The 71687-nt window shown below is 45.4% G+C and overlaps 4 protein-coding genes across 12 annotated transcripts; 3 read left to right on the top strand and 1 right to left on the bottom strand.

Moving 5' to 3' along the window:
• Positions 1 to 24029: 24029 nt before the first annotated feature.
• On the top strand, positions 24030 to 27315 carry LOC136450825 (bZIP transcription factor 12-like). Its single transcript, XM_066451454.1, has 4 exons — positions 24030 to 24948; positions 25050 to 25121; positions 25694 to 25723; positions 27071 to 27315. The coding sequence occupies exons 1-4, from the start codon at positions 24328 to 24330 to the stop codon at positions 27149 to 27151; spliced, it is 804 nt and encodes a 267-aa protein (XP_066307551.1). The 5' UTR covers positions 24030 to 24327; the 3' UTR covers positions 27152 to 27315.
• An 854-nt stretch (positions 27316 to 28169) lies between these two features.
• Positions 28170 to 34507, bottom strand: LOC136455371 (uncharacterized). The gene is made up of 11 exons (XM_066455422.1): positions 34472 to 34507; positions 32495 to 32783; positions 32053 to 32118; positions 30715 to 30789; positions 30257 to 30354; positions 30024 to 30097; positions 29588 to 29678; positions 29101 to 29517; positions 28882 to 28947; positions 28621 to 28698; positions 28170 to 28437 (listed from the first exon to the last, which is right to left on the bottom strand). The coding sequence occupies exons 1-8, from the start codon at positions 34505 to 34507 to the stop codon at positions 29464 to 29466; spliced, it is 783 nt and encodes a 260-aa protein (XP_066311519.1). The 3' UTR covers positions 28170 to 28437; positions 28621 to 28698; positions 28882 to 28947; positions 29101 to 29463.
• LOC136453658 (uncharacterized) lies at positions 34252 to 38167 on the top strand. Of its 9 annotated transcripts, XM_066454220.1 has the most exons (8): positions 34254 to 35264; positions 35346 to 35548; positions 35633 to 35890; positions 35967 to 36037; positions 37001 to 37043; positions 37208 to 37381; positions 37492 to 37567; positions 37856 to 38167. In XM_066454220.1, exon 1 carries the CDS (start codon positions 34506 to 34508, stop codon positions 35220 to 35222), a length of 717 nt encoding a protein of 238 aa, XP_066310317.1. In that variant the 5' UTR covers positions 34254 to 34505; the 3' UTR covers positions 35223 to 35264; positions 35346 to 35548; positions 35633 to 35890; positions 35967 to 36037; positions 37001 to 37043; positions 37208 to 37381; positions 37492 to 37567; positions 37856 to 38167. The 9 variants fall into 9 exon arrangements, with proteins under 9 accessions (XP_066310314.1, XP_066310317.1, XP_066310316.1 ...); XM_066454219.1 differs by having other exon boundaries at positions 35967 to 37043; XM_066454221.1 differs by lacking the exon at positions 37001 to 37043.
• A 28876-nt stretch (positions 38168 to 67043) lies between these two features.
• Positions 67044 to 70418, top strand: LOC136453659 (omega-hydroxypalmitate O-feruloyl transferase-like). The gene is made up of 3 exons (XM_066454222.1): positions 67044 to 67138; positions 67241 to 67735; positions 69359 to 70418. Exons 1-3 carry the CDS (start codon positions 67136 to 67138, stop codon positions 70223 to 70225), a joined length of 1365 nt encoding a protein of 454 aa, XP_066310319.1. The 5' UTR covers positions 67044 to 67135; the 3' UTR covers positions 70226 to 70418.
• Positions 70419 to 71687: the final 1269 nt, after the last annotated feature.

The following is a 71687-nucleotide window of genomic DNA, read 5'->3' on the forward strand; positions in this document are numbered from 1 at the left end:
AGATAAAGGATGATGAGAGTGTGCCGGAGATGTTCCATAGGCTTCAAGTGCTTATCAATGATCTCAAAGCACTTGGAGAAGAGGTGAAGGACAAGGACTTCTCCCATAAATTCTTGAGATGCTTGCCTTCAAGATTTGGTATATTGGTCACCATTCTAGTAAGAAGCGGTTTGGACACCATGACACCAAACCAAGTATTGGGAGATATAATGACCGATGATACCTATAGAGATGATGATGAGAAGGAAGAAAAGGAGAAGAAAGATGAGAAGAAGGATGAGAAGAAGAAGAGCGTGGCATTCAAAGCCACATCATCCAAGGGCAAAGCTAAGCAAGAAATATCAAGTGAAGAAGATGAATCATGGGATGATGATGATGATGAGAAGATGGCTCTATTTGTCAAGAGATTTGGCAAGTTCATGGTGAAGAAGGGCTACCATGCTAGAAGAAAGAAGTCTTCATCCAAGAACAAAGAAGTGTCAAGAAGGTGCTTCAAGTGTGGAAGCAAAGATCATCTTGTTGCTCAATGCCCATACAATAGTGACAATGGTGATGACAACAAGAAGAACAAGAAGAAGGACAAGAAGGAAAAGAAAGAGAAGAAGGACAAGATGGCCTTCAAGAAGAAGAAGGGTGGTTCCTATGTAGTCACTTGGGATAGTGATGCTTCCTCAAGTGATGATGATGATGATAGTGATGATCACAATACCACCAAGAAGAAGGTTCTTGTAAGCATTGCCATCAATAAAAAGCCTTCTCTCTTCAAATCTTCATCATGCTTCATGGCTAAGGCCATTAAGGTACATTCTTGTGATGAAGAACATATTGATGATAATGAACATGAAAAGGAAAATGATAGTGATAGTGATAATGATGAACCTACTAAGGATGAATTATTTGACATGCTAGAAGATGCTAGAGAACACTTTGATATCAAGAGAAGGGAATGCAAAAGCTTGCGTAAGGAACTCAAAGCCCTTAAGCAAGCCTTTGATGAGCTCAATGCATCTCATGAGAGGCTAGAGGAAGCCAATGAGAAGCTTGGCAAAGCTCACAAAAAGCTTGAATAGGCTCATTCCACTTTGCTTGATGAGCAAAATAAAAGAAAGCATGTTGAAACTTGCAATGTAGGTTTAACTTGTGATATAATTGATGAATCACTATCTATGCCTATCATTGTTGCTCCTACTAACCCTTCTTATAGCACTTCCACTTCCACCTCATCTAGTAATGATGGTCTCACTTGTGATACCTCACTAGTGGTTGAGAATGAAAACCTCAAGAAGGAGGTCAATAAGCTCACTCACACCTTAGCTAAGGCTTATGGTGGTGAGGACCGCTTGCTTATGGCCTTGGGTAGCCAAAGAGCTTCTCTCTACAAAGAGGGATTGGGCTATACCCCCAAGAAAGGCAAGGCGGCCTTTGCTCCTCATAAGACAAGTTTTGTGAAGAACAATGGTCGGTTTTGTACTAGTTGCAAGCAAGTTGGTCATAGAGAGAATGAATGCACCAACAAAAGCAAAAATGCTAATGTATCCTTCATTAAGCTTAATTCTTCCTATATGCTTGTTAAGGGCACAAATGGTATGAAGGCTAAGTTCATTGGCAAACCATAGATGGGCTCAAAGAAGAAAGCCATTTGGGTGCCAAAGAGCTTGGTTACTAACCTTCAAAGACCCAAGCAAGTTTGGGTACCTAAAAGGAATTGATCTTCTTTTGTAGGTAATTACAAAGCCAAAGGAAGGCATTGGGTTCTTGATAGTGGGTGCACTCAACATATGACCGGTGATGCAAGAATGTTCAACTCAATCAACACCAATAGCAATGATGGTTATGATAGTATCACATTTGGTGACAATGGCAAAGGCAAGGTCAAAGGGCTTGGTAAGATTGCAATATCTAATGACTTGAGCATATCCAATGTGTTGCTAGTAGAGAGCTTGAACTTCAATTTACTATCCGTGGCTCAATTGTGTGATCTTGGATTCAAATGCATATTTGGGGTAGATGATGTAGAAATTATAAGTGTAGATGGCTCTAATTTGATCTTTAAAGGTTTTAGATATGAGAATCTATACTTGGTTGATTTCAATGGTAGTGAAGCTAGATTATCTACATGCTTGTTCACTAAGTCTAGCATGGGTTGGTTATGGCATAGAAGGCTTAGTCATGTTGGAATGAAACAATTGAATAGATTGATTAAGCATGACTTAGTTAAAGGCTTGAAAGATGTTGTGTTTGAAAAGGATAAGCTTTGTAGCTCTTGTCAAGCCGACAAACAAGTTGGAAACACCTATCCTAAGAAAAGCATGATGAGCACTAGTAAAGTATTTGAGTTATTGCACATGGATTTGTTTGGGCCAACACAATACACTAGTATCGGTGGAAATAAATATAGATTTGTGATAGTGGATGACTACACTAGATACACATGGGTATTCTTTCTAGTGGACAAAAGTGATGTATTTGCAACATTCAAATCATTTGTCAAGGGCATTCACACTAAGTTTGAAACAACCATCAAGAGAGTTAGAAGTGACAATGGTAGTGAGTTTAAGAATACTAGAATTGATGAGTTATGTGATGAATTTGGAATTAGACATCAATTCTCGGCCAAGTACACACCCCAATCAAATAGCCTTGTTGAGAGAAAGAATAGAACACTCATTGATATGGTAAGGTCTATGCTTAGTGAGTATAATGTGAGTTAATCTTTTTGGGCCAAAGCTATCAACATGGCTTGCTATTATAGCAACCACCTCTATTGTCACCGATTGAAAGAGAAGACACCATATGAGCTCTTAAATGGTAGAAAGCTCAACATTGCATATTTTCGGGTCTTTGGTTGCAAATGCTATATCTTGAAGAAAGGCACAAGATTGGGCAAGTTTGACAAAAAATATGATGAAGGATTCCTACTTGGCTATTCCACAACAAGCAAAGCATATAGAGTTTGGAATTTGGATAGTGGTACTCTTGAGGAAGTTCATGATGTTGAATTTGATGAAACCAAGGGTTCACAAGTACAAGATGAGAACTTGAAAGATGTTAGAGGCATTCAACTTTCAAATGCCATGAAGAACATGGATATTGGTGAATTAAGGCCTAGGCAAGTGAATGATGATGAAGATGATCAAGTGCAAGTGCTCTCTAACTCAAATATGCAAGATGATACAAATCAAGTTAGTGCAAGTGACTCTCATAATATTGATCAAGATCAAGTGGCTAGTACATCATCTCAACCCAATGATCTAGCAAGTGCAAGCAATCAAGTTCCATTGCTCCAACCAACAAGTATTGCAAGAGATCATCCTTTGGATACAATTATTGGTGATATTTCTAGAGGTGTACAAACAAGATCAAGATTGGCATCATTTTGTGAACACTTCTCATTTGTGTCATCCATTAAATCAAAGAAGATAGATGAAGCTTTGAAGGATGTTGATTGGGTCAATGCTATGCATGAAGAGCTTAACAACTTCACAAGAAATCAAGTATGGGAGTTGATAGAAAGACCAAAGGGACACAATATGATTGGAACCAAATGAGTCTTTAGAAACAAGCAAGATCAAGATGAGATAGTGGTAAGGAACAAAGCAAGATTGGTAGCACAAGGATATACACAAGTTGAAGGTCTTAACTTTGGAGAAACATATGCCCCGGTTGCTAGATTAGAAGCAATAAAAATCTTGCTAGCCTATGCTTGTGCTCACAACATCAAGCTCTATCAAATGGATGTTAAGAGTGCATTTCTCAATGGCTACATCAATGAAGAAGTATATGTTGAGCAACCTCCCGATTTTGAAGATGACAAGAAGCCCAACCATGTGTACAAGTTGAAGAAGGCATTGTATGGCTTAAAGCAATCACCTAGAGCATGGTATGAGAGATTGAGGAACTTCCTCCTCTCTAAAGGGTTCACAATGGGGAAAGTTGACACCACTCTTTTCATCAAGAAGATTGGAAAAGATCTATTTGTATTGCAAATCTATGTAGATGACATCATATTTGGATCAACAAATCAAGATTTTTGTGATGAGTTTGGAAAGATGATGGCTAATGAGTTTGAGATGTCCATGATTGGAGAGTTGAGTTACTTCCTTAGTCTTCAAATCAAGCAATTAAAGAATGGTACATTTGTGAGTCAAGGCAAGTACATCAAGGACATGATCAAAAAGTTTGGAATAATTGATAGCAAAATCATTAGCACACCAATGGAAACCAATGGCAACTTGGATAGTGATGCAAGTGGAAACATAGTGGATCAAAAGTTGTATCGGTCTATGATTGGAAGCCTACTCTATGTGATCGCATCAAGGCTGGATGTCATGTTTAGTGTATGCATGTGTGCAAGATTTCAAGCCTCACTAAGAGAAAGTCATTTGAAGGCTACAAAAAGGATATTGAGGTACTTGAAGCATACACCAAATATTGGTTTGTGGTATCCCAAAGGAGCAAAGTTTGAGCTAGTTGGTTACTCCGACTCGGATTATGCGGGATGCAAGGTTGAAAGGAAGAGCACCTCGGGCACATGTCAATTGTTGGAAGATCACTTGTTTCATGGTCATCAAAGAAGCAAAATAGTATTGCATTATCAACCACCGAAGCCGAATACATATCCGCCGGTAGTTGTTGTGCACAAGTACTTTGGATGAAGGCCACCTTGAGTGACTTTGGAATCAAGTTCAAGAAAGTACCATTGCTATGTGACAATGAGAGTGCAATCAAGCTAACCAACAATCCGGTGCAACATGCAAGAACAAAGCACATTGATATCTGCCACCATTTCATAAGAGATCACCAACAAAAAGGGGACATTTGCATTGAGAGTGTAGGCACCGAAGATCAACTTGCCGACATATTCACCAAGCCATTGGATGACAAAAGGTTTTGCAAGCTAAGGAATGAGTTGAATATATTGGATTTCTCAAATATGTGTTGATGCACCCCCACTCATATGACATGCCTCTCCTTCGAGCAATCTAAGGTAAAAGTTGGTTGGCATGACATACATCCTTGCTAAGGATATGTTTAGTGCATCTAGTCATATTTTCAATTTCAAATAGTTCTATTTTATTAAGCTCATTCATAAAAATCAAATGAATTTGATGTTTATATGGTATCACTATTGCTTCTATGCTTGATTTGATCTAGTGATAGCATATGACATGTTTATGGGTTTGTAAACCTAGTGTTTGATCTAGAAAATGAGCTCTAAGTGTTTAACTCAACATGGTACAAGATAACCCTTATTTGGAGGTGTGAAGAAGCTTGTCCTTGGATCAAACCGAGTTAAATATCTTTGGTAAATGATCTAGACTAGACCAAATTTGGGAAAATGATTCTCACTCCATTGATTGACATTGATAATCTCGACCCTACAAGTAATACTATCTATATTTAGAACCTTTGTGGTCATTGATGACAAAGGGGGAGAGAAACAAAGATACTAGTACATGGGGAGAAAAACAAAGATATTAGTGTACTAAGATAGTGAAAAGACAACAATGGGGGAGAACTTGACATAGGGGGAGAGATATGACAATGTAAAGGAATCAATTAACATTTTGAGCACACAAGTAGGGGGAGCAAGCTCATAAACTTGTATGATGCATTTGAATGTGCATTTCATATGTTTGCTTGCATGACACAAGTATTAAATTTAAACATCTATGCTTGTGTGATGAATGTTAGTTGTAAGATTGAATGATAAAATGAAATCACTAGATAACTTTCATTTCTAAGTAAGCTTTTACAAGTGGTTTCTTTCCAAAGTATGTTTCCAAGTGATATTGAGCTAACCATGGTGCTAAGGATGGTATATTGGTGCACTCCAATTGGTATCACCCTTTAAAGGTCTATCTTTTATACCTTAGCATCATTTGGTAGACATTGACTCCTATATTTCCTATCTAAGCATATGTGCAAGCTAATCCAAACTCTTAGCACATATGAAGGGGGAGCAATTGCTACTATTTGGGGTTCATGAAACTTGTCCATATCCTTTTACAATTGGTAAATATGCTTGGGCAAGCAACATGGATTCAATTGAATTTTAATTCATATCTTTGTATAAGGGTTGCCATCAATTACCAAAAAGAGGGAGATTGAAAGCTCTAGTTTGGTTTTGGTGAATTGATGAAACCCTAAGTGCTAACCTAGTTTATCAAGTGATCATGAGATAGGTAGCACACTTCAAGTGGAGAAGCTAATGAAGATCATAACATGACAATGGTGATGGCATGGCGTTGATCAAGGGCTTAAACTTGAAAAGAAGAAAGAGAAAAACAAAAAGCTCAAGGCAAAGGTATTATTTGTAGGAGCTATTTTGTTTTGGTGATCAAGACACTTAGAGAGTGTGATCACATTTAGGTTTGATAGCCGTACTATTAAGAGGAGTGAAACTCATATCGGAATGCAGTTATCAAAGTGCCACTAGATGCTCTAACTCATTGCATATGCATTTAGAATCTAGTGGAGTGCTAACACCCTTGAAAACGTTTGTGAAAATATGCTAACACATGTGCACAAGGTGATACACTTGGTGGTTAGCACACTTGAGCAAGGGTGAAGAGAACGGAGGAGATGCCAGCGTCGGTCAAGTGACCGGACGCTGGATCCAAATGCACCTGACGCTGACTGCCTGCGTCCGGTCACGCTGACTTGTCGGTACAGTGGCTAGGGTTTACCACTGGACGCTGGGTTGTGTCCGGTCGAGGTGGACCGGACGCGTCCGATCGAGGAAAACCGGTTTTGGACCCTTACTGTACTTGACCAGACGTTGAGGCTCCAGTGTCCGGTCAGTTTTACCGGAGCGTCCGGTCAGCTTAGTAGCCGTTGAATTCTGACAAATAGCGTTTGAAGCTAGTGACGCGTGGCGTCCATCAGTGGACCGAACGCTGAGTCCAGGGTCCAGTCAGTTGGACCAGAGCATCCGGTCAGAGCGCAGTGTGCCCAATGAAGTGGTACAACAGCTCTATTTTGTGGGGGCTTCTATTTAAGCCCCATGGCCGGCTATGGCTCATATCTTTGGCCATTTTCATTGACATAGCAACCTTGTGAGCCTAGCCAAAGTCCTCCCACTCATCTCCATCATTGATTCATCATCATAGTGAGATTGAGAGTGATCCAAGTGCATTGCTTGGGTGTTTGCATCTAGAGGCACTTGGTGTTTGTGTTTCGCTGTGGGTTCGCTTGTTACTCTTGGTGGTTGCCGCCACCTAGACGGCTTGGAGCAGCGAGGATCATTGAGCGGAGGGTGGTGATTGTCTCCGGCTCCGATCATGGTGATTGTGAGGGGTTCTTGACCATTCCTCGGTGGAGCGCCAAAAGATACTCTAGTGAATTGCTCGTGGCTTGTGTGATCCTCATCTTGTGTTGGTTGTACGGCACCCTATTGAGGGTTTAGCGTGTGAAGCCAATTAGCGCGTGAACCTCCAAGTGAGTGAATCGCCACAACGAGGAGTAGCTTGCCGGCAAGCAAGTGAACCTCGGTAAAAATCATTGTGTTCATCCTTTGATTCTGAGGTGATTGGTCTTCATTGTTATTCATCCTTGTGATTGATTGGTTCACTCCTCTATACAGCGGTATAACTATCTTGATCGCTCTCTTTACATTATTGCAAACTAGTTGACAAGCTCTTTAGTGTAACTAGTTGTGAGAGCTTGCTTGCTTGGTTGGTGTGGCTCTTTAGTTAGCCTTTGAGAGCACACTAACATAGGGTAGTGTCATACCTCTTGTGTGAATCGATACTATATAAACTAGAATTGTGGTAGGTGGCTTGTATTTTGAGTAGGCTAGCACAACACTTGCTTCGTCTCATAATTGTCTAACCTTTTGTTAAGTATTGTTGCAGAAATTTTTATTAGGCTATTCACCCCCCTCTAGCCATTAGGATCTTTCACCATGCCTCGGGCGAGAAGGCGGCCGGGGCAGTTTTCGACCACCTCAAAGGCAAGGCAAAGTGGGATGAGAACGCCGGCAAAGGCTCCTCCAACTACCCCAACAAGAAGAAGAATAAGTAGTGGCATGAGAGCTCGCTTGTGGCCACCGCCGATCGTAAGGGGGGTCAGAAGCCCACCGAGAGTACCCTAGACCACTTTGAGAAGCTGCTCGAAGGGCCATGTCCAAACCATACTTTCCCTATCAAGCACCTATACAAGGACTGTGTTGTCATGAAGTGGTTGTTGTCCAGAGGCTCCAACAAGGGGGAGCATAGGAAGGAGCCCAAGCTGGCCACAGACAACGTCGAGGGGAAGGATGGTAGATTTTTGACGCTGGATGGCTACCTCATGATCTTTGGAGGGTCGGCAGCCTATGACTCTAGGCGCTGCCAGAAGCTTACATGTCGTGAGGTCTATATGGCCGAGCCAACCGCACCTTCCATCCTCCGATGGTCAAAGTCCGCATAACCTTTGATCGAACCAACCACTCGAAAAGCATCCCGTAGCCAGAAAGTTATCCGCTCATGGTCATCTAGATCATCGGCACGAAGCGGCTCACCAAGGTGCTGATGAATGGAGGCAGTGGCCTCAATATCATATACGCTGAAATGCTCGACGCCATAGGCATCGAGCACTCACGCATCCGACTGACCGAGGCGCCTTTCCATGGCATCGTACCTAGAAAGCAAGTCGTGTCGCTTGGGCAGATCGATATGCTAGTCACCTTCGGGAATCCGACCAATTATAGGATGGAGACCCTTACCTTTGAGGTGGTCGGGTTCCACGGGACCTACCACGCCATCCTAGGACATCCATGCTACACGAAGTTTATGGCCGTCCCTAACTACACCTATCTAAAGTTGAAGATGTTAGATCCATGCGGGGTCATCACCGTCGGCACCTCTTTCTAGTGTGCCTATGAGTGTAAGGTCGAGTGCTACGAATACGCCATGGCAGTTGTCGCCTCCATAGAGCTTGTGGCCATCTGGGAGGAGGTCATCGAAGAAGTGACCGACCCTAAGCGGTCAGTCGGGTCTTTCAAGCCTATAGAGGGAACCAAGGAGGTCCTCATAGACCCCAGTGGCTCCGAGGGCAAAGTTGTATGCATCAGCACCACGCTTTTCTCCGAATAGGAAAGCACGCTGGCCGACTTCCTTCGCGCCAATAGAGACATCTTTGCATGGAGACCCTCGGACATGCTAGGCATTCCAAGAGAAGTCACTGAGCATGCCTTGAAAATTAGGCTAGGCTCTAAGCCAGTGAAGCAGTGCCTACATCGTTTCAACGAGGAGAAACGCAGGGCCATTGGTGAGGAGATTGCAAAGCTTTTGGCGGCCAGGTTCATCAAGGAAGTATACCACCCCGAGTAGTTAGCCAGTCCTATTCTTGTATGAAAAAAGTGTGCAAAATGGAGAATATGTGTTGACTACACGGGTCTCAACAAAGCATGTCCAAAGGATTCATTTCCTTTGCCACGCATAGACCAAGTAGCCGACTTGACTTTAGGGTGCGAAAACCATTGCTTCCTTGATGCGCACTCCAGGTACCATCAAATCAGGATAAAAGAGTTCGACCAGCTCATGACTTCTTTCATCACCCTGTTTGACTCATTTTGCTACATCACAATGTCGTTCGGTCTAAAAACATGGGGGCTACGTATCAGCGTGCTCAAGTGTTTCAGTGACCTCATTGGGCAAACCATTGAGGTCTACATAGACAACATCATGGTCATGTCCAAATGGACTAACTAGGTCATAGCCGACCTAGAGCAGACCTTCACAAAACTCTGAGCAAACGACATTAAGCTCAATCCCGAGAAGTGCGTTTTTGGGGTCCCAAGGGGTATGCTGCTGGGTTCTATCGTCTCTGAGCGTGGCATCAAAGCCAACCCAGAGAAGATCTCGGCCATCACGAGGATGGGCCTGATTCAGAATATAAAGGGGGTACAATAGGTTATAGGGTGCCTCGCCACGCTCAGCCGCTTTATCTCTTGCCTCAGCGAACAAGGCCTCCCCTATATCGGCTTCTGAAGAAGTCTGACCGCTTCGAATGGATGCCCGAGGCCTAGGAGGCACTTGATAAGGTCAAGCAGCTCCTAACGAAGGCCTCGATCCTGGTCCCTCCGACCGATGGGGAACCGCTTCTGCTCTACATTGCAGCCACCATACAAGTGGTCAGTGCCGCCTTGGTGGTAGAGCGAGAAGAAGAGGGACACACCCTCAAAGTGCAGCGTCCCATGTACTTCATTAGCGAGGTCTTGTCTGATTCCAAGACTCGCTACCCCCAAATCTAGAAACTCCTGTATGTCATCCTCATCGCCAAGAGGAAGTTGCGTCACTACTTCGAGTTACATCCGGTGATGGTCGTGACGTCCTTCCCTCTCGGCGTGGTCGTCCAAAACTGGGATGCCATAGAAAGAATCGTGAAGTGGGCACTCGAGCTGATGGGTCAAGGCATTTCATAAACCCATCGAACGGCCATCAAGTCCCAAGTGCTGGCTGATTTCGTTGCAAAGTGGACCAAGGTCCAAATGCCGCCAGCAGCCATCGACCAAGAGTGCTGGACGATGTACTTTGATGGATCGCTGATGAAGAAAGGTGCTGGTGCAGGGCTGGTCTTCATTTCGCCCCTCGAGGTACGTATAAGGTACATGGTTCGCATCCATTTCCCCTCCTCCAACAATGTGGCGGAGTATGAGGCACTCATCAAAGGCCTACACATCGTCATCGAGTTGGGTATCCATCGGCTTGACATCCGGGGCGACTCCTAGCTAGTCATCGACCAAGTCATGAAGGAATCAAGCTACCACAACGCCAAGATGGTTGTGTATTGCTGAGAAGTCCGCCAGCTAGAGGACAAGTTCGATGATCTCGAGCTCAATCACATCCCGAGGCATCTCAATGACGTGGCCGACGCGCTAGCAAAAACGGCGTTCGGCCGAGAGCTGATGCCGATGGGCATCTTCGTCAGCGATTAGTACAAGCCCTTGATCTGCTGTGAGAAGCCAAAACAGACCGGTGATTAGCCGCCTACCTTGGGCCCGAGGGCTAACCAGCCGGCGGCTCCATCTGACCCTGAAGTCATGGAGCTTGATGAGGATCCAGCGAGAGAGCCTGACCCTCTAGCCGACTAGAGTATGCCTTACCTCGACTACCTCCTCCGTGAGGTGTTGTCGACGGGCAAAATGGAGGCTCGGCGGCTCGCGCGTCGTGCCAAGTCCTTTGTCCTTATTGATGGCGAGCTCTACAGGTGAAGCCACACCAGGATCCTATAGCGCTGCATCCCCATTGAATAAGGAAAGTGGTTGCTGAGTGATATCCACGGTGGGGTCTATGGGCACCATGCCGTGCCTAGGACCCTAGTCAGAAATGCGTTCCGACAAGGCTTCTACTGGCCGACCGTAGTAGCCAACGCTAAACTGATTGTGCGCACCTGTGAAGGGTGTCAATACTACGCTCGACAGATCCACCTACCGACCCAAGCACTCCAAATGATCCCCATCATGTGGCCATTCGCGGTCTGAGGGCTTGATCTGGTTGGAACTCTCAAGAGGGCGCCCGGGGGCTATACGCACTTGCGTGTCACCATAGATAAGTTTACAAAGTGGATAGAGGCTCGACCGATCTCCATGATCGAATCCGAGCAAGCCGTACTGTTCTTCCTTAACATCATCCATCGTTTTGAAGTTCTGAACTCCATTATCATGGATAATGGCATGCAATTCACCGAGAAGTTCCTCTTATTCTGTGATGAATACCACATCCATGTCGATTGGGCCACCGTGGCGCACCCCCGCACAAACGGGCAGGTCAAGCACGCAAACGGCATGGTCCTACTAGGCCTCAAACCTTGGATCTTTAACCAGTTGAACAAGTTTGGTAGATGATGGGTCGTAGAGCTTCTCGCAATGCTCTGGAGCCTGAGGATGACCCTAGCCAGGACACCAGCTACATGCCATTCTTCATGGTCTACGGTTTCGAGACTATCCTCTTAACCGACCTCGACTATGGAGCACCAAGGGTCAGGGCGTATGATAAACAAGGAGCCGAGGCATCCCTCGAGGATGCCATGGACCAGCTAGATGAAGTACACTATGTTGCCTTCCTCCACTCGACCAAGTACCAGCAAGCGCTGCGCTAGTACCATAGCCATCGAGTGCGGGGTCGGGCCTTCAACGTCAGAGACCTAGTGCTTCGCCTCGTCTAGAGCAACAAGAACCGCCACAAGCTCTCTCCACCGTCGGAGGGACCGTACATCATCATGGAGGTGCTATGGCCAGGCACCTATAAGCTCAAAGACCATCGATGGCGAAGTCTTTCTCGACACCTAAAACATCAAACAACTACATCGCTTTTACCCTTAATTTACGCACGCTTTCTCTTATCGGTTTTTGCTATCAACTCTTCGATCTTTTGTGACACCCGACCCCAGCAACATCAAGGGGTCGGCCCTCACTCAGGGGCTGATAAGAGTATATATGTCTAGCAGACATTCTCTATGCCCGTCCCTTTCTCATGTTAAGATCTAAAAGCAAGGGTTGCAGAAACGAACGCTGAGTAAAATTGATCGGACCGCAAGAGACCTATGCCCTAGCGGCTACAACGTTTTTGCTCACCAGCGTGATCAGAGTTTTTTCTCGCACCCCGAGCATTTTAGCCTTAACTACGGAAAGAGTTGGAACTCATTTAAGAGTATATCTACCCAACAAACATTCTCTGTGCCTGACCCTCTCTCACGTTAAAGATCTAGAAGCAAGGGTTACAGAAACGAACGCTGAGTAAAACTGGTCGGACTACAAGAAACCTACACCCCAGCGGTTATGGCATTTTTTCTCACCAGCGTGATCAAAGTTTATTCACCCGCACCCTGAGCTTTACAGCCTTAATGATGGAAAGGGTCAAAACGCATTAACCTTTTTATACAAAAAGGGGAGAAGGGCTAAAAATATATTTGGCCATAACAAAATTTAAGAGTTTGTCTACTTATTATGAGTTCGTTGCCTGGCTTATCTGCCTAACTAATTTCTTGGGGGGATAATCTCATCCTTTATCTCTGTAGGTAAGTCTTATGCCAGCGGGTCACCCAAGTCGATCGGACGGCTTGGGCCACTACCGAGAGATGGGTAAGGAGTAGTAGGATGCCCCATGCGGGTTCTGCTGACTCCATCATGAATGACAGACCCAGATTCCACTTGGATATATCCGATAAGAGCTCCTCGAACCTGTCACTTGAGCCATCAAGGTAAGTCCTGTGCTAGCGGGTCACCCAAGTCAATCGGACAGCTCGGGCCACTTCCGAGAGATAGGTAAGGAGCAGAAGGAAGCCCCATGCGGGTTATGCCGACTCCATCATGAACAACAGACCTAGATTCCACTTGGATATATCCGATAAGAGCTCCATGAACCCATCAATCAAGTCATCGAGGTAACTTTACCAACCCCCACTTTACTTTTCCAGTGCATGAACATTCATTCATCCATTCTCATACATCCAAGCATCGCATATGCAATTATTGCATCACAATGCTTCGCGTCGCATCACGAAGCGGTAGTCGTCTCATTCAACATGAGTGGCAACCGACCGGGGTTCAAAGGCTAGCCCATGAAGGGTCGAGTCCGCCTCGTGTCGAACAGAGCTAGGGGAGAAAATGCAGATGAGCCCCAGCAGCCTTTGCCTGACCTACTCTGAAGTGGATAGGGTCATCTCGACCTTCTCGTTCGATCCTAACCTCAAGCCATGCCCATAGAATCTCCATCGAGGGGAGGCCTATGGTCCACCTGAGTCAATCTCAGGAACGACTCAGACATCTATTAGGAGGCGAGTTAAGGAGCAGTGGAATGCCACATGAGGGCTATGCCGGCCCCCATTAAGAACGATGGACCTAGTTCCACTTGAACATGCCCATTAGTGAGCTCACTAAGCGTGACACTTGAGCCATCGAGACAAGTGATGTTAGCTCAACCCCTCTGGTTGTCGAAACTGCGGACGGGGTGACGATCACAAAGACGTGCCGACCCCTCGACCGGAGCCCTGCAACACGTGGGGGCTCGAGGGAAGCTGGACTCACAAGGAGACTGAATGTGTGGTCATAGAACAATGGCTCAGATCCTAGGGAAGGGGTACATACAAAAACTAAGAATAATATTTCTAAAACAAAAAACGCTTTCTCCCACCAGTTTTGCCATTGTCTCCTCGATCTTTAGTGAAACCTAACCCTGGCAATGGCAATGGGTCAGGTCTCACTTAGGGGATAATAAGGGTATATGTACACCCTTTCTAAAATAGTCGCCATGCCCGACCCTTCCTCACGATAAAAACCTAGAGGCAAGGTTTGCGGAAACAAACGCCGAGTAAAACAGGTTGAACTTCAAGAAACCTATGCCCCAGCGGCTACGACACTCTTGCTTACCAATATGATCAGAGTTTCTTACCCACACCTCGAGCTCTACAGTCTTAACATCAGGAAGGATCGGAGCGCTTTAAATCCTTTTTACACATAAAAAGGGATAAAGAACAAATTTGTTCAACTAAAACAAAAAACAAGCTTGTTTAAGACAAAATAGAGGGTTGGAACTTGTCTGCTTATTACAGATATGTCGCCTGACCTATCTGACTAAACTAACCCCTAGGGGGATGATTTCATCTTCTATCTTGGTAGAAAGGTCATGCGCCAGCGAGGCCACCTCCTTCTCAATGTTGTTCAGCTCGGTGTTGATGTAGACGGGCGTGAAGCCTTAGCTCATCGTCGCCAGATCGATGTTCTCGTAATGAGAATAGGCGACTGTGAACGATCGGTGAATGCCAAAGAGAAGCACACCCCTTGCCATATCACATGCCTGGTCCATGATTTGGGTGGCGTGAACTGTGAGTGAGCTTGTCTCCTGCTCCAGGGCCAGCTTGAGCTCATCGTAGACCAGCTAGACGACAACACACAGGTTATTATGTTCATCGCTCTCCTTCAGGAGGGTGTCTTTCACCTTGCTGAGCTCCTTCTCCAAGCTATGCATCTTCACCACCTCTGCCCTGAGCTTGTCATCGAGACCTGCCCAAGTCACGTCCCGACCATGTCAAAAGGCTCACCATGGATTCCAGAGAGAAAGACAACAAGGAAAACCTGAGACTTACCGTTCACATCCACCCAAAGCTTGCGCACCTCATCGTGCTATCGGGTCACCTTGGCCTCCAAGCGTTGGACCACTCCTTGGCACTGCATGACCTCCACGATGAGCCAACAGACATGCCCTCGGTTGTAATCTTCAAGTCCCTCTCCCTCCAGAGCTCATTCTCGAGGTGGCCGATCTGCTGCTAATCGGCGGTGAGCTCCTAGAGAGCCAGCTCAGTCCTCGTGCAGAGCTCCTCTATGGCCTAGAGCAAATCGTCTCGCTCCTTCCGTAGTCGTTTGGCCTCCATGGTGTCCATGCATGCCCTCTCGATTAGGGCTACGAGCTTCTTCTTGGCCTCATGGGCGTCGTCACGAGCGTCCTTCTCCCTGACTCGGAGGTCGGCCACCTCCCTGGTGGCAGGGGCAAGCTTAGCCACCTCCTGGCGGGCGGTAGCAAACTGTGTGGAAAGCCCCTCACTTCTCCGCGTCTCCTCAGCAAGGAACTAAGACTTTTCTCGGCTGCGGGCCATAAGGATCTGTGAAAAAGACAGGACTTAGAAGCGTGGAAAGAGAACATGAGGGTCGGAAGCACGGTCGTATCATACCTGGCCAACCGGGGTGATAATGTCACGCATCGAGCTCAACATGGTGGTCAGGGCACGAATCGTGTCCCCAACCTCCATGTAGATGCTCCCCCATTCCCTCTCCTCTGTTGCTTCATCGAGGGCAGCCACTTGGACCAGAGACCGGGACGTCCCTGCGCCTACCTCAAGTGGCATCGACCTCTCTAACGGCAACAACTCCTCTAGAGTGGCTCCTCTAGTGATAGAGGGGGTGGGTGATGCGCACACAGAGGCATGCCCTATCACCACATCCATGGAGGGTGCCTCAGGTGCACCCCCTTCTATTTGCCCCGCCATGAACACGACCACCTACACGGACGACAGCTCCGACCGTGCCACCTCCGCCTGCGATGTCGAGGACACGACTAGCCATGCCACGCTTGCCATGGGTGCCCTGGATGCGCCCTCCTCCACCCGCTCTCCCATGAACATGGCCATCGGCTGCGCCTCCTCGGTCAACACTGTGGCTGCCCCGACGCCACTCATGCCCTCCACCGGTGCGGCGACAACCGGCTCCTAGCGTGTTTGCTAGAGGAGGATTTTTTTTCAGAGCAAGCGCAAGAGAGTCCCACATCCTCCGACGCTGCAAGGGACATGGCGGTCAGTTCATGGCAAAAGTCTGTTAAGACAAAAGGTGAAAGTGCATCTAGCCCTTTAGTGGGTTATGGATGATTGAATGACAACACGATTAAAGATCTAATATATTCCCTAAGTGATGGACAGGAAATTGGTTATCTCACAGATACTTGATTAAATTGTATAAGGCCAAAATGATGTGTTGTTGTATAAACAATCTAGTTCAAGCACAAGACAACAATGCAGATGGAATTCATACAAAGACTTATTTATTGTGGGATTTTCATGTACTATGTGAAAGCAAGCATAGTAAGAATTAATTAATGAGACATGAGGGATTGCATATGGAATGGTCTTATATTTGAAGCTTACTAAATTAAAATGAAAAAGATAACAATACAAATGAATGGATGATTCAACACAAGATGTGACTTAATGGCTTGAGATGGTGAAGATAGCAAGGAAAGGCTTCGAGGCACTAAGCAAAGGTGAAGGACAAGCGATGGCTTGGAGGCCGAAGAACCTAGCTAGGGTGAAGAAGGAAGTACTTGCATTTAGTTGAGGTACTAATCAAGCTATGATGGTCATGTTGATGTGGAGGATCAAATCACTATTGGAGTGTTTGATGGAAGTGACTTGATACATTTGGGATTATTCATATTTGATGAATGGAATCAAGTCACATGCTCAAGATGGCTATGCTCAAGTAAAAAGATCAATATCGATATGTTAGCACCCTCACTTGATGAAGATTGAAAGACACGACTTTGGTTGAAAGAGATCAACTTAAAAGGTTTAAATTCGTTATACATTTGAATTTGAGTTAATAGGAATGTCGTACTATTAAGATGGATGCATCATGTTGATAGATGATTATTCATAAGTGCTCAAGCCAACCTATATGAGGTTTGAGTGAAAGAGAGAAGAGATAAACTAACTTGGTTCTGTGATCGAGCATACCGGACGTATGCATACTAGACGTGTCCGGTATGGTAGGATCATTCAGGTGTTTCTCTAACATAGTTCGTCGAGAGTTCTGACATGAATCGGGAGTTCCGACGGTCGAGAGTTCCGACAATCATCGGGAGTTCTGATGTCTCGCGCTTAATTAACTTGGAGAGTTGACTGCCTGGTCACACCAGACGTGTCTGGTATGCTTCCGGACATGTCCGGTATGGCCGACCAGAGCCCAACAACTAGTTTTCAAATGGATTCATCGGGAGTTTCGACGTGAGTCGGGAGTTCCGATGGTTAGAAGTCCTAGGAAGCGCCGTGAGTTCCGACACCTCTCATACTTTAACTTAGTGACCGTTGGCGCAGTGCAAGTCATACCAGACGTGTTCGATATGGTATGGCAATGGCTAGAAAATGGCTAGTTTTTCAAAGGGGCTATAAATACACCCAAGCCTCCACCTTTGGGGCCTGCTGATTCTACTGGTTACAATACATGTTTTTGAGCTTTGCCAACTCTCCTAAACCCTCTCTTAGTGAGTGTGTGATCCAAATTACCAAATCCATTAGTGGGTTGAGAGAAACTCAAAAGGAGAGCAATCCTGTGCCAAACTTAATTGCATTTTGATTTAACTCTTTGGTTGCAGGTGTTTGGCTCCCTAAACTTATTTAGTATCCTTTATATACTCTATGGCAAACTTATGATGGGGGGCTATTCTGCAGAACACGTGTATATCGGACACCTACTGGACACGTCTGGTATTTGAGCTCAGTGCTGAATTTATCTGGTATTTGAGCTCAGTGCTGAATTTATTTGATCCGTGTTCTAACTCTTGTGTTGTAGGTTTTAGGCTCCTAGGATTATTTAATATTGTTTATTTACTCGTTGGCTAACTTGTGAGGGGTTGTATTACTCTGATTTGGAGTTTCCACTTGGAAACTCCCATTACTAAATGGTTTCTACATTTAAAGGTGTTAATTTTTAGAAACGTCTATTCACCCCCTCTAGGCGGCATCCTAGGTCCTTTCAAAAGGATGAAAAAACTCTTGACTCACCTTGACACCATCATGTGAAGACATTTTGGGGCTGGCTTGCCCGACCTTGGCTGCTCCTCGTCGACACGTTGTCGCTTCAAACCCTCCCTCGTCTCGGAGGGCTCGAACGAATCAAAACAGCCGCCTCCCACTGACTCCGGAGGCACCACCGAGGGCTCAAGCGAAGCAGGGCAGCCTATTTTTGCTAGCTTTAGGGTCATCGTCGAAGGCTCGGACGAGGCGAGGTGGCCTGGTTCTGTCAGTTCCAAGGACACCGTCGAAGGTCCAGACATGGCGGGGCGGTTCGATTCTGCCGGCTCCGAGGGCACGTCCTCCCCCTCCTACCTTGTGACATGCCACGGGAAGGGCTAGCCTATAGTGAAGGTGGGTCCTCATCCCCGATGGCCAGATCATCCCACGGGATGGGCAACATGGAGCCGTCATCTTCCTCCTCCTCCTCTTCTTCTTTCTCCTCTTCTTTCGACGAGCCATGACGTCGCTTCCCTCGCTGCAGCTTCGCTCGCTGCTTCGACCGCCGTTTCTTCTCTTCGTTGTTCTTCTTCTTCTCCGCTGTTCACCCATGGCATGGTTCACCGCCCTCATGGTCGTGTGCTCTGGCAGCGTCACGATAGAGTCCCGGAAGGCTAACCCCACTAGTAGCTCGATGAAGCCCGTGTCTGGCCGCATCATGGGATGCCCCAGGAATGAGAACACGACGTCAGCCTCCCCATGGCCTCCTTGACGCACTACGTGACCTCACTATCGTGGAGCAGCCCCTGGGCGAGCATCGTCCTAACGAGCTACGCATTGGGCATCATCCCATACAGCGGGAGAACATGCGCCTTTAGGGGCGCCACCCTCCTCGCATGATACCCCCCGATGACGCTGGCCCCGCGGAGGCCGTGGGTCTTTAGGAATACGATGGCCTTGAGGAGGTTGTGCATCCTCTTCTTTCTCCTTGATGGGTGGCCCCCACGGCCATGATGGTGGTACCTTTTCGACCAGGCGCCCAGAGAAGATCGGTAGGGTCGTTCTTCAGGTAGAACCAATGTGAGTGCCACCTCTTATTGGATCTGGATAGTTGGCAGGGCATGTACTCGTCCGCCTGCTACCCCCAGACGTGGATGCTCGCATATCCCATCAGCAGTGGGGTCTTTCGGCCTCTCTCCTTCTTCTTGATAAAGGAGATGGAGAAGAAATATTTCCAGAGCTCGAAGTGGGCCTTGATCCCCAAGTACCCCTCGCACATCATTATAAAGGCCGCGATGTGCTAGATCCCGTTGGGGTTCAAGTGTTGTAGCTCAATCTGATAGTGGTGCAGCAGACCCCGGAAGAACGGGTAAGGAGGAACCTTGAGTCCATGCTCATGGAAGAGCACGAAGGAGACGACATAGCCGTCAGGCAGTGCCGGCGCATCCTTGCGGCCAGTCACAAGCCACTCTGCCACATCGGTCCTCTCGTGGAGAAGACCACACTTGACGAGGCTCTCCATGCGCGCATAGGTAACATCAAAGCGATACCACGAATCCATGAAGGATGGAGGTGGCTATAGAGAAGCAAAGGCGGTGAAGGAGGAGTGGAAGCTACAGATCTAGGGCTTCGGCGGTGGATTAGCAAGCACGGCAAATTCGAACGGTGGTGGAGAAACAGAGAAGGTAAGGCTCTAGTTTTGGTGTGCAGGAACGCAAAGGGGGAGGCTGCTATTTATAGGACGGAGCAGGGCGAGAAGGCAAACCGTCCACCTAGATTCACGTGCCCGCTGCGTTGCGTTGCGTCACGTCACCTCTCTCCGAAGATCGTGCGCACGTAATCTCTGGCCGCACCCTCAAAGGACACACCGGATGATGGTTCACCCAGTCTATAGGCCAAGAACCATAGTAGGTAAGGAGGGATATAGAGTTGAAAACGCTCATACGGCCCATTCAGGCCTAGGAGTTCGAAGGTTGGCCCACCGATGGGTTCACAGCCGCTCCGGGGCACCCTTAGAGCGAGGGGGTGGAAAGGGATGGGCCCGCTAGCGGCCAGTATCCGGGCGCACGAGCGCCACAGGCATCTCGGCCCACGTTCGAGTCTTGATCGATTCCCAGTTCGTGGTTTTTCCTCAAAGAAAGGCAACGAGCCCTTAGGACCGGCCGAACGGACCGAAGAATAATATGGATTGGCCACCAAGAGTCTGGAGTCGGTCACCAGCTGACCCATGCCGGACCCCCATGAACGGGAATCTAGGGCCCCACTTGGACTAGCCCATTAGTAGCTCACCGAGCACCATGTTTCGTCCATCGAGGAAAAACATGGTATGACTCAGCCCATCCGTTTTATCGAAAAAACGCTTTAGGGATGACAATCACAAAGACGAGACGATCCTCGACCGGACCACTGCTACGCGTGAGGGCTCAAGAAAAGTTGGACTCACAAGAAGACCGAATGCGCGGTCGCAGTACGACGGCAGACCGATCGGATCCTAGGGGACCGAAATCGAGAAAAAACATGTGTACATAACTATGTTAGTGACATCAATAGTTCCTTAATCTAGATCTGTCCCTGACTACACATGCGTGAAAGCCATAGAGCCTGGCAAGGACGTTCGAACCACTGTGCCAAACTCCTGAGACATGTTTGACATTAACACGAACTAAGTCATTCTCTCGTGTGGCTTCATCTCATGACTTTGATAACTATAACCTATCCTAGTTATCATTTATGTTTCAGTCATAGGGTCTAGGTTTCTGGGTTGCCTTGGCTGCACACAAGCCTCGCCAGTAGCATGGAGGAGCGGGGACCCTCCATCGTCCAGTCTAGTCATAGTTAGATTTTTTTTCTAGTGAGCTACTGGGGGATATCATCCTCGTTGATCCATTGGCACATCGTATTTCTTGCACAAATATAAACATAAATAGAAATATAATTATCTAGAGACTTAAACGTAAACAAAATATAATTATACTCTCAATTTAACAGAATATGTTCTCTCGAAAGAATGATCAGGTTTTTAGACTGTGTCGTCGTAGCTCGGGGCTACAAGAATGTATTTTTAGGGATATGGGTTCCAAATATTTACATCTGGTTTTTACTCTTTTGTTACTCTTTATATTTTATGAAAAAGGAATACAAGGGAAGATGGTCATTGCAACTTCGTCGAGAGAAGTTCGCTGATTAGTTTCTGGATTGATTTAGATTGATTGATGCTGATTTATTATGAGAGAAACAACGTTGACTAATTAAATAAGACTAACCGAAACAAATAAGCAAACAGGTGGCTGTCGCCGGTGTTTTCCTCGACGCATCTCGTTCGGAGGTGGATACTACCGGATAGCAACTGCCGCTGCCAGCAGACGAGCGATGAAAAAGGCCGCCTGTGTCTAGCCGCCAAGTCATCGTTCGGACGCTGGCGCCCACAGGTAAAAGCTTTAAAGGCGTGCGCCGCGTGGAGATGCTTCTAGCGGCCGTCCAGGTGTGGACTCGGCATGACATGACAACTCACCTCCATTAATTTGTCCGCTACGGAGCGGGGACGCAGGATCTCCTGTGGCAGCAAGCCACGACCACGACCACGACGCACTAGCGCCGGACCACCGTGCTCCGCTATGCTGAAAGCGCAAAGCCTCGAACTCCCAGACACGGTCAGCGAGAGGAGTCCGCCCGCAGGGGATCCCTCGTCTTATCTCGTTGCTTAGTACTCTGACACGGAACCTATCCGCAATAAACAATCCGGCAGGCCGACTGTCGGCCCGCTCTGCCGGTCGAGTCGGACGCCGGGAAGGTGGGTAGCCTGTTCGGCAGTTCGCCTAGAGCAAGGCTAATAATACAGCTAGTTTGCTGGCTATAAGGTTCTTTGCAGCTTTTTCTTAGCCCATTCATACAGTAGTTAGCTTTTTACAGTTAATACATGACCCACTTGTCTCTCTCACAGACTTTTTTGGTTTTTGTGCCCAAGCCGGCTGTAAGCTTACAGCCCGTTTCTCCTCTCTCTCCTCCCCTCTCTCCTCCACCTCAGTATTTAGTCGGCTTACAGCCTGCTATTACAATTGCTCGGTTCGCTGGATCGTTTTGTTGCTGGTTGTTTATGTGAGAAAGAAATACTGGCTGGTTTGTGTGAATAGTAGCCATGTGAGGGGGCTGGTTAGCCAGCCCCAGCCCAGCAATGAGGCGGATAAGCCCTAAGATTTATCAGCTAATGAATATTATTTTTCTCCTACATTAAATCGGTCAGCCGTACTTTCAGCAATAGCTTAAGCTGTCTCTAACAGCGCAAACCCAAACATAAAACCCATTCTATGCATTGAGTCCGGCATAGTAAAAAGGTCACCACCCAAATCTTTCTTTCTCCAACAGACAAAGGGTCATTGCATGCGCCGCCGCCACCGCCTTGCTCTGTAGCTCCGTCCATCTTTGCTCCACCTCCATTCTCCTCTCTCTCCCCATCTCTGCTATGCTCCACACCGCCGTCGCCGCCCTGCTCTGCAGCTCCGCCCGAGGCCGAGCACCGCGCTCGCTTCTACCTGATGGAGCCGCGAGCAAGAGAGAGAAAAAAGGGAAATGCGAGCAAGAAAGAGAAGGCAGGCGAAACCAAACCCTAAGGAGGCCAAAACACGGACGGCAGCAGGCACAAGCTTCGACTCGCCGTCGTCCTCGCCCCCCCACCCCCCGCCAGCGGGGGTCGTCGCCGGAGCCGTCCAGCTCCGACTCCGACGCCGACGGTGGCGCCGCTGGCTCCTCGGCCTCCGACCGGCGCTAGCGCAAGCTAAAGCTCATAGTCAAGCTCTCCCAACTGCCCCCGGACCAGCACTACCGCCGGGCCCCACCTCCACCGCCGTACTCTGACGGCTCCGACGGGGCGGAGGACCTGGCCGGGGATGGAAGCGGCGACGAGGAGCAGGTCAAGCCGCCCAAGAAGCGCCGGATCGAGCCGCGCACCGACAGATCTCGCCATCGCGAGGTGGTCCGCTCGTGCTTCTTGCCGGTGATCCTCCTCGGAGCAAGAGTCGCGTCCGACGAGCTTCTCCTCCTGTCGTCGATTTGGGTCGAGGAGAGACATACGCATTTTTGAGTTTCCTCTCACCTCCGACGTAAATTAGGTCTTCATTTGCCTACTCTGTTGGAGGCCGTTTCTTTCATGTAAACTAGACATTTTAGATATAGGTCGCGTGACGCGTTGCCTTCGGAGACAGTCTTGCAAGTTAATCCAAGGGCCAGTTTGGTTGCCAGAAAATTTGGCAAAACGCTACTGTAGCGTTTTCGTTGTTATTTGACAATTAGTGTCCAATCATAGTCTAATTAGGTTTAAAAGATTCGTCTCGTGGATTTCGTCTAAACTGTGTAATTAGTTTTATTTTTTATTTATATTTAATGCTTCATGCATGCGTCCAAAGATTCGATGTGACGAAAAATCTTGAAAAATTTGGCGTTTTGGAGGGGAACTAAGGCCCTGTTTAGTTCCACCCAAAACGCCAAATTTTTCAAGATTCCCCGTCACATCGAATCTTTGGACGCACGCATGAAGCATTAAATATAAATAAAAAATAAAACTAATTACACAGTTTAGACGAAATCCACGAGACGAATCTTTTAAGCCTAATTAGACTATGATTGAACATTGTTTATCAAATAACAACGAAAATACTACAGTAGCATTTCGTCAAAAATTTCGCGAACTAAACCGGCCCTAAACAGGGCCCAAGCCAAACGAACAGGCATGTCCACGGACCACGGTGCATGCCCGCCCCTCTGTAGCGCAAGGTGGCGAGTGACCGCGGCTATAAACTCCCCCGTCCCGTCGGGCACGCACAAATCATGTGTCACTCACCGACCGGACTTCCGTAAACGCCACCAAACCTCTGATCCTTCTCGGGGCCAAAGACACCAGCGCTTCCCCACTTTCCGAGCGCCTCCCGTCCTGTCCTCCTAGCTCGCATTCCGAGTTCCAGCCAGCCAACGAACTGAACCAACCACCGCTCCTTCTGCTTGCTTCCTTCCCCTCGTCTCACCGAGCCTCCGAGAGCAGAAGCTGCGAGAGAGAAAAAAAATAATCCGACGGAAACGACAAGGGCGCGGCGAGGGCGGGGACGGGGAGGCCCTGGGCGCGGGGGCGCCAAGCGCATGGCGTCGTCGAGGGTGATGCCGTCGTCCTCGCCGTCGCACTCGGCCTCGGAACTCGCGCGCCTAGCGCAGGCCGCCAGCAGGCCCGGCGGCGGCGGCGGCGGGGGCAGCGGGCTGGGCTCCATGAACGTGGAGGAGCTGCTGCGCGGCATCTACGGCGACATGCCCACCCCGGCGCCGCCCGCGTCGGAGCCCGAACGCCCGATGTCGCCGGCCCCGGCGCCGGAGATCGCTACGCGGAAGACGGCGGAGGAGGTGTGGAAGGATATCACTGGCGGAGGTGGCAGCGGGGAAGCCGTGGCTCCCGTGGCAGCTCAGGCTGTCGTCCCCGCTGGTGGCGCCGGAGGCGCCGGCGCCGGCACAGGCGGCCCGGAGATGACGCTGGAGGACTTCCTGGCCAGGGAGGGCGCGGTGAAGGAGCATGAGGTTAGGATTTCGGGCCCCTCTGCGCCGGTCATGGGGTTCCTGGCCGGAACTGAGGGCGTGGGTGTGGCCGGCGGCGGAGGCGGGAGGGGAAGGAAGCGGCAGCTCATGGATCCAGTGGATCGCGCTGCGATGCAGCGACAGAAACGAATGATCAAAAACCGCGAGTCTGCTGCCCGGTCACGGGAGAGGAAGCAGGTGGGTGCACCTTGCACAGATGTTGCAGTTTAACGTGATTAAGCTTCGAATTCTGCGAATGTAAGTGGAGAATTTGATTGTCTTTCGCTCGGTTGCTGAAGGCCTATATCGCCGAGCTAGAATCGCTGGTAACGCAGCTCGAGGAGGAGAATGCCGAGTTGTTGAGAGAACAGGTAACACTCGACTCTGACACATTCATGGGGTTTGTATGGGAAACTGTGTTTCTAGGATTTTTTTTAAAAAAAAAGTATTCATGACTAGGTGAGTTCAAACACAAAATATCATTCTTACAGCACTTGGTGTTGGGTTCTGCAGCCAAAATGTATCGTGGTGACACTTATTTTCAGTAACCTTTTAGGACTTCTAGACTAGTGGATAGCACAGCACCGAAACAAGCTCGCAATACAAAATCTTACAAAAATCATGTAAACCTACATGGTAAGTCCCAATGCATGTAGTATAAATGTATAGTAATAGTTACATAGGGGGGCCCGTTACATAGTTCTACCTGTGATGTAACTGGGTTGAATTTTTTGAGGAAAAAAAAACCCGTTGTGCTCACCTTATGTTATTTTCCCCAATTCAGTTCATTTCTCTGCTATGCATGATCTGAATGTGTGTGAAACCATTCTTTTCAGAGACCAGTGCTTCATGAATGTTCATCTATATCTATATGCAAACATCTTACCTTCTAAATGATGTTATCATTCCCTTATCATAAGCTTTTGATGTTCATGTATTTCAGGAAGAGCGGCACCAGAAGCGACTTAAAGAGGTAACTTTCTTTGGTTCGTGTTAATTTGACTATATTGCAATAAAATGGGTTTGAAGTGCATATATGTATTATGTTAGTTTATATGGCCCTTTAAATTCAAAGATCATTGAAATTTGGTTGGATAACGTTTGAAACCAGTCTAGGATACAGTACTTGGGAGTATTTAGTCAAATAATATACATCTGGAATGGCTGAACCATCACTACAGAAAGCATAAAGCAGCCTTTCATCTTAGTTTAGCACTCAGGTTCCTAAATATGAGAAGACTTTGTCTTCAACAAGAACATACGTAAGGACCATAAACATGGTTAACAGACACTGTTCATGCTTAAAATAAGCAGCTTCCAATGATTTATCGAATCTGGAAGTTTGGTATCCTTTGCCTATTTGACACTGCAATGAGCTAACGTGCCTAAGGCTCCTTTGTAGCCGGCCAAAGTGGTCTGGCAAATAGATAACATTTGATGTTGATAGCTTGCAATTGCATTGCAGCAACACATGACAAGTGTGAGATTGTCCTTTTCATCTTTTACTTTCTCTTGGGGCCATTTGCTTCTCAAGACGGTGAACTGCATACACCTGTGTTTTAAAAATGGCTTGAGCCTGCAATCGTGAAAGTACTTCTCTGTTGCAGCCCCATTTGTCAAGTTAAAGCCGAATGCAATTAAATATCGTGTAGTTTTGTCACTATCAATAGGAGTTGGGACGATGACGTTTTCTCACACCGTTTAGGCACATGGTCAAATATGGAACTATGAAAGAAGCATATCACAACGATCCACCTCCATTTGGATTTTTTTCGGGAGGGGATCCCATCCTTTTTTTACCATCCACTTATAATTAGTTAAATGATTAATGATGGTTAGTATATATATTGTAATAGTTAGTATTTATTATCATGAAATTATGATTGGCAAGTGTTGTGCTGATTAGTGTACAACTAGTGGGTCAGTCAGAGGATTATTAGTGATAATTAATATGTTTATTGTTAACTAGTAATTATTGTGACAGTGTTAACATTAAAAATATTTGTAAGTGTAAGGTTAAATATTTGCATATCAGATTTATAAGACATATGATTTAGTTAACTATTCTCAATTCTATTCACCTTCACTCCTACCAAAAAAATTGACTACCATACCAACTCAACTAAACATACAACTTGGATGATCATATCCCCAGAAACATAAATAGAATGATTCCATCCAACCTTGCCTTCTAACTAAGCACACTCTTTTATGGCTCTTCAGTTTGGCTTTGGATTTACTGACTTGAGCAATGTTCATTCGCTTTTCTTGGGGAAGCTGTTTTATATGTTTCTCTAAAGAATACATTTGGTTGATGCAGCTCTTGGAACGAGTGACGCCCGTCATTCTGAGGAAAAAACCATCACGAGATCTTAGAAGAACGAACTCAATGCAGTGGTAGATTTGAGCCAAGCTCAGTCGCCGTCTCCTTACAGTTATAACATAGAATTTGCCCCTGTATGTCATTTTTCTATTTATATGCGCCAACTTAGTTGTAGTACCTTAGCTGAAATAGCATGGACAATTAGCCGACACAAAGCTTAAATGAAATCATATTATGTAGGAGTGCTGATGAGTCATGGCCAAGAAAGGTGGTTGTTCCTGTCTGGTCGTGTTTCATTCTTCCTGGATTATTTTCTAGATTTTCTTGTCAACCTAGCAGGTAGGTTTAGCAAGGAAGTGGACAGTCTTACTCCAATAAGCAGGCTTCCTTGAAATCAAACTGAAACATCATAATGCTACGTAGTGTCCAGGGTCGCCTACCTACCTGTTTGTAGGCCACCTTATCACAATTGAAATCTGTTTTTTTTACTTATCTTAGATAAAATTGAGCAAGCTTACTAAGCTAATTGAAACATGTTAAAAAAAAGTAAATTGAAACATCCTAATGCTACGGAGCTTCCAGGGGTGTGTACTTTGTGTAGGGCAGCATATCACAGTTCATTTCTGTTTTTTCTCTGATAAAACTTGGCGCTTCTCTTCCGAAATTTGAAGTTTGTTGGTGCATGAATGATCAAAATACTCAATATAAAGTGTGAAGTTGTGATTTGATGACTGCTGATACTCCTTTAATAAAAGATAGCAATGATTGGTGGTACTGATACTGTACAACCCAGTACCCCTTCTACAGCCCTTTTGGCATGGCTCATCCAAAACGGCTTCACCGGTGAAGGCAGAAAAACTGGTTTTTTCCGACTTCTAATTCATTTTAACCCCGGCTTACAAAACGACTTCACACTATAGTGCCTCAGTTTGCGCAAAATAGATGAAGCCGAAGCCGGCATAAGCCGTGCCAAAGAGGCTCTACGTTTGTTGGTTTCAGCTAGGGCTTATCAGCCAACCAACAGTGTTTTTCTCTCGCAACAAATCAGCACCAGCCGAGCTTATCAGCCCACAAAACCAACCAGCGAACAGGCTGATTGAATTCAATTCAATTCAATTTGCTGGATGAAATCTGAAATAATCACGTTTTTCAATAACCATAATGGCCGATGAGCATGAGTTCGCATGCTACTGGGTACTGGAGAGTTAAGTCCTGTAAACATCGCGTTCTAACAGAAATGAAAAAACACAACACATACAAATATAGCTCAGATGAAGGGGATATTGATCTTATAGCTGCCTAGCATCAGCAATGAAGATACTTCCAGATTCGCACCACCATGCTATCATATCATTGTTGGCACACTGCAGCGATTTGAAAACAACAAAGGTTGTCAAAAACATATAATGTCCCTTGCCGCAAGAATCATCTGACTGCATTTGTATTCAGGTAGTTGTGCATTTTTATGCACACATTTGCTGACAAGCCTATATTCTGTATTTATATTATGTTTGGGCTTTAAAAATGGGGCCTGGAGATGGGAATACCTTTGAAAATCCCAACCAGTTGGAATCCCCTCAAAATGAGAATGCTCGCTCACCTTGTTTCCAATGTCCACAGGTAATCTGCAGTATGTATGTCACTGAGCCTATATTAGAATTCAACATAAATGACACTATCACGATGGAGGTTTTGCAATACAATTAGGCATCCCAATTTCAATCTCACACAGTATGACAGAGTAACAGACTGCTAATAGCTGAAGCTGTATGTGATCAAGGTCCACAGAATACAAATCAAATGTATACCTCATAATCAACACCTTGGACGTAGATAAAAGATTGGTCAACTGATGAGAACGAAAGGCCTGTAATCTGCACAGGAGAGCAAATAGACTTGCTGAAAACTTCTTCGTGTGATTTTCTGCATGAACATCTTGTTCCTATTTATGCACTTCAAGATTCTTCCAGCAATAAATTACAACATTACATATACATCAAGTAAAATCAGAAGGAATTAAATCAAACCTCATACTTGGAGCAGCCCACCCATCTTGACAGAGCAGACCACCTACATACAAAAATGGACACCAAACTGATCAATCAAACCGGACTGATTCAGACAACTAGACAAAAGCTCTATTGCAGCCTTGGCCAGAAGCTCTATTGCAGTCTTTCTGTCCATTCTCAATGGGGGATGCGTACAACGCATTTCTGGATCAGTTGGAGACATTATATACTCCACATGTAGTTCGCCCTCAGGACTGGTTGGTAGTGGCGGAACTGATCGTGCTGTCACCATCTATGATCCTCGCAGGTTGTTTCGATTGCTTTCGTTGAATTTTTAAGGAATTGATGAGCAACTGCATATAATCACTCTGTCTGCATTTGTCATCCCAGTATCTTTTGTCCATTTTCCTTATTGTACCTGATACAGATGCTCAGCTGCAACTATTTACCATGAGGAAAGACAACAGAAAAAGCAAATTTAACAAAGGCTGAGCTAGAGTCTAACCTGAGAACCTCCCGCAATTGCCAAGAGAGAACTACTTCCATTCACTTGTGGCGAGCATTGAACAAAGCTAAATGAAGATGGATACCATAACCTGCAATTTAAGTTTTACCCGCTAAATCATGCAAATTACAGGCTATAATTGTGAGATTATGGATGCTACTAGAGGACCCATGGGTCTACGTGTTGAATTCACAGCAGCCTCTGAATATAAAGTTTGGGCATGCAAAGATCATATAAGAGAGTTAACAATTGAGTAAGCTAGAGTCATTTTGGGTAGGCTGTAGCCTGTAGTGTAGGCACTAGCTGTAGCCAACAATGTAATGGGTTAGCATTTATTTTATCTGAAGGGTGTCATTTATCAGCAGAATCTGACATAGAAAAAAAGGCAGTTGGACGAGTTGGCACAATGCCAGAATTCTTGCATGAGTAAACTTACGTGCGTAAACTGCGAACATGAATGTCTTGATCATAGATATCAATGGTCTTGCACAACTCACGAGCAACAGCTACCTGAAAAGATCAATAGCATGGATTTTATGTACTCAGTGAACATGCTGGTTCTTATGCTAAACCATACAAAGGTCACTAGAAAACGTATCACAAGTTTTTACAAACTACAAGTCAACAAGGGAAATTGAAGTAAATATGTAATAAAAAATACAAATATACCATGGATTGCTGTATCGGGCTAAAGCATATCCCAGCCCAACTGCCTTCCCCAACACCACAATCACGAGGTGGTACTGAATAGGACGTCCTGTCGATGTCTGAGCAAGTTTAGTACTGGTATGCTGTACCTTCCTTCAAAATCGAAACTAGCACGTACTTGTTTGAAAGAAAAAATCATATTACCATTCGAGAATGTGATCAACTTTGTGATAAATTACTAGGTTTGACTTCCAAACGATGGTAAAAACATACATTGAAACTTATTTGTCAACATTGAAACTAGGTTTGATTAGAGCATATGGTATCTACCATGACCAAAAATGGAAAAAAGAGGCTAAAACAGCGGATCCATTACTACACAACAAGCTCTCTTATTGGCAGAAGCAAAAACATAATCAATGGTTTACATATTTTTCATATTTATTCACACCATGTTTAAGACAAGATAGTGAAGTTACCATCAGCCACGATGTCCAAACAAGATACAATAAGGTGACCATATGAGTCAACCGTTCCAAGAATCAAACAGTCATCTGGAATGCCACAAAACACAAAAGGATTGAAACCAGCTAAATAGCCAAAAATCCTTTTGAAGATCCAACAAACCACATCATCAGAAAACTTTAGATATGGTAGGCAATGCTTGCTAGAAAAAAATGAAGCAAACGCTGATCTAATATCATTTCCTCTAGCTATAATATAATGTATGTATGGCATGCTACTCATGCAGGCTCTCTAATATCAATAATAGTTTCAGCTGGTAAAGGTGGATAAGAACTCAAAAGCAGTACAATAAGATGTCGATGCATTCAGCATAGATTTTGGTGGCTACTTGGACGCATATTGTAACATTTCCCAAAGGACTATTGCAACTACCGTATTTTATAATTTTAATTTGAGAAATAAGATTCTGCACCATGTTATCATTAAATGCTGAAGACTGCACCTTCGCCCTCTGCGAGAGCTACACTCTGGATCTCAGAACGATGTGGGCAGCGATCCACAACCGACGAACTTATGACCTTCCATAGAGAATTGTTTTTTCAATAAGCGTAACTGAAAGACAGAGGGAGAGAAACAGAACACCTGAGAATGATGGAATCATATCTGTGCATTATCAGGAATCAAAAGGCTCTCCTTTCCTTTGGACAGCATCGCACCATCAAGGCTTATCTTTCATATCCAAGGAAAGAGAATGAAAAATCAACTTCACAAAAATGTCACTGTAAAAACAGTGAAATGGGCTACACATTCTCGTTCTGCTACTAACATACCTCACTCAGACCCTCACCACTGTAATCTCTAATATCAACAGGAAATCAGCAATTGAACAATCACACAACAATTTCAGTACCCACAATTTTATGCATTGTGGAGTCCTAAGCCAAGCTAATAATATGAGGAGAGGTAAAGGAAGACCGAAATTGACATGGGGGAGGCAATAAAAAGAGATTTGAAAGCTTGGGATATACCTAGAGATCTATATTTGAATAGGAGTGCTTGAAAAGCAGCTATTGAAGTATCTGAACCGTGATTTGGGGCTCTTGGTGGGTTTCAACTCTAGCCTATCCCAACTTGCTTGGGACTGAAAGATTATGTTGTTGTTGTTGTACTGCATTGAGGACCTAACATCTACCACAATGATATCCAAAGAGGTTGTTGTAAAAAAAATGATATCCAAAGGGGTGATGTTGCAAATCACTGCCGAACACTCTAACTAGCTTGTTTACAGGCGAGCATGATTTGCAAAATAGTTCAGTTGTACGAAATGAGGAGCAATAGCAGGGGACGCAAACCTCGATCCTGTAGACGCGGCGGCCAGAGGCGAGGTAGACAGAGCACGAGGAGCCGGCACCGTTGACCTGACAAGCCGGGAAACCGATGATAAGAGGTAAATCAGAAGAACTCGACTACTCGAGCTGCAGGGTTTAGGGTTTACGAGGTGCCCGTGCTGAGATTGCGCGGTGCCGGTGGGCAGGGAAGGCCGCTCGCGTGCATACTTAGGCCGCGTTTAGAAGCCAAAATTTTTTTGGTTTTGGGTACCGTAGCCCGTTTGTTTGTATTTAGCAATTAGTGTCTAATTATAGACTAATTAGGTTTGAAAGTTTCGTCTCGCGATTTCTCACCTAACTGTGCAATTAGTTTTTTTTCGTCTATATTTAGTACTCCATGCATGTGCCGCAAGATTCGATGTGACGGGTACTGCACAAATTTTTTGGGAACTAAACAGGGCCTTACATGGGCGGCGAGGCGGGTGGGCTGGAGGCTGCCGGGCGTCGGGTCTGAGAGCAGGGTCGTCGGGACGGACGCCTTCCGCAGGCTCCGCGGCACCAGCACCGTCGACCGCATGCTTTTTCTTCTCCCGCAGGCCGCAGCGAAATCCGCGTGTTCTCGCCGTTCCCCGTTTCCCACTTCTCCCGTCTCCCTCCCCAAGGTCGGAGTTGCCGAGTTGAACGAGGGATATTAAGGGTCTTTTGGCACGGCTTATGCGGGATTCGACTTCATCTATTTTACGCAAATCGAGGCACTGTAGTGTAAAGTCGTTTTATAAGCCGGGGTTAAAATGAACTAGAAGCCAGAAAAAGCCAGTTTTTCTGGCTTCACTGGCTTTGGCTTCACCGATGAAGCCGTTTTAGATGAGCCGTGTCAAAGGGGGCTTAAGTAAAGCAGATTCACTTAACATGATCATAAGGAATAAAAAATAACAACTTTTTAATTAGATCACCAAATATAATTAATTTTTTATTTTGGATTATTCGCTGGTTACAAAGAAACTCAAACTATTGGAGGATGAAAATATATTGAGAAATGACTCTTTATATGATGATTTAGAGAATGATATAAGGAAAACGCTTGCAAATGCTATTTAATTACTAAAAAAAAGGGTTATCTACAAACTAGCCGACATACTTCTAACACGTCCGAATAGGCAGACTAAGTTTTAAGAGGACTTTAAAGTCTTCGACTTGTTATAAGGCAACAAACTCCAAGTGATTAAGTATAATTTTTAGCTTTAACCACTAACTAGCTCTAACTCATCTAAACGGACCTTGTTGCCATTTTTTCAGATGACAACTCTTCGCAAACGAATCTTCTTGAAAGTTTTTGTAGCTGAAAAGATAACAAACCGTAACTTTTAATTATATTTGCACGGAGCTGGCATGACCATATCTATCTATCTTATAGAGATCTCTAATCTTGGTGAACGTCGTTGTAGCTCAACAGTGAACCCTCATTTCCTCCACACATATCACTACAGTGACCCACTGCTGGCCGCCCGATGCTGCTTGCTGCCGTCCGATTCCCGCCACGCTCGCCTCCCACCCGCAGGCGGAAATAAATTGTGTGAGCGCTGGGCGCACCCCACCGCCTGTTCGTCCCTCCACTCGATGCTGGACACATGACAGAGAAAGAGATCAAACGCTCCTAGAATTTTTAGGATGAGAGCCAGAGCAACTGACCGCTACCAGTGCTGAGACAGGCGTGGAGATTTTTTACAACCAAGCCAAGCTACTGGACGTTTGATTGAGGGGCGTACAGGGGCTGGGGTGCGCCCATCGCTCACACAATTTAGGTGCCGTTTGTTTCAGCTCGTGCGGCTCCGGCTTCCACCGACACTGTTTATAGAGTTATTTTTCTCTCTCCTATATTGTAGTAGCACTGTTCACTAAAATCACTAAGCCCTTGTTTAGTTCCACCTCAATTTTCAAAAAGTTGCTACAGTACCTGTCACATCGAATGTTTGCGGCTCATGCATGGAGCATTAAATGTAGACGAAAAGAAAAACTAATTGCATAGTTTGGTGGGAAATTGCGAGATGAACGTTTTGAGCCTAATTAGTCAATGTTTGGACACTATTTGCCAAATAAAAACGAAGGTGCTGCAGTAACCCTAAAATTCAAATTTCACGAACTAACGGCTCCTGCGGCTGAACAGTGACAGAGCCGGAGCACACACCAGCGCTGCGAAGGAGGACCTTAATTTCACCCGCAGGCCCCCACGCCAGCGCTGCAGTCCCAGCGGGCCCCGCACAGCCTACTACACCCTCACCTGCCTTAATCGCCCATCACAACGGAAAAAAAGAGTCGATTTCATGCAGCGAATTTTTTTCACTATATAATTAAGATCCAACTGCCTACATCTTTCTTCCACCTCCGATCTTCACAGATGACATATCACGTATCATAATTTTTTTTCTGTGCAAGGACAAAGGACAAATGACAGATCCGTCGCCGCCGCCGCCATCGCCATGGCCGGCGCGGACGCCAAGCAGGGCAACCCGGACCTGATCGGCACGGGCGCTCTGGAGCGCGCGTCCATCGAGCAGTGGCTGCAGACGGAGGCGCAGAGCTTCGACTCGCCCAGCGCCGAGATGGTCTACAGCCTCGCCATCCTGCCGCCCACCCTGCCCAGGCAGCAGAACGACAACAACGGCAACGGCATCGGCAGCGGGTTCAACGCCAGGGACGTCGCCGTGGGCAGCAACGCCGACGCGTCCAGCGGCAAGCGCGGTGTGGCCGGGTCGCAGCAGCCGGCGGCGAACCAGAGCCAGGTGAGCCCGCAGAAGGAGGAGGAGATGTTGAAGCTGTTCGAGCAGAGGAAGGACCTGGAGAAGCTGCTGGACATCTACGAGCAGCGGCCGGAGGAGAAAAAAAAATCCATGTGTGTGTGTGTGTGTGTGTTTGCTAATGTGTGTTGTAAAAAAAATGCACAGCGGCGGGGGCAACGACAGAGACGAAATCCGCCGCCTGCGACCCCACCTGCGACCTCCGCCCGCCGCGTGCCCGCCTGCGACCTCCGCCGCCGCGCGCCGTGGCCGCATCGCCCCGCAGTAGCGCCGCCGCTACTGGGTCCGGCAACAGCGCGGAGGCGCCCCCGGCCATCTCGCTTGCGGGGCTCGGCGGCGCAGCCCCGCGGCACCATCACCGCGGCATGGCCCCGGAGCAGCGCCGTCGGGTGGACCTGACAAGCTGCTGATGTTCATCCCCATCCACAACGCCCAAATCTGGTGAGTTCATGTCGATCCACTGCATACGAGAACAGATCCCAGGATAAAAAACCCTTCCTTTACCCCCCGTCGTCCGTACAGACCCTCCGCCGTCATCCTCGCTGCGGTCTCCGCCGTCGTCCTCCACGGCTTCTACCGACGCGTACTGGGCCAATTTATATTTGCTCAAATTGAGGTGATGCAGCTTTTAGGTGCTAAGATTAGTTTGCAGGTTCCTTTTAATTTTCTTGATGTTTAGTAATCCCAAACTGTGCAAGCAGTCCTGCTGCATCCTTTAGTACGTGGTAAGTCCATTGCATCTCCGGTTACTGCTTTGGAAGACACCCATGGTTTACTTTTGTGCTTATTTTATTCAGTTACTGCTGCAGGCACCTCCAGCAATGAACTCTCAATGGTTGATGCTTCATCCATATTACCGTCTCTGTCAATGGTTGATGCTCCATCCATATTACCGTCCCATTTCCAAACCGCATTGCAAAACTTCTTCTCCGGATCTGGGTTACCGTTGATTCGTCATCTGGATTCTGTTGTGTTCCTTCCCCAACCTCACGCCATGGTGATGGTTGCCTAGAAATTGGTCTTTCTATTTAGCCCGCCGCCATGCAGTGCCGGTACTGAAGATACAGGTATAAAATAAGCTTCTTTTTCCTATGCTCTTGCCTTCGGGTCCATATTTCTTTATCCATTTTGCTGTATGTGCAGTTTATACTTTCTCCTTTCCAGTACAAAGAGCAGCAATGACAGGTCATACTTCCACCTGTAGTAGTAATAAGGTGTGTGCTTTCTTATGTTTCTGATCGTGTTAGATGTATCGTTCCCACTCCAACTCAGCTTATCCTAGATAATCTGAAATTGACTTCTCATGTGCATTTTCTCATATTATGCTACCCCGTTGCCTATCTATTGATATTTCTGCTCTCTAGCTTGCCACGTGGGAATAATACATTTCTACTCGCAGGACGAGGTTTTGACCGTAAAAAATATAGTTGCCTTTTTGTTATGACAGATTGTGTACATTCTTCTATATGACCATTGTGTGATTATATTATCAAGGTTTTTGGGTTGCTCCTGACAAAAACATATCTCCGACATATACTACACTGGTATCCTCAATTCCTATAGATAATGTGGTCCTACTTTTCCTGTCTTAGGTTGCTGAGATTCTCCTTTTCACTCAACCTAACTTTTATTATGAATCGACTTTTTTCCCTACTGTTGGTGACCTACATTAACACATTACTGTTATTCTAAGATAATTTGTCTGCCAACCTTTGTTTGTTTGTTTGATTGCTTGATGGTGCTGCCTTTGGGAAAGAGAGCATTGTTGTTATAATGGTTTCATCTGGTCAATTTGATAAGTGCTTATTGCAGTGATTCTTATGATACCACCTGAATGTTCTTCTAGATTTTTGTGCTTCCATATCTTAACCCTATGTGTGCTGATTTTTACGCCCAAGAAATACAAATGTAGCATATGCTTCCGCTTTCATGCTGCTACTCGACACCCAACTTTTCTGCTTTTGCAGTTACCTTTCGAGCACTTACCTGTGGTTCTTTAATTAGTTGGACCGAGGTTTCCTGTCTAATTCCATCGTATTTCCTTCGCATATATTGCAGCCACCTCTATTCAAGATGTTTAGGATGCTATCTTTCCTTGTTATTAAAAAACTAAATTTATTCATGTTACTCTTCGTCAGCCATTATTGCTGATCCTTGATAGCTAATCTTTTGTACAGCCCTGCCAGCTGAACTGTTCATGCTGCTGAGCCCGTAACATGAGTATGAATCTAAGTCAAGATCCGAATATGTTGTACAGCAAAATTTTTTGTGATGTATCAGACCAATGTTCTCAGCCTAGGCGATTACTCCCATTGCACAATTTTTTATTCAAAAGATCTGCCTGCAATTAATTGTTCCCTGACACAGCCCTTGCTATATTTCAGGTTCAATCTAAGGGCTGCATAGGCTATATGCAGCCTGTTCGGGAGGCCGTATCGTATCGTGGATTATTTACTGCTGACTGGTTTGGTGTGAGAGAAAAACACTGTTCCCGGCTGGAAATTTACGATCGTTTACGAGCAAGCGAACAGGCTACGACGCTACCCCTTTGTTACAGGGTAATATTTTTTTGGACCAAGATTTCTTCATAACATCTCCCGCACCATTTATCAATACAGGACTTTGTTTCTTACTTACTAAAACATTTTCTGTGTGGTTTTCTTTACAGCTTCTCTTTTGCATACGTACGCGACAGTCAATTGTTCTAGGTGCAAAAGAAAGAGAATTGATTCCTGAACCTTATGGTAAATAAATATGCAATATTAATTTCTCCCTGCCATTCCTGTTTGTCCTCTATAGCACTAATACCATTCTTTGTCCCTTAATGCAACTTCTACTATTTTAGGTTAATTTGTAGTAGACACCATCAACACAGTAAGGGCCACATTGGTTTTGGGCCCTCTATATACAATTCTGTTACCTCCACTACAACACCCTTTTGTTATCGAAAATAATCCCATCCCATTCACTCGATAAAAAACTTTCATCAATAGAATGCTCTGATGGTTAAACTCCTTTACTTTTACCATCAGGTTTGGATATATACGCAGGGATCAATTGCTTGAAGTACAAATTAAAGCAGATTTCGGCGCCTTTCTGTTGAGCACGTATGCAAGATTAGTACCTACTTCATACTTTTGTAGTCATATGCTCCATGTACAAATTGTGCAATTATTTGTAATCTGTTTTTTTATACACGGTTACACGTACCTTTACTTACGTGTACCCTTGCATAACTCATATCAGTTCACTTCTTTGATATATTGTTTCGGTCTGAAGTATTAATTTATGCCCTTCCTGCAAGACAGCTAAACATTATGTTTCAATCATAATTGCTGGACAAATAGCGCCTTTGTCACTGCATCTAAATCTGTTATATATCGTGTATATTGTCGGATTGCCGCGCGGGGTTACCCGCTAGTTGGTTGTAACTTGTGGACGGCTCACATAAAATGACCTTGTTGCCCTTGTTTTTTCTCTCTTCTTCCCGTGTTATTCTTGTTGCTTCTTTATGTCGGTCCATAATTTCAATCTATATCTATATCTAATACTAAAGAGGCAAAATTTCTTACTACCCTAAATTTTCGTCCAACCTAATAATTCTAAAGTGTCTCAGTTTCAACCATCGTGGAACCTTATGTTTTTTCCGTGGAATACGTTTCCGTCCAAGTATTCTTTTCTGGTTCCGTTTTTGTTCTTTCTCTTTTCCTCCATCAGATGGAAACCCTCGTTCCCTTTGTGCACGTGATTTTTCTAAGCGTCACATTTTCTATCTACTATATGTTCCATATATATACGTGCGATTATGTGTGTTTCTTTTGGATTCTACAGTTGTGTTTGGCATAGCTCCCAAGGGCTTCGGCTACTCTATGAAATCACTGTAGCAGCAATGTAGCACGGAGCTGTTTTTTGGATTTCGAGCCAGAAAATAAACTGAGAAGAGGAGGAGCCACGATTTCGAGCTTTTCCGGCTTTGTGCTACAGTACCGCTACAGTATAGTATTTTCAAAGAGTGTGCGATAAAGACCATCTTAGATGTTCTGACATTAGAGTATATACGTGCAGACATATAGGCATGATGGTGCAAGTGAGCAGCCTGCAGGAGTCGAGAATTAAGGATGTTTGGATCCTAGGACTAAACTTTAGTCCCTATCACATTGAATTTTGAGATATCAACTAGGAGGACTAAACATGAGCTAATTATAAAATTAATTACATAAGTTGTGGCTAATTCGCTTGCCAGCGCCGTGTACAAGATGGTATGGAGATGTGGTGGAATTTATTCATGGATTTATTGACGCACGAAAGAAATGAATATCGGAAATCTCTTCCTACCGGTATAAAAAATGATCTTAGCCGCATCACGGAAAGATATACACGGTAGAGTTTGTGAGCCGCGACGCCACGCTCTCGGTGATTGTGTAAATTTCACGAACTTATCTTTTTGGATTAAGGGTCCGTTTGGTTCGCAGCCGGTGCATGCCACGCCAGAGCTGCGGCGACGCCAATTTCGTTCGCCGCACTTGCGGCATGTTTTGGCAGCAAAAATGCACTGGCACGCGATGGCGAGGCCGCGGAATGCCGCAACTGCCGCAGCAAACCAAACGCACGCCAAACTTGCGGCGCGGAAGGTGCGGCGTGGTGCGGCAAAGTTTGGGTGCGAACCAAACGGACCCTAAATGTCACTTTAACGTCGGTCATATACTTTTACAGTATTGTTATCTTATCGTGCGATCCGTGTGTTTTTAGTATAAAAGTTTAGCTGTCCCGTAGCAACGCACGGGCACGAACCTATTTACATATATACTCGAACCTGTGTGTACATGATTATATGGAGATGCAGCGGAACTTATTCATGGATTTATTGACGCATGAAAGAAATGAATATCGTAGAATTCTTTTTGCCGATATAAAATATTATCTTAGTTGTATCACGAAAAAATCTATACAGTAGAGTTTGTGAGCCTGCGACGTCGCGCTCTCCGTGACTGTGTTAATTTCACAAACTTTACTTTTTGAATTAAATGTCACTTTGACATCGGTATTTAATTTAACAATATTGTTATCTTATTGTGCGATCCGTGTGTTTTTAGTACAAAAGATTTAGTTGTCCCGTAGCAACGCACGGACATGCTACCTAGTTATTGATAAAACTAGGTAGCGTGTCCGTGCGTTGCTACGAGATAGCTAAACTTTTGTACTAAAAATATACGGATCACACACAAAAAATAACAACACTGTGAAATTAAATACGACGTTAAAGTGACATTTAATCCAAAAGTCAAAGTTCGTAAAAATAAAACAAGATAAAATAATCAAATTCTTTAAAATTCACGTCTCATATATTATATAACCAAATATTTTTATCACATAATAAATGTCGCATAATGACTATGAGGCATGTTCAAGACTACGAGGCATGTTCAAGCATTTATGAGGCCAAGAACGGATTCACAAAATGAGGCATTTTCAACCAAGTTTTATGGCATCATGATCACTAAATCAATAAGTTACAAAACATCCATGTTTATAATTCAGAATGTGGAGAGACCATCGTCACAAGCTCAAGGAACTCCTCTTCAGAATTGCATTGAAGCACTTGCTTAGGGGAAAGGCCATCGAGGACTCCTTCTGGAAGTTCCCCGAACCATGCCTGCCCAATTTAAATGTACAGACGTTTCAGTTTTCTAAACCATACCTGTCCAATTTAAATGTCCAATTTAAACATAGTTTCATGGTTATTTCAAGCTGACAGATGTCCTACCTTAATCAGGCTAGCCAAGCAGTGAACACCAATGTCATCAGGTACAACTCCTTTGTTCAGCTGGTCCCTCGTGTGTTCCTCTTGGTCATTCTCCGAATTAATGCGAAAGATCCCCTCAGCCTGAAATTGGAATGCAGGAAACTTCAAGGCCTACATGGTTTCACTACTTGATGCATTTCTTTGGGGAAGTAAATTTACCGAGAACTTGCTGGTTGATAGAACAATTCTGAAACAAATGCAAACACTGACAAAAATAAAACCTAAAGCTTAATTAAAAATTATGAAATTGACTCCTTGAATATTCTAAATTCTCGGGTAGTTTTCTGAAAATATCAGACCTCATTTACAGTCAAAGGATTTATAGAAAAATAACTTAAGCAAACACTAAATCTTCTGAATCCATTGTGTACTTTTGATTCAGGAGAACAAATAAGTTTCGAATTTAATTGGGTCTATCATTTTCTGGCCTCGCCATTGCTTCATATACCAGTGCCACATGCTAAACCTTGACCAAAACTTTTTTGAACCAAACTCACAAATACAATAAACAAGAGGTAAGAATTAGAAATACAAAGAAATGCAAATCAAACTTTTTTAGTCAAAACTCATAAATACAAATAGAATTGGTAAACCTTTTTTAGCATACATAAGACAACTTTCTCTGCTGAACCAACCTGACCGATGCTAGCTGCAGCTAGCAGTTCATAGTCGAAACTCCTGAACTTGGAGGACCAGTCAGGAGTTAGGACCAAGCTCAGCATCAAGGACTGAATTTAGCTACTTCCTTAGCATAACATTAGCACCTTGACGAACAATATCAAGAGCTGCCAATACCTACATTAAGTTGGCCAAAGATCAGTTTGAATACACTTGGACATCACAAGGCTATGGCAAATAAAGCAACAAATAAAAGGATGGACCAAAACTGTGGCAAATAATTTTACAAAAGAAAATAATTAGCAATCTTCATTGTCAAAATCTGAACAAAGGATGTGAACCTCTGTGATAACCACGTGCTTGCGGCACTTGCTTATGATGATTGTTTGTCCAGTTAAAGTGCAAATAAATTTCATTCATAAAACCAATGTCAACTATTTTAATTTTTTCATCTAATTTAACTAAATAAAAGAACCAAAATGAGTACTAATATGCCTTGCATATTTCATCCCAAACAAGCATAAAGGAACACGAAACTATTTGCAACCATCCAAAACTCCAAGTTTATATGCAGCTGATAGCGAAGCAGATGAGTTACCTAGGACAGGTAAGATTTGCTTGCAGACATCAAGGAAGGGCTTGGTTAGAGCCTTGACATGCTCCATCCCTTCTAAAGAGGGGATGAACACCGTCTCTACCATCTATGAACCTAAAAGAATCAACAAATATATCAATCAATAATCGCAACCAGGGGCAGACCCAGTAAAGAGCATGGTGTACACATGTACACCCAATAAATTTTGCAAAAAAAATGTATTCATTAGGCAAATACATATACGAACTTTAATTAGATCAAATCCTAATAGGGTTTGGGTGCTCGCTGCTCGGTTTCAGATAGAAGGAAGGGAAGAGAAGGGGTGCGAATACCTGGTGGGCGTTCACAAGCAGTATATCACAAATCCTTATATTATGAATATGCAGCACAGCCATGAGATATCCTTGAAAGGAAAGCTCAAAAACACTTCTACATGATAATAATTGTAAGCCAATGCAGAAAATTTGAGCCACATCCAAGTCCTTTACAGCCCTGAGCTCTTGACCCTTGTGTTCTAATGGCGTAAACCCAAGTCGTCAACCAAATAAAATCAATTTAGTTCAAATTCTGTATCATTTTAGTCTGGGTAATACTTATTGTTTGATAAATATATAAGTGACCAATGTCACAGCATCATTGGTTTAGTAATCAGTTGTTAAGTCCTTGTTGGTGTGCTGAGTATATTCTAAGGTTTGTTACCAACTTGTATTGGTCCATCACAAAGCCATTAATATGACTCGCTTACTGGATTGGCTAACTTCAGAATAATCAAAGCAAATCACAATTACCAAAAACACACAAAGGAAAGCACGAAATGCGGTTCAGCACCGGCTTGCTACCACTACTTTTCTAAAATTGACTCTTTGCTCCATCAGAACATGACACACACCTGATATAAAGTAAAAGGTTTATCAATTTTTTGTTCCATATAACATTATTATTCCATAACTTGCCATAGACACAAAACATTAGGCTTGCTACCTTAAATGTCCGTCCGCAGCCACTACCCTAAAATAACCATCTACAATTACTGGCATCAGTCTGCGAGAGAAAGAAGGTTGAGCCATCTTTAGATAATAACTGAAAGTTCATTACCAAAAATTCACAAGTGCTAAAAAAGATAGGCATATCGTATAACTTGCATAGAGTACTGTATAACTTTTTATGGCTAATGACATGAATTAAGAACAAAATGAATAATGCCATGAACTCAATAGATAGTAGTCATATGGAAATTTTCTGGGCCTGTGGCGCCTTTGATAATGCCATGATAATGCCCGTGAGATTAGGGGATACCAATAACAAATTAGTGGTTGTTTGTGAAACAAATACCAAGGGACAGATCAGTGGTTATGCATGGAATACCAGGGGACAGATTAGTAGTTATGCGTGGAACAAAAGTTGCAAGGTGCTGATGCATTCCAATCCAAGACAGAGTATTGTTAATTCGTGGAACATATCAGAAAATATGTTTGGTTCATTCGTGTAATAGATCAAGGGAACTGATTATTGGCACACATGTTGCTGCATTCCTGATTAAAACAAGCAATAGCACACATCACCTTTGCCTAATACATAATTGCAGTTCGATCTATTCTTTCCTGTGATGTGCTGCTACTATGGTGATTGGCGACTGAGACACCATCTATCAGGGCGCTGAGTCCCTAGTTGACCAGGGCAACGAGCATGGGCGTTATTCCGTGGTGATGTGATAATACAACAGATTCCTAAAAAATAACAACAGATTACATTCAATTATAGGCTAACAGATGATAAATCCACACTCCCTAAGCCTTTACAGTTCAATCTTCCTTCTTCTCTAATGATGTCCAAACCCTAACACTGAGAATGAGATTTGGGAATTGGAGGAAAGTAGTGGAATGGAGAAGAACAAGCACTCACGAGAGGCCAGTAGGCCACAGGGCACCACGACCCTGCTGGACGGTTACCGGCCGGTGTAGTGGCGCCGATGGACGAGCGCCTTGCGGGGGCGGCTGGCACCTCCTCGCTCCTCGCTTCCGTGGGGGCGGTGGCAAATGGGAGGGTGAGGGAGCAGGTGAGTCGGAGGGCGCCGGCCCGTGTGGCGTGGAGGGCGGCGCGCGCGGCGGCCGGTGGCCGGAGGGAGGCACGGAGGGAGTCCCGGTGGGGGAGGGCAGCGGGGCCGGGCGTCGGCGTCGTGCGTGAAGAGAGCGTGCGCGATGCGAGGATGAGATCCTTGCTCCTCATGTCTCCCTCGGCCGCGGCAGGCGGCGGCGGTTCCTGCGAAGGGCGCGGTGCGGATCGTGACTTCACGAGGCCGGCGGTAGTCGCGACTTCGCGAGGGCGTGGGTACGAATAGAATGCATTGGATTGGTTGACTGATTGATTCCTGTGTTGTTTGACTGATGTGTTTCCACTTTTATCAGAGGGATTGTCGCATTGGGAGGGAGGGACGCGCGAGCGTCGTAGTCGCATGGGTCAGACCGACGCCTCGAGAGGTTTCCTTCCTTTCCCGTATCGTCGCGCGACGCGGAACGCACGGAGAGGGGGGGGGGGGGGCAGAGTGACAAAACAAATGTCGCACAAAAAAAAATATCCACGAATCCCCTGTCTTTCGGTATGCTCGGATTCGCTCCAGTAGTTGTCTCGCCGACTCACCCCTCCTGTCATCCGCGATGAGGTACTTGCATCCATGGCGACGTGACGTTACTCCCGCGTCGGTGGAGATGAGCCGCGGGAGACCCACGAGCAGTTCAGGCTTCAAGGCCTCAGGCGTGAAGGTCATGTCACCCTACATCCACATGATCAGTCACATTAAGGCTGTGTTTAATTCCCAAAAAGTGCTACAGTAGCTATCACATCGAATCTTGCGATACGTGCATGGAGCATTAAATGTAGACAAAAAAAACTAATTGCACAGTTTGGTTGAAAATTGCGAGACGAACGTTTTGAGCCTAATTAATCCATGATTGAACACTAATTGCCAAATAAAAACGAAAGTGCTACAGTAGCCAAATTCTCAAAATTTGCAAACTAAACATGCACTAAGATGATTATACTATGTCAGATCTACGGCATCCCTTCCCACCAGTCGTTTTAATGTAGCGTTGGGGCATTGAATTTCTAAAAGGTTGACTATGATCGGATAATCAAATGTGCATTTTCCTGGAAGGGTGTTGTCACTGCCGGAATCACAGGCTTTGTCGGGTATCATATTCTTTGCCGAGTGTGCACTCGACAAACATTCTGACACTCGATAATTCTATTGAAAAACACTCGGTAAACTCCGGCACTCGATAAATATAAAAAAAAAACACTCGGCAAATTACGGCACTCGGCAAACATCGCGCCACGTGTCCCTCCATGAAATGAGAAAAATAAATAAATAATAAAAAAATCATTTACCGAGTGTTAGATCTAGGACACTCGGCAAACACTGCTTTGCCGAGTGCTAGATCCAGGGCACTCGGCAAAGCACCCGCCCGTTGCACACTTAACACGTACGCACACCCCCTCCTTCCCTGCCCCCACTCCCCTCTCCCTGCCCCCGCTCCCCGCTCCCGTCTCCCTATCCGCCGCTCCCCTCTCCCAGCTGCCTCCGCGCCCCTCCCCTCCTCCCGCCAGCGCCACCCCCTCCTTTCCCGGCCGCCGCCCCTCCCTCCCCTCCTCCCTTTTCCGGTGCCGGTGAGCCCCTCCCCTCCCTCTCTGGCGTGCCCCCTCCCCTCCTCCCTCTCCGGCACCGGCGCGGCCCCGTCCTCCCCCTCTCTCCGCCGCGCCCCCTCCCCTCCCTCTCCGGCGTGGCCCCGCCCTCCCCTCACTAGATCCGCCCGGCCCTTAGCTCCCCTCCCTCCTCCCCTGCCTCCTCCCCAGATCCGCCCGCTCGCGCCCTCTCTCCGGCGCCGTCGCGCCGCTCCCCTCCCTCCCCTCCTCCGGCGCGCCCCTCCCCTCCCTCTCTGGTGCGGCCCTGCCCCTCCTCCCTCTCTGGATACGGGTGCCGCCCCTCCCCTCCCGCCCCTCCCCTCCTCCTCCCCAGATCCGGCCGCCGCCGCTCCCCCTCTCTCTCCTGGTGGCAGCGTTGTGCTGGTGGTGGCGTGGCGTCGGCGGGAGGCGTGGTGGTGGTGGTGGCGGCGGCGTGGCGGCGGCGGGAGGCATGGTGGTGGTGGTGGCGTGGTGGTGGAGGGCGTGTCGGCGGCGGGCGTGGTGGCGGCAGGCGTGTCGGCGGCGGGCATGGCAGCGGCTGGCGTGTCGGCGGCGAGCGTGGTGGCAGGTGCAGGAGCTGCGCGAGCTAGTCAAGCGTGAGGAGCCGATGAGCTTGCCGGCGATGGCGACGGCGCTGTTGGTGGAGGGGCTGACGTGGTGGTGCTGTTTTTTTTATTTTTTTTAGAAAAATATTCGCCGAGTGTTTTTTGGGTACTCGGCAAAGTCTTTACCGAGTGCACGATAGAAAACACTTGGCAAAGAAACATTTGCCGGCACTGTGTACGCCGAGTGCCGTTTGTCGAGTGTAACACTCGGCAAAAGCTTTGCCAAGTATTTTTTGGGCTTTGTCGTGTGCCGTGGACACACGGCAAAGCTGAGCATTCGGTAGTGGGTGGAGTTTCACCGTACCAATTGATCGATATAGACATATGAATTTGAAGTGACGGCCGAGTCTCATGGAAGATCAGATAATAATAATCTGGGGGCAGTACTCATGACACCATTGCACGTTATTAACAGGAGAAAGAGCCCCTGACAGCCTGACCTGTATAAATCGCTCAAGAAGTGTGGACCTGTATAAATCGCTCATGAAGTGTGTAAAACAAAAACAAGCAGCGATTCCGGATGCCAGGTTAGACAACGAAACTTGATTTAAGGTACTTCAGTTTTACGTCTTTGGAACCCATCAAGTTCGGTTATTACCATCGTCATTTCTACATCCAGGGAGCATATGGTGTTGTTTGGCTTCCTCGATTTGTTCAGTGTGTACAGGCCGAAACCATATGCAACATCAAACAACAAAATGAACAACCCAAGCCGATCACCATAACGCATGTTGTTTGGCTGCACACAAATCCTAGTTTGGGATGGATTTGTGTGCAGCCAAACAAGGCCTAAGAGTTTTTCTAAGGAATGGAATCCACACTTTGCTAGTTAGAATAATATGAGATAGTATGGTATTTTTTTCTCTCTCCATCCTCCAAGTCGAAGGTGCGTATTATAGAAGTCCACAAGTAAGCTTCTTTGATCGCTGAAGGTGGAAACATGCAGCGCTAGCACTAAACACACCTCTCTGACGGCGGCCGGCATACCATTCCACCTCGTCGACACGAACAAACTCTCCGTGGCTTCCACAAGGCCTGCCCATATGGGTACTGAAACATTCGCAGTCGAGTACCACTTGCGCTCCGGTTGGAGCGGGCTCGTCGTCGAGGAGGCTGCCACGGGCCGCTGGCCCTGCTTTTGCCCGACGTGACAAGTACTCCATGGGCACGTACCCACTCGCACACCACGCGCCATCGGCATGGCCGGCTGCCTCGCCGTGTGCGGCTGCCTCGCCGTGTGCGCGTAGCTGCGCCGTAGCGACGACGTATCAAGCCGTCACAACCTGCAAGCAACAACGCGCCGCCGCACGATTCACGGCCAGAAAGTTTCGCCGCACCATGACGCTGCCGATGGAAGCCGACGCCACTAGGAGTATCAACGTGACGTGGAGAACACGGTCCCAGCGAGATCACGTCGTCCGCCATAGCCAGAGAGCGCCATCGCACGTGAAGACCCAACCGACCTCAAGGTCCATCTGCCGACCCTGCCGTTGTCCGGTCGTCGGTGAGCCTCCCTGCATCTTCCCTGCTTTGTCTCTCTGATTCGCGCCTCATGTTTGTTTTCTGCTCATCTACCACTGGGAAAAGATGTTGCCTACCAGGAACGTACGAACTACGAAGCTGCAAGACGTGCTCCAGGGCTGGTCCCTTCTATCTTCCATGCATGTTGCTTTCTATCTTCCATGTATGTTGCTTTCAGTTAATCAACCTTGTTTTGTTAATTCTCTGCGGTCTGTGTCACTGACTCAATGTCATGCCATGTTCTATCTAATAACCCTTGATTTTGAATAATAGATGCTATCCTCCTATAGTCCTAACATACATCTTTGATTAAATGTTTCATCCTTTTATTAGTAATGTTTCATCCTTTTATTAGTAACGTTTCGGTCTGTTCTTACGTGGTCATATCATGACTAATCTCTCATGCTGCGGTGATACTGAGCTTTGAACTGGTTTGACACGAGAAAAGCATCGAGGCATGGAATTTTCTGAACGAGTAAAGTATTTGGGAAAATAATTTAATCTTCGTGATCTTGGTTTAGCATGATAAATATCTATATAATGATTAAAAAATTAATGCTTGATCGATTTCTATATTAAATAAATGCTAACTAATTTGTAAATGATTTTCAGACGAGCCGCCATCATATGCTTGCTACATTGTGGATGGAACAGGACATCAGATCACCGGTTAAACAAGGGGTGAGAAACAGGACATCAGATCACCAGTTAAACAAGGGGTGAGAGGCATGGACCAAGTTTTGAGCCCCAACAAAGCATCGCCAACATGACATAATATTGGGTTGGTTGCTTCCTTGCTTCTCTTGTTTAATTTATGCATTATTATTGAAAGGGACCGTGACGCCTAAGAGGGGGTGAATTAGGCAACTTAAAAATCTACTCTAAACTATGGCGTCTAATTCCACGTTAGCAAAACCTATGCAAGAAAGTAATCTATCTAAATGTGTAACTACGATTTTGCTAATGTATTAATATCTCTACCGTAAAAGAATCTTGCAACCAAGATTCCAAGCCTATCAACTACCCTATCAACTAAGCCAGGAAAGTAAAGCACACAACCTAGATAACAAAGTAAATGCGGAAGATAAAGATGAGGTAGAGATGCAAACTTCCATTGACGACTCCGGTATTTTTACCGAGGTATCGAGAAACGCTCAAGCTTCCCCCCTAGTTCTCGTTGGAGCCCCTCGCAAGGAATCTCTCGTAAGGGCCAATCTCCTGGTCCGGTAACTCCATGGATAGCCTCGAGCCTTCCCCACGCGTAAGTGGGTCTCTGGTGTGCCCTCCGGCAAACCTCTTCCGGACCGCTCTCCGCCGTCTTCACTATCAAGCTTCCGGTCGAACCACCGCGGGCCTTGTTCTCTTCGGTACACGGTGGTGGCCACACCACAGATGCGGTTGGTGTGATCTCGCAAGACTACAAGCCCCTCTGATGTACAATAATGGTGCGCACAAGCACCGAGTGATAAGAGGTGTGCAAACCTCACTAAACACTAGGCCTAAACCTAGAGCAAGCGCACAAACGGTGGTCTAATCAACCTAAGCACTTCGCAAAGCACCTACGCTAATCACCTAATGAATCACTAAGCACTATGCAAGTGGAGATCACTAAAGTGGTGTAACAACACCCTTGGTATGTTTTCTCAGCTCTCCACACCTCAAATGGCCGGTTGGGGGGGTTTATTTATAAGTCCCATGGAGAAAGTAGCCGTTGGGGACGAAACCCAGCTTTCTGCCATTGACCGAACACGCGGGTTGTCCTGATCGGATGCGTCCGGTCGCCCCGACCGTTGGCGCTCACTATTGATCAGACTCTCTGGCGAGAACGGTCGTTTACCATCTGACGCGTCCGGTCGACGTTTCGCCGCTCTGGAACCTCTCTAGACTAGATCGGACGCCACTGTCTGGCGTGTCCGGTCATCCACAGCTGCTGCGTCCGGTCCTCACTGAGTTGTTGACGCGATGATAAACAGTGAAGTCCGTGCATCCGGTCACTGCCTCGCTAAGCGTCCGGTCGCTGCTGATGCCTGCTGTTACCGAGCAACTGATCGGACGCGTCCGGTCCTCCTAAGGGCCACGTCTGGTCACCTCTACTGAGAGCTCGTTTCTTTATGATCTTACGTCATATTTTGTTCCTATCTTCATGCTTGGACTTTGCTTAGCTTCTTGGGTCTTCTATTGTGCTTCTAGAGTCTTGTTTGAGGTGTTGATCATCGGATCATTACGTCGCTTTCGTCTAAGTCACGTGTTACACCCTATTGAACTACAAAATAATTACTTACAAATTTATTTGTCCAATTTGGTTGTGTTAGTCATCAAACACCAAAATGTAAAGTAAATGGGCCTAGGGTCCATTTTCCTTACATTCTCCCTTTTTGGTGATTGATGACAACACGACCAAAGCAAGCAAATAATAAAAATTTTAGAATTTAAAAACTATCTACTTGCTAGAATGCAATACATTAGAATTTAAAAACTATCTACTTGTTCTTAGGATGCAATGCAAAGGCCAAGGTTGTATGATGCTAAAAGATACCACATGTAAACATCTTTAGAAACTTATCATGCCCTTGCAAATGTCCCCATATGGCATTATGGATTTAAGTGTCCTCCTAACTCCATAATCCACTATCCTTTCTTTCTCGGACCATTACCACATGTAAATTATTATGTTCAGGCTTGCTTTTGGTCCTACAAATTCCCCCTCTTTGGAATTAAACACCGAAAAGGAAGACATTAATAGCACAAGGGAGGGTCAAATTTTGTGATCCTTTAAATGTGGAGTGGAATAGATCATAAAATTGGACTCACATTACATAGACTAAGCTCCCCCTAAAAATATGCATACATATGGTGAAAGGCAAAGCATATGCATAATTGGCAAATTATTGCTCAAGGGAGTTTAATCTATATAATGCATGAAGAAAGCATATAAATACCAAATTGAAATCAACAAGACGATATTAGTTTAGAAATACCACATGTAGAAACCAATTTGATTGACACCACTTGAAATGGGTGGTGATCATTTGAAGTTTGATGCTTATCTTCGGGGACTCTATTTTTCTTACAATGAGACTACTACACACATGATAGGCTTGAAAGGGTGTTAGTCTCAAAGTATCTAACTTGTAGAGTAACATCCCCCTAAATTTGTGCACACAAGTATGGAATACTTGTAGAAGACATGCACATTGATTTTGAAATTAAAAAATACCACTTAAAAATGACATCACATGAATGTGAGAATCATTTTCAAAAATGATATTTGGGGGAAATTATCTATAATTTAGACTTTGGCACATATTAGATAAACAATTATAAAACAAGCTATGTGCCATGCTCCTATGCAATTTAAACCATGTAGGTTTGCTTCAAGGGTAAGAGTGATACCGAGCAAGCCTACCATAGGATATACCTAGTGTATGCATGACAAGAGATTAAACATGCAAATGCAAACCTTGGCACGAAAAGGAACTAGATGCTAATTGAAATTACAAGAAATTAAATCTAGTTACCTAACATGGAGAGAGGAATTTAGGTCTATAGTGTTCACTAACACACTTGGTAATTACCTTGACCATCATGATGCACCCCATAAAATGCACCCAAATTATGTAAAGTCTCCAAATTTCCCAAAGTCCATAGGGCTTCTTACTTCTCCTTCAGGACTGTGGGGGATATGACCCCCGGTATCCATAAGACAAGACATGGGCCGCACCATTAGAGGTGGCCCAGCCCACAAGATCAAGTCATGCACGGCACTGGTCAACATGCACCGTAAGATATTGTATAGTACCAAATAGGATACTTTTATTGTAACCCTACCCCTCCAGAATATATAAGGAGAGACAGGGGTCCCCTAGTCGATATCTACATACATCTCAATGCAATACATCAGAACATGGGATGTAGGTATTATGTCATACTGACAGTCGAACCTGTCTAAATCTTGTGTCTCAGTGCTTGTATTACCATCTAGTTCGTATCACGCGCACCCCCACCGATTCATCTACTACCATAGGTATACCCCTCGGTCAGCTGCCGACCAGATTTCGTCGATAGTGGCGCCCACCGTGGGGCATGTGCGTGTTGATCCATGGCGAACCAGATGAGATCTCAAGATCGATGTTGTTTGCGACAACGTCCTTCGGCAACAGTGACTACGACCTACAGCGGCACTCACCGTGCTTCCCGTGTGAGCCTTCCTGCTAGATCGGATCGGCAAGCGTCTGTCGAAGAAGCACAGCTGGCGACCCAGAGCGTCTCCATGCGATCTCGATTTGATGGCATCGGCAACGACACCACACAACACCATACAAGATGACGTCAAGTACAAGTCATGCTCAACCAGCAAACAAGAGCACATATGCATCAAGGCATGCAAGACAACTAAGTTAGCCTTACGTGCATCGGCACATGCATCCCACGTACGGATTGAACTTCGAGCAAATTGATCGACGCTTCGACCCTTGACCAAGTTCGACTACAACTCTGTGTACTCGTCTGACTATGGCTCCAACATGAGATCAAGCCCATCCGAGCTGCCAAGTGAGCCACTAAGCGAGCGGTCCGAGCCGTCAAACGAGTCGCTAATCGAGCCGCCTGGACTACTTACTCCAACCACCTGCCGTGTCGCAACGATGATCGCCACGAAGAACGGTGCCGTGACAACCACGACCGCCACCATGACGATAGTTCAGAAAGCTCGAAGCTCGAGCAATTTTGTCAACACCGACCAGATAACGTCGTATGCCACCGACCAGACGTTCTGTCTAAAGCTAAGTCACGCTTTACGCTTTAATATTTTTCTAAATATTCTCCAATCTTCGTATATCACCATAATGTCTCCAAGTTGTTTTCTCCATGTTTGCTCTCCAAACGATTTTCTTTCATGTATACCATCTTAAAGATGACATATAACTAAGTCTAAGGCGAACCCTCGAATAGTCATATTGACGCTCGGATGTCTCTAGAGATGGCTCTGTCTTCGGCTCCTCCCTACACGTGCACGAGTGTCTGCCCTCTGCGTTATGGGTGGTCGGCAGCGACTCCTTAGCGACGCTTTGTTCTTCCTACACGCACACAGGTTTCGTGCTCCGCGTTATGGTTAACAGGCTAGCTGTGGCTGGAGACTCAGCTACACACTAACTAGTCGGGCGGTTTGTATTAAATATAAATATATCTTTAGAACAACACTAAGTGTTCACACCAACTGATCACTGAGCTACATACGCTATTTCGTCACTATTGCTGATTCTTCTCTGGAGTTCATATAATTTTACATCATGTACTACCCGTTCTACATATTTGTATTGCAGGATCATCGTCCAGGTGATCAGACCACCTGGTGCTCAGACTTCTACACCGATCAACTAGTCGAACCGCTAGGTCCATGGACTTTATCACCGACAAGTTGATTGGACTATTCGCCGGCCGCTTCTACTCAATGATCACTTCACCGCTGACCAGTTGACTAGATTGTTCGTCACTCATGCTTCATCATCAGCTACGTTGAGGGCTTACCAGCTAAGCCAAGGACTCCTTGGTGCTCGGACATCGCCAACTACGCGGAGGACTCCTCGGTGCTCGGACATCACCAGCTATGCTGGGGACTCCTCAGTGCTCGAACATCGCCAGCTACGCTAGGGACTCCTCGGTGCTCGAACATCGCCAGCTACGCCGGGGACTCCTCGGTGCTCAGACATCGCCAGCTATGCGGGGGTCTCCTCGGTGCTCGGACATCGCCAGCTACGCCAGGGTCTCCTCAGTGCTCGAACATCGCCAGCTACGTCGAGGACTCATTGGTAATTGGACATCGCCAGCTACACCGAGGACTCCTCGGTGCTCGGACATCGCCAGCTATACTGGGGACTCCTCAGTGTTCGGATTCTTCATGCAAGCATCGCTAGCTAAGCTGAGGACTCCCTTGGTGGTTGGATCTTGCTACGTCTCATTGGTGTGCTATCAAGCTGCTCCATGCTGTTCGGATCAGGGGTACTGATCTTGGGCAGCACGTCTAGGGTCTTGATACGCGCATGTCAGATGACGTCGGCAAGGTTTTAGACTTCTTTTCTTTGACCCTGCTACAAGATTCATTCTTCATCTTCCAACAGGCTTGGGGACTAAGTGGCTACACTTCACCTTGTGGTGAATGTAGTGCTTATTTCTTGATTTACCCTCCTTATTGACAGAGTCTAAGTGGCTACACTTCTCCTAAGGGGAAAAATTTTCAAATTTTATCTTGAGCCCCTTACATCCTTCTAGCAAGCCTTACTTGACTAAGTCCGAGATCTTCTAACCAGTTAAACTGGTCGGCATTGACTTTCATCGCCCAGGTCACCAGTTAAACTGGTCGGCTTTGACCTTCACCGCTCAGGTCACCAGTTAAACTGATTGGTTTCAACTTCCACTGCTCGGATCACCAGTTAAACTGATCGGCTTCACGTCAAAGTGCTCGAACTTGTTCAAGACAACATTGCTCAAAGGATACAAGGTGCTCAAGGACTAGTTGTGGGGGATATGACCCTCGATATCCATAATACAAGACATGGGTCACATCATTAGAGGTGGCCTAGCCCATAAGATTAAGGCGTGCACGGCACTGGTCGACATGCACCGCAAGATATTGTATAGTACCAAATAGGATACTTTCCTTATAACCCTACCCCTCTAGAATATATAAGGAGAGGCAGGGGTCCCCTAGTCGACATCTACATACATCTCAATGCAATACATCAGAACACATGATATAGGTATTACGTCATACTGACGGCCGAACCTGTCTAAATCTTATGTCTTGGTGCTTGTATTACCATCTAGTTTGTATCACGCGCACCTCCACCGATTCATCTACTACCGTAGGTATACCCCTAGGTAGACTGTCGACCAGATTTCGTCGACAAGGACTCAAACTTTCTTTGTGCTCTTTATGTTAGAAATGATCTTCTTTGGCACCCAAATGTGTTTGGCTCCATTGTTAGCTTGCTTTTTCACCTTGATGGCCATCATCTTGTCATTCTTTCTCTTCTTCAAGAGGTAAGGTGTGGAGGCCTTCTTATCCACTTTGTTGGTGTAGGTGTTGGAGAGCTTGTTTGTTTGCTTTTTGTTTTTCTCTTTCTTCTTAGCTCCTCCCCATTCTTTACCTTACGCTTATAGGACTTGTGGCCTTCCTTGTGGCACACGTAACAAACCATGGTTTGTCCTTCATCAAGCTTCTTCACTCATTGATGGTGTTATCTTGATGAAGTTGGGTTTGCTCCGTCTTGCCTTGCATTTAAGTCAAATCCTTGGTGAGGTGAGCCACTTCTTGGTTGAGTTGCTCATTCTCCAATGCGACCTCTTGTGTGCATGTTTCTACAATAACTTTCTCAACATAAACTTGGTTGCACAAGGGTGAGTCTAAACATAAATCATTGCAAGAAGTAGAGGCATCCTTTTTAGGCATGTCAAAGATTAAACTTTTCTTTTTAGATGCCTTGGTGGGGGTAGTACCGATGGCTTCAATATTAGCAACTTTATTAGTTAGCTCATCACGCACATGGTTTTTATTTTAGCACGCAAACTTTTATAGGCATCTTATGAGCTGGCTAACTTTTCTTTTTAATTTTTTATTTTTCTTTACGAGTTGCTCATCATTGATTGTGCATGCATTTGTTGTTACACTAGCCTCAAGTTGCTCAATTTTAGTAGATAGTTCAATATTGAGATAAGCAAATGTCTCATATTGTTCAAGCAAGGTTTTATATGCTTCTTGTGAACTATCTAGCTTTTCTTGTAACATTTTTAGCTTCTTTTGTTGACTAGTACAACTTTTAGCATATTTAAAATTTTCTTGCACAAGTTGCTCATAAGAAGGTAGCTCATCATCACTATCACTATTATTGTCACTATCACTAGGGATAGACTTTTTGTTACCTCGTGCCATAAGGCACACTCATGAAGTGCTTGATGATGAGTGCTTGTACCCTCGCTTCTTGTGATGGTCTTCTTCTTCACTTGAAGAATCATCCCATGACCTTATTGATGTGAGGGTTTTGTCCTTACATGCCTTCTTTTTTGTCTTGGGTGTGGGCTTATTTGGACAACTTCCACAAAGTGCCCCAACTCATCGCATCCATAGCATCATTTCTTTCTTTGCTCATTTCTTTGATCGGTGAAAATGAAATCTTGAATTTGGATGGGCACGCCTTTGACATTGAGCCTTTGGATAATTTTCTCCACCTTGTTGACAAGTTTGATTGATTTTTCATCAAGGTCGGAGGTGGAGGAGGAAGATTGATCATCATCACTTGATTTTTCATCATCATCTTCTTCTTCTTCACTTGAGGAGCTTGAGCTTGAGCTTGTCTCAACTTGCTTGCCCTTCATCTTCTTGTGCTCACTACAAATGAGAGTTTTGCCTTTGCTTGATGAAGAGGCTTCTTCGTGACCCATCTTACGTGATATCTCAAATGCCACTATCTTGCCAATGACTATGTCTGGGGTCATAGTGCTCAAGTCCTCCATGTTGTGAAGGATGGTGATGATGCTTGTATATTCCTTTTGTGGTAGCACGGAGATGATCTTCCTCACGATATCTGCATTACCTAACTTTGTTAATCCTATAGAATTAAGCTCATTGATAATTAGATTCAAACAAGAATACATATCACAAACAAGCTCATCATCATTCATTTCAAAAGAATCATAACTTTGTTGAGCTAGGCAATGTTTTTGTCACGGACATTACTTGTGCCGTCATGGAACTCTTGTAATTTTAACCAAATTTCATATGTTGTATTTAAAGTGAACACTTGGTTAAACACATCTATGCTAAAAGATTCAAATAAACAATTTTTAGCTCTAGCATTGAAATGAATTTTTTTCTTCACTCTTTGTGGGTTTATCTGGATTCTTAATGGGTTTCATGCCATCACGAATGACTCTCTAAACACCCAAATCTACCGCCTCAAGGTGACAAGACATTCTAACTTTATAGTAGGGGAAGTTAGTGCCACCAAAGTATGGAGGCCTAGAGGTATCCATCTCAACCACTCTAAATAGCATCGGCTCAACGGCAGTGAAGCCAAAGGTCCAAATTGAGCTAACTGGCTCTGATACGACTTGAAAGGGATCGTGACGCCTAAGAGGAGGGGTGAATTAGGCAACTTAAAAATCTACTCTAAACTATGGCCTCTAATTCCACCTTAGCAAAACCTATGCAAGAAAGTTATCTATGTAAATATGCAACTATGGTTTTGCTAATGTGTTGCTATCTCTACCGAAAAAGAATATTGCAACCTAGGTTCCAACCCTATCAACTAGCCTATCAACTAAGCTAGAAAATTAAAGCACACAACCTAGGTAACAAAGTAAATACGGAAGGTAAAGATAAGGTAGAGATGCAAACTCTCGTCGATGACTCTGGTATTTTTACCGAGGTATCAAAAAGCGCTCAAGCTTCCTCCTAGTCCTCGTTGGATCCCCTCGCAAGGAATCCCTCGCAAGGGCCAATCTCCTGGTCTGGTAACTTCGTGGATAGCCTCAGGCCTTCCCCACGCGAAAGTAGGTCTCCGGTGTGCCTTCCAACAAATCTCTTCTGAACCGCTCCCCACTGTCTTCACTATCAAGCTTCTGACCGAACCACCGCGGGCCTTGTTCCCTTCGGTACACGATGGTGGCCACACCACATACGCGGTTGGTGTGATCTCGTAAGACTACAAGCCCTCTGATGTACAACAATGATGCACATAAGCACCGAGTGATAAGATGTGTGCAAACCTTACTAAATACTAGGCCTAAACCTAGAGCAAGCGTATAAACGGTAGTCTAATCAACCTAAGTACTTCACAAAGCACCTACGCTAATAATCTAATGAATCACTAAGCACTATGCAAATGGAGATCACTAAAGTGGTGTAACAACACCCTTGTATGTTTTCTCAGCTCTCCATACCTCAAATGGCCGGTTGGGGGGGTCTATTTATAAGTCACATGGAGAAAATAGCTGTTGAGGACGAAACCTAGCTTTTTGCCATTGACCAGACACGCGGATTGTCCTGATCGAACACGTCTGGTCGTCCCGACCGTTGAAGCCGACCGTTGGCGCTCACTGTTGATTAGACTCTCTGGCGAGTCTGGTCGCTTACCATCTGACGCATCCGGTCGACGTTTCGCCGCTCTGGAACCTCTCTAGACTCGATCGGATGCCACTGCCTGGTGTGTCCGGTCATCCACAGCTGTTGCGTCCAGTCCTCACTGAGTTGTTGCCGTGACGATGAACAGTAAAGTCCGCGCGTCTGGTCACTGCCTCGCTCAGCGTTCGGTTGCTGCTGACGCCTGCTGTTACCGAGCAACTGATTGGACTCGTCCAGTCCTCATAAGGGTCGCGTCCGGTCACCTCTACCGAGCTCGTTTCTTCGTGATCTTGCGTCCAGCTTGGTTCCTATCTTCGTGCTTGGACTTTGCTTCGTTTCTTGGGTCTTCTACTGTGCTTCTAGGGTCTTGCTTGAGGTGTTGATCATCGGATCATTACGTCGTCTTCGTCAAGTCACGTCTTGCACCCTATTGAACTACAAAACAATTACTTGTAAATTTATTAGTCCAATTTAGTTGTGTTGGTCATCAAACACCAAAATCCAAAGTAAATGGGCCTAGGATTCATTTTCTTTATAATTGTCTGTCACCAGGACCATGACGTAAAGCTGACCATTGCTTCAATTATTTGTAACTAAATTCTAATTGGTTGGGCATATTGATTATTCGGAGCTGATTTCGTTGAATCTCAGCAACCAGGTGGTTGCTTCAGATGTGAGTTGTCATTTATGAGGCTACCCAGTGAATATTGTGATTCGGCAAAAGCAACTATACTGTCGGCAATCTATATGTTTTTGACGCATGGTATGCTTTAAAAAATTAATGTTTGATTGATTTCTATATTAAATAAATGCTAGCTAATTTGTAATGGTTTGCAGACGAGCCGCCATCATATGCTTGCTACATTGTGGATGGAATGGGACATCAATTGCCGGTTAAACAAGGGGCAAGAATAAGCAGCTGACCGAGTTTTGATCCCCAGCAAAGCACCACCATCATGACATAATATTGGGTCGGTTTCTTCCTTTCTTCTCTTGTTCAATTTCTACATTAATGGCTATCACCAGGAGGATGGCGTAGGGCTCGCCATTGCTTCTATTATTTGTAACTATATGCTAATTGGTTCAGCATATTAATTATGCGGAGCTGATTTCATTGAATCTCTGCAACCACGTGGTTGCTTCATATGTGAGTTGTCGTTCATGAGGCTACCAAGTAAAGATTGTGATTTAGCAAAAGCAACAATACTACTGGTAATCTATATGTTTCTGACCCGTGGTTTATATATTTTTTTAGTCTTTGATTTATGCAAGATCGGCAGCTATTCGAAGAAATGATAATTTGGACTATGTTGAACATGCAAGGCTATGTAGGAGAGAAAAATGCTCAATGTTGTGTTGTCTCAATAGTTTACATTGTATTAATAAAGAAAAAATTGTTCACAATTATAGGTAACACATCTTGGAAATTTTATGTGAAATTGACCGTCGTACCATGATTTGATATACATTAGGCTATTAATAAATTTATGGTTTGATAACTTTTATTAGTCCATGTATTTATTATAAGATCTAAGTCTAATATTGCTATTTTTTATTTATACTAGTGGATAGGCACGTGCGCACGTGTATATAACAAAAAATCTCTTTTATGGCATATAATTAATTTTATAGTACAGAATTAAAAAGAATTTTTTAAGACTCGGTGTAAATCAAAATCTAACGGTTGGATGGCACGTGCCGCACGTGTCTATAACAAAAAATCTATTTTAAAGTACAAAATTAAAAAAAGACTCATTTTTAAATCAAAATCTAATGGTTCTTAGTCTGTTATAACTTGTTTATATCTATTCCTTGTCATGGTTTCTTGTCCCTGGCTAAGCCATCAATATTATAATGGTCTTCATGTAAACAGTGGATGTATTCAAGCTAAAGATCAGCAAAGGCTCATCATGATATTGTTGAAAAAATATATTCATAAATAAATCAGTACAGTCGACGAACCATCATTTTTAATGTCACATGCGTACCACACACATACTAACATTTATGGATTAACAGAGGAGGAGGAGGAGGAGGAGGAGGAGGCGGCGGCTCATGCGAAGACAACGCCTTTGGAAAGCGCAAAATCATTTATGGATTAACGGAGGCTGTCAGGGCGTCCACCTTCGAAAAGCGCAATTAACATAGGCGTTGAGGCGGCCTGCCTCCAAAACGCCCGCCTACAAAAACTTGCACAATAGTTGTGACCTGATCATGGCCTTATGATACAATAATACTAATGAAGGTCAATTTAATTTATGTTGATTGAAGTAAAAATGACTGCTCGTGAGTGGAGATAAGAAATAAGATGTGTTACCAGTTGGTTGCCAATAAACTTTGCATGGCAGTTTTTTTGCAACTCTAATTCCTTTGAATTACGAACTATAAATGGAGAAGCACCAGCCATAGTCGGGTCAATCCAAACAGAAGAATTATGTCCCATCCTGCAATCTTGAGAAGTCTTTCTTGTAATCTTCACTTCAGGACAATAATTTATAATTTATTTCTTTTATAGCAATTTTCAGATATGTCAAACAATTCACCCAAGGGCATTCTACACTGATTGCTGCAACACTGCTTATCGGAAGCAGTGCCACCATAACAATTTCTCTATCTGCAATTCAGGGAAATCACAATAGCATCATTCGTATATGTATATGTTCAGATACCACACATAAGAAAAGTGATAGGAAGATAAATAAATCCCTACTTTCACAAATTTATTATTTTCCGCCAACATATAAGGAAACTAAAGCACATAAATCATTATAATAATTTTAAATGAAGAAATTTTGGTTAGAGTAACATGCAAGCATATTTTCACAGGCTGAGGATAAAGTTATGAATGTAACAAAATTAAGAAAAAATTTATTAGTTTTCGCCAACATAAGGAAACTAAAGCATTATAATAAACGAAGAAATTTTGGTTAGAGTAACATATGCAAACATATTTTTCACAGGCAGCGGATAAAGTTATTAATTTAACAAAATTAATTTCACAGTATTTGGATGTATAATTATTTCCTCCGGATTTTCACATGTCTCTGCATGGATTAGTACTACGAATACGCAAGTTCTATTAGCTTGTACTGTTCATCTTTTGGCCGTAACAGCAAACACACAGAGAGAATGAAAGGAAACCGGGCGGCGAGCACGCACCGATGTGCTGCGAACGTCCCTGTTCGCCAACGCGACGTCGTCCTCTCGTGCCGGCCAGTTCGTCCATGGTGCGCTCGCTGGAGGCCGCTGGGGCCGCGTCGCCAGGAAAGAGCGAGGACGGGCTGCCGTCAGCGCCGCCCCGTCACGTGAAGTTGATGGCGTTCCCCAAGGGTGGCCGGCTGGTGGTGGTGGTGCCCGCTGGGGCCGCGTCAACGGGAGAGAGCGATGACGGGCTGTCGTCAAAGGACTGCGAGGGGCAGTGGCCGGCGACCGGCTGGGCAGGCCAGGGCGGAGTATCGTAGCGAGCGGAGGGGGCGACGGGCGGAGGCGTGGAACGGCTGCGGAGTCTCGTAGTGAGCGGAGGAGGCGACAGGCGGAGGCGTGGAACTGCTTTGCGGCGCGACTCCGAACTTCCGAAGGCAGTACGGCGCGAAGCGTTGCGACTGGCGAGGATGAAGAAGGGGTCGCGGCGGAGGGTGTGGGTACGCGACATGTTTGATATGTTCCTGCCGTGCTTTTTTTTTGAGATGGGTAGAAAGTGGGTCCACTTGTCCATTTAAGATAGGTAGGGAATTTTTACGATGACAATAGATTTACAATTCGTTTGCTCCTTTATAGCACAAGTATAATGTCTGTGCTAACGTTACGGCTTTATCTTGGAGATCCACGTAAAACAACCTAACAATGAACTTTTTTCATAGTTCAACTTTTCCACAATAGTATATTGCCCGTGCTAACGCTATGGTGACGTCTACAAAGAATAAATTATAAAACTAAAATAAATCATAAAACAAAAAATAAATCAACTAATGAAAGAAGCACGAATTCACAGTCTCACAGAGATTAGTCATTTCACACACAGAAAAAATAGACAAACCCACACAGCACTACTAAGACGGGTCTTGAAGTTCATAAACCATCCGTCTATATATTATTCTATAAACAATGGTTTATGGTCGAAACGGGGCTTTCTCCCCGGGGCGCTGTCACTCCACTCTGCCAGGCGTCCTTCAGATAGAAACCCCTACCACTAGACATATTGGCCCCTGCAAAAATGTAAATAGGCAAAAGATTGTGAGAGAAATGACCTTGTAATTAAGTAGTGATGCTGCGCTGCTGGTTGAGAATCATCCGATGGAAAGTGTTTCCCATCTGTGCACCTGCAGATTATAGTGCAAAAGATTAATGGCTCACAAAATAAAACATGGAAATTAGAATAGGACATTCTTATTACGATGGTTCCATGAACTGACCTCCTATGTCCTCAGACAGTGATGATGCACTCATCGACAGAGACATAACTGCTGAGAAAGGTCCCCAAGACAAGGCAAGAATTTATTTTAGCAGGTTAAGAGCTATGAATTATACAGTTTGAAAGAACTTACTTTAACAAGGTTGTGAAGTTTATCAGGTTTGTGAGACCGCACAGACCGAGATCGAAAAAGAATGGATTTAGTGAGGTTTTCAAAAAACTGTGATAACACTAACCTGTATTTCAAGTTCAGGCTAATACCACCCCTGGGCAGTACAGAATCAGGTAGTGCATCCCTCCTATTCCACTTCAGTTGTGCCGCTCATATTCTCCTCAGATGGACACGATGCTCTTCCTCTGTCTCAAAGCCATCTTCTCTGATGCCATGGCTCCCATCCCTCTGTAAATATGGGAAACCACAGAGGCATCAAATTTAAGTGGCAAAGCACAAAATTAAAGGAAACTGTAATGTAAAAAAATTTCAGAATACATCACATGGCCTGAAACTCTGAAGCATTTGCTATTGGTCTGTCTCAAAGCTACCTCCTCTCATGCCATGGCTCCATCCCTCTCTAACTATGTGAAACCATAGAGGCATCAAGTTTAAGTGGTAAAGCGCAAAATAAAAGGAAACTGTAATGTAAAAGATATTCAGAATACATCACAAGGTCTGAAACTCTGAAGTAGCAACTGATGAAATTGACAAAATTGTTTAACCCATACGCCATTGCGGGTGGTAAGATCATAAAAATCAACTCATGTGGTGCTATAGTTTTTTTAGAATTTGCATACATGACATATGATGAATGTCAGGCCACAGGCAGATTAAGCATCTGTGACTCAAGTGACTATATCATTATGGTGTGATGAATTTCACTGCTTGTCACATATGTTTTTAATCAAACTACAAATCCAACAAAATCAGCGGCTATTTAGAAGCGGTGAGCCAGCACAAACTCTTGATAACCAATAGGAGGTGCTGAAATCTCAAAATGGGCTTGTCTTTGACAGTATTTTTTTTGAATTTTCAGTCCCCAATTTAATGAACAAGCAAGAATGGAGTAATTGAGGAAAAATGAAGAGACACTTTCAGTCACAACAGTTAGCTAGGTGGGTACCTTGTCTTCTTGTCACTTACACTCGAGGCAAGACCAAATTGGGAAGGCGAAGATTTCAAAGAAAATCAACCTTAGCCTAGAATAGATCAAATTAAAACAGAGTATCAGACGCAGTCATCGTGAATTGGAACTAAAAATACATAATAAATAAGATGACATATGAACTTGATAGGTCAAATATAGCACATACAACAAATCAGGAGGAAGCGTACGCCGTCGCCACCACCAGCCGCACGCGCAAATGGAAGCCCTGGCGCCATCCCTACGAACCGTGCCGAAGACATGGGGACGACAGCTAATGTTTCATGGAGCAGGGAGGAGATACAGACCGGCGGGAGGAAGCCACGTCGTGAAGCACCCGCGGTAGCATCCACCGGAGGGGCCTGCTCCCGTGGCGCCGTGGCCGGTGACGGGCGGCGCCACGCCGCAGCCCAGGGGACGCCATCGCGCCCTACCAACGCCTCGCGTCATGAGCCAGCGGCGGTGGACCGGCCGGCACGCCACGACGCGAGGGGGAGAGGAGGAGGAGGGCTCGATCTGAATCTGGACAGCAAACCCCAGCATAAATCTATCGTAAAAATGATTAGAACAAACATAGATCAATCTCTGATGAGCAAAATTAATGCGGCGAAAACCTTGGCATCAAACACAGGCTCGATCTGAACCTAGACAGCAAACCCCAGCATAGATCTATCGAATCCAGAGCATCTTCGTTTCCTCAAAAAATAATCCAGAGCATCATGGTTTTACTACTACTACGGTACTACCACAAGAGCAGCAAGCTAGCAACTACGCTACGCAAACGACAACACGCAAAGACGAGGATGAACATCGATTGATCCACGTACCGATGTACGATCAGTCGAAGAGGTTGAAGAGACCGACGTCCTCCTCCTCCTCTTCCTCCTTCTTGGCCTCCTCCTCGGCTTCGGTAGCGACGGCGGCAGGAGCGGCGACCACGACGGCGGCAACGCACATCGTCCTTGGTCAGGAGCGCGGGGACCAGGGTCAGGAGCACGAAGGCCCCCTCCTCGGTAGCCGCGGCGGCCTCCGTGCCTAGGCACGCCATTAGGTACGCGGACGTCGCGCCGCCCACAAATTGAGGCGGGTTTTGTTTTTCTAGGAAAATGCATGGGCGGAAGTAGGAATCAAACTTGGGCGTGCGGGATGCGGGGAGGAGCGAGAGCGCGGCGTCGGCGTGCGGGGTGTGGATGCATGAGAAGCCTGGCATCCCACATCGAATCGTGGCCATTAGATTTGATTTAGGTGTTTTATTAGCCCTTGATTTTAATGGAGATGAATTCATGTGTGCATTTTTCTGGGTGCATAATGGTCGGAAGCTCTCAGCGGAGGACATTTTCTGGGAGGACATAGTATAATTTTGATTGGTTTATTATAGTAGAGAATAGATAGATATGAATTTTCCGCTTGTTATTAATAACTAGGTAGCGTGCCTGTGCGTTGCTACGGGACAACTAAATCTTTTGTACTAAAAACATACGGATCGCACGATAAGATAACAATACTGTTAAATTAAATACCGACGTCAAAGTAATATTTAATTCAAAAAGTAAAGTTCGTGAAATTAACACAGTCACGGAGAGCGCGACGTCGCAGGCTCACAAACTTTACTGTATAGACTTTTTCGTGATACGGCTAAGATAATATTTTATATCGACAAAAATAATTCAACGATATCCATTTCTTTCATGCGCCAATAAATCCATGAATAAGTTTCGCTGCATCTCCATATAATCATGTACACACATATTCGAGTATATATGCAAATGGGTTCGTGCCCGTGCATTGTTACGGGACAACTAAACTTTTGTACTAAAAACACACGAATCACATGATAAGATAACAATACTGTAAAAGTATATGACCGATGTTGAAGTGACATTTAATCCAAAAGGCTAAGTTCGTAAAATTTACACAGTCACAGAGAGCGTGGCGTCGTAGCTCACAACTCTACTGTGTAGATCTTTCTGTGATGTGGCTAAGATCATTTTTATACCGGCAGGAAGATATTTCCGATATCCATTTCTTTCGTACGCCAACAAATCCACCAATAAGTTTTACCACATCTCCATACTATCCTGTACAAGACGCTGGCAAGCGAATTAGCCACAACTTATGTAATTAATTTTATAATTAGCTCATGTTTAATCCTCCTAATTGATATCTAAAAATTCAATGTGACAGGGACTAAAGTTTAGTCCTAGGATTCAAACACCCCTGACTCTCGACTCCTGCTGGCTGCTCACTTGCACCACCATGCCTATGTGTCTGCACGTATATACTCTAATGCCAGAACGTCTAAGATGGTCTTTATTGTCCACCCTTTGAAAATATCATAACTTTAAGGTTGTCATTTGTGTATGTTGTAGGATTGGGATGCTTTGCACTGATCCATGAGGATGTCCATGAGAGTCGAATTTTTTTATGCCATTATGATGTCTAAGCTTACCAATCAGACAGAGACGAACTTGATTATTAAAATATTTTCAACACTGCTTTCATATACTCCCTCTGTCCCAAAATAGAATTCATTCTCGCTTCCCGAGAAGTTAACTTTTTTTAACTTCGACCAATTATATATAAAATAATATTAATATTTATAATACATAATTTGTATCATTACATAGAACATTGAATATATTTTCATAATAAACTTATTTGGAGATATAAATATTGCACGTATTTTTTACAAACCTAGTCAAAGTTGAAAAGTTTGATCCCATAACGACTTATATTTTGAGGTAGAGGAAGTATATGATAATGGGAGTAGTTATCTGGAAGTGGTGATGAACACAACAATACTTTCATATTATATGTTAATGGGAGAACGAAGAAACGCAGGGGAAGGGACCTATATACTAATGGTGGGAATATTCGTTTAGAAAATTACAGAAGGTTCACCAGTCTCACAATGTGTAACCTGCACATTTTTTATTTTGCACCACTGATGTTTTCTTTCATGCATGATTATTGTTTCCTTTCATGCATGATTATTGTTTTCTTCCATGCATGTGGTATCAAGTGATCGATTTGTTTCATTCAAAACAGGCGGGGATCGCAGAGATGACAATTTCTTTTTCTATAATGCCTTTCCTTTTCTCGCTCGTCCGTTGGACAACGTGGGAGGTGGGATCGATCGTATAGAGTGACAGACGGACGAACCAATGCAATTGTTGCACCAAAACGATATCCACACTTTGTTCTTTTTAGTTATAGTAGATAATACAACAAAAGCAATAATCCGGTACACAATTGTCGTAGTACGACACGAGCACTAAAAGTGGAGGATATGAAATTCTTACACACCTAAACCTTACTACCCTAGCAGTCCAAGTACCTTTTAAAAATCGTAAATATGGCTGCGTACTCTTAATAGTAATTTACGTACTGATTCGAATTACATCATCCATCCATATCAATTATGTCAACGCATATATACTGATTGGTATCTGGGTTTCGTGTGCCAGGTCTACACAAGAACACGCGCGATCTTTTCGTTATTTGCTTCTTCGGTTGTTTGGAGGCTGTTGAACAACCGGGCGTGTCCGGCCGTCACAAAGCACCCGAATGGGCGGTAGACACTCCCTTTCTGCAGATTCATCTGTACCAACAAAAAAAAACAGACAGAGCAACGTTGGTAGTTCTGCAACCCCTCCAACCCCAACTGTTTTGCATCAGCCTCTCCGACCTTGACTACTCGGCTCCACTGCTATATAAACACTGCCCCCAGGACCCTCGACTCAAGTCACAAACCCCACTCTCTCTTTACTCAACACAAAAGCATCATACACTCTCTCAGTCTCTCTCACACCCGCATCGTCAACCATGGTAAGTGACGTGCCACATCAGTTTAGCTGCTAACCAAGCATATGTTGATAACAGGCATATCTATGACACCATTCCTGTCACCATTTTCTTTGCGTGATGCAGGTTGTTGAGATGAAGGAGAACGGCAGCGTGGCGTTGGCGGCGGGCGAGAAGACGCCGCAGCTGGGCGTGAAGCGCGGCGAGCCGACGCTGGTGCCGCCGGCGGAGGCGACGCCGACGGGCGAGCAGTACTACCTGTCCAACCTGGACCAGAACATCGCGGTGATCGTGCAGACGGTGTACTGCTACAAGCCCTCGCCGCCGTCGCCCAGCGGCGGCGGCGGCAAGGACGTCGACGTGACGGCCGCGCTCCGCGATGCGCTGGCGCGCGTGCTGGTGCACTACCACCCGCTGGCGGGGCGGCTGGGGATCAGCCCGGAGATGAAGCTGACCGTGGAGCTGACCGGCGAGGGCGTCGTGTTCGTGGAGGCCGACGCCGCCTGCGACCTCGCCGCCGTCGGCGACCTCACCAAGCCCGACCCCGCCGCGCTCGGCCAGCTCGTCTACTCCGTCCCCGGCGCCAAGCACATACTCGAGATGCCCCCCATGACCGCGCAGGTACATTAACTGCTTCTCTTGCACGTTTCCGGTTGGGTGACTGGCCCGGTTTGCCACCAACGAACCGTGCCCTTAATGTCGGCCTGGCTCCATGCGCCATTTTGGTGAAAAGCTCGCTCGTGCACGCATGAATGCATGCACCCGTCCTACTTTTACTGCCGCCGCGTGCTGCAGCAGCAATGGAACTGTGGAGTTATTCGGCCTGTTCGCTGGTTGATTTCTGGGCTGGTTTGGGCTGACTGGTGCTGGTTTATTGTGAGAGGAAAACACTGTTGGCTGGCTGGTTTGGCCTGGCTGAAACCAACAAGCGAACATGCTGTTTGGTTGGAAGTTGACGGGGGCCTTGTTTAGATTGCAAATTTTTGCAATCTGGACACTGTAGCACGTTTAGTTTGTATTTGACAAACTTTGTCCGATCATGGACTAACTAGGCTCAAAAGATTCGTCTCGTGATTTACAACCAAATTGTGCAGTTAGTTATTTTTTTAACTACATTTAATGTTCCATTCATTCGTCCAAAAATTGATGTAATGGAAAGAGAGTGAAAAAACTTGGAATTTTGAGGCAATCTAAACCAGGCCGAGGGAGTTGAAAGATGGATTCAATGAGATGCCGTTTTGGTTTTAGCTAGCATAGGAAATTGAAGAACAGAAATGGAAAATTTACTGGTCCACCTTGGGAACTGGCCTCGTTTGGAACACGGGCAAGCTCCTCGGTTTGTTTCGTGGAATTACTGCGCTCCAAACTAGTGATAGGGCATCATCGTCTTGCGAGAAATTGGAACGGCTAGAAGCATGCTTGGTACTGTTGGTTTCCATAAATAAAATAACCGGGTGGTCACAAGAAAAAACGATAAATTGGAACGGCTAGAAGCATGCTTAGTATCTCTTTGTTTGCTTCAAATGAAAACTCTGTTCGGTTTTTCATTCATTTTTTAAAACAGATTAAATTTGGTCCATAATTTGGTTCAGTTATGTAAATTTGTTTGGTAGTCAACCGGCACTCGCATTGGTAAAACCCCAGAAACATGAAGCATGGTTAGCGGCCTGTTACTGGCCCCCCAGTGTTCTCTTGACTACAGTGAAATAGCACTACAGTGTTCACCTGATCCAGCGACTGCAACCTTTCTCTCGGTCTTAGTGTTTGTTCAAAAAAAATATCAAAAATTTGTTGATTTGAAGGTGGGGGTGGTTATAGTCGACGCATATACTCTGTCTAGTTTTTCCAGTTAGAGCGAGACAACTCAAGCACTCTGCTGGTTGCCTGCGATGACTTGTAATTGTTTTTCTGGTAGTGTCGTTAGATCACCAACCTCTACCTATAAATCAAACCAAATTACACCACCTTCCATCGTTTGTCTTCTATACCCATGAATGAATACAACAAATGTGATTTCCCGACATGTGGGGTCCCAAGATGAAAAGAAAATTCACCCTTGAGAAGTTCTTCACCAACTCAAGTGACAAACCACTAAATTACTTGGTTCAAATCAAGTATAGAGCTATTCAGAGTCAGAAGACATCTTTTCCTTTCCAATTTTATGCAAAATTTGTCGGTAACCAGCGATGTGGAATTACTCATACAAGCAATGTTTTTTTTTACCATGGGTTAATTGATGTGCAGGTGACGAGGTTCAAGTGTGGGGGCTTCGCGCTGGGCCTGGCCATGAACCACTGCATGTTCGACGGCATCGGCGCCATGGAGTTTGTCAACTCGTGGGCCGAGACGGCCCGTGGCGTCGCTGAGCTAACCGTGCCGCCGTTCCTGGACCGCAGCGTCCTGAAGGCGCGCGACCCGCCCGTGCACACCTTCCCGCACCACGAGTTCGCCGAGATCCCCGACGTCTCCGACACGGCGGCGCTCTACGGCGCGCAGGAGCTGCTGTACCGCTCCTTCTGCTTCGACCCGGACCGGCTGGAGCGCGTCCGCGGGCTGGCGCTTGCTGACGGCGCCCTGAGCCGCTGCACCACCTTCGAGGCGCTGTCGGGCCTCGTGTGGCGCGCGCGCACCGAGGCGCTCGGGCTGGCACCCGAGCAGCGCACCAAGCTGCTGTTCGCCGTGGACGGGCGGCGCCGGTTCTCGCCGCCGCTCCCGCGTGGCTACTTCGGCAACGGCATCGTGCTGACCAACGCCCTGGCCACGGCCGGCGAGCTGCTGTCCGCGCCCGTGTCGCGCGCGGCCGGACTGGTGCAGGAGGCCGTGCGGATGGTGACCGACGAGTACATGCGGTCGGCGGTGGACTACTTCGAGGCGACGCGGGCCCGGCCGTCGCTGGCGTCCACGCTGCTCATCACCACGTGGTCGCGGCTCGAGTTCCACGGCGCCGACTTCGGGTGGGGCGAGCCCGTCATGTCGGGCCCAGTCACGCTGCCTGAGAAGGAGGTCATCCTCTTCCTCGCGCACGGCAAAGAGAGGAAGAGCATCAACGTGCTGCTCGGCCTGCCAGCCACCGCGATGGACGCCTTCCAAGAGCTCATGGACGAGATATGATTGATTTGTCGGTGATGAGAAGCAATAACGGACATGGATGGGTTGCTATACATACATGCATATATGATGCGTAGGGTGCTTTCATTCTTGAACCGCTCAGGTTTGTAGTAAGACCGTGTTAATATTCGTTCTATGTTGGTGTTTTAAGTTTAATGGCTATATGATAATTTGCTATCGGTTGCAATGGTTCTAAGATGGTTCACGCTTAATGGAAAATAGTAATGGTTGTTCCTTTTATTGTAGTTGACGACATGTTCCCTTTTACTTATTATATTATTGGAGAGTAAATTTAACACTAAATTTTGAGAAAATTTAGTACTAAATTATTAAAATTAAGAGTATATTTGTACTAAACTAAGAGTAAATTTAGTACTAAATTATTGGAGATGCCGCAATAGTTAAAGCTAGTGAGCATCTCCAAGAGTTCCCAAAACACTTTCCCAATCCTTTGATTTTTAGCAAAATTGAAAAAAAACATGTCCTCAACAGTTTTCAATACTCCCTCCTACTCCCTCCATACTAAAAAATAAAGTCGTTTTGGACGACGATACGGTCTCCAAAGTATTACTTTGACTCTTTATTTTTATAAAAATATTTATCAAAAAATGATATATGTATATTTTTATGAAAGTATTTTTAAGACAAATCCATTTATATGGCTTTACATTTTCAAACTCAACAACTTAAAAGTTATTCATAATTTATATTCCAAATGTTTGATCCAAGTCTTATTCAAAACAATTTTATTTTTTAGTACGGAGGAAGTAATCTTTTAGGACTTGGTAAAAAATGACTGATCGCGCGCAAAGATGCGCGCAGGCTCGCTCCTCCCAATCACGCGGATCCTCCACGGGGTCGCGACTCGCGAGCTCTTGACGCGGCTGCACCGTGCGGATGGGAAGACAGATCACTGCATCGCCCATGGCGGCGGCCGACGGTGCGGCTACCCGGACTGCCCTAAAGCCGCGCGGGGCAAGTCTGCACTACCGGAAACCGGCGATTTGCCGAGTGCCGAAGCTTTGCCGAGTGTATTTTATCGGGCACTCGGCAAAGACCGTGTTTGCCGAGTGCCAAATAAAATACACTCGGCAAACAAAAACACACAGTAAAATACGTCTTTGCCGAGTGTTTTTTTCTGGCACTCGGCAAAGATGTATTTTGCCGAGTGCCTTTGTTTTGGCACTCGGCAAAGAAGCTTTTTGCCGTGTGCATTTTTTTTTGCCCTCGGCAAATCATTTTTTCGAAGCAATTTTTGAGGCCCTAAATGAATTCAAATGAAAAACTTTTCAACTACAAAGTTGTATAACTTCTCAAGATCTACAAAGTTTATTTTGGTCATTTCTTCATTTGACAAAGCGACAATAACGTTGTTCATAAAATCTACATCTCTCATATCTCTCATATTAGTTTCATGAAAGTAGAAGATACATATATAAGATTTGTGAACAATGTTACTACCACT

This window comes from Miscanthus floridulus, chromosome 5 (genome assembly GCF_019320115.1).
Source record: "Miscanthus floridulus cultivar M001 chromosome 5, ASM1932011v1, whole genome shotgun sequence".
In the NCBI taxonomy this organism is placed as follows: domain Eukaryota; kingdom Viridiplantae; phylum Streptophyta; class Magnoliopsida; order Poales; family Poaceae; genus Miscanthus; species Miscanthus floridulus.

Coding starts and splice junctions, on each gene's coding strand:
- LOC136455371 (XM_066455422.1), bottom strand. CDS start 34,507: ATGGCGATGGCGGCGGCGGCGACGGATCTGTCATTT. Junction 30,790..32,052: donor GCCGCGTCTACAGGATCGAG/GTTTGCGTCCCC, acceptor GTGGCATTCCAG/ATGACTGTTTGATTCTTGGA. Junction 30,355..30,714: donor TTTGGACATCGTGGCTGATG/GTAACTTCACTA, acceptor AAACTTGCTCAG/ACATCGACAGGACGTCCTAT.
- LOC136453659 (XM_066454222.1), top strand. Junction 67,736..69,358: donor TGCCCCCCATGACCGCGCAG/GTACATTAACTG, acceptor ATTGATGTGCAG/GTGACGAGGTTCAAGTGTGG.
- LOC136450825 (XM_066451454.1), top strand. CDS start 24,328: ATGGCGTCGTCGAGGGTGATGCCGTCGTCCTCGCCGTCGCACTCGGCC. Junction 25,122..25,693: donor CCGAGTTGTTGAGAGAACAG/GTAACACTCGAC, acceptor CATGTATTTCAG/GAAGAGCGGCACCAGAAGCG. Junction 25,724..27,070: donor ACCAGAAGCGACTTAAAGAG/GTAACTTTCTTT, acceptor TGGTTGATGCAG/CTCTTGGAACGAGTGACGCC.
- LOC136453658 (XM_066454217.1), top strand. CDS start 34,506: ATGGCCGGCGCGGACGCCAAGCAGGGCAACCCGGACCTGATCGGCACG.